This window comes from Anser brachyrhynchus (genome assembly GCF_964034855.1).
Source record: "Anser brachyrhynchus genome assembly, chromosome: 2".
NCBI lineage: Eukaryota > Metazoa > Chordata > Aves > Anseriformes > Anatidae > Anser > Anser brachyrhynchus.
The window spans coordinates 159,830,418-159,891,365 of record NC_137695.1 but is presented as its reverse complement, the minus strand read 5'-3'; the positions used below and the strand labels follow the sequence as shown (position 1 = coordinate 159,891,365).

Sequence of the window (60,948 nt, the reverse complement as noted above, 5' to 3'; positions counted from 1 at the left end):
CCCAGGGAAGGACGGCTGCGTGAGCAGCCCTGGCAAGCCTCCAGCGTCTGCCTGCTCCCACGCCGTCGGCAGCCTGGGACGTGCCTCGGTTCGGTGGCGCGGGATTCTTCATCTCCGTCTCGTTATCGGCTCTTGGGGTGGCTGTGTTGGAAGGGGGGCTCCTGCACCTGAAACCCAAAGCTGCTATGAGGCTCTGAAAGGTTTCACAGCCTGCGGCCGTGGGCTGCTTGGAAGTGGGGTGCAAATCTCCGTCCCTGCCTGCGACGTTTTGGGGAGTCCCCAGGATTGCTGGGCTGATGTTGGCCTGGGAAGCATGAAGAGAATTTTATTTACTTGGCACCTGCAAGGTCCCCTGCTCTGGGGAGGGGAGAGGGGATCAAACTGGATTGGTTTGCACCTTTCTGTCCTGTTATGGATGGCTGGTTTTCCTTTTGCAGTGACTCCTTTAACAAATTCCCTCCCTTCTAAAGCCAAACCCCCTCTAACTCCTTCCATTCCTCTTATAAATGGTCTCAGCCAAAAGACAAGACTGGCACTGGCAACCAAGCAAATAATGGAAATTCCCCTTTTTTCCCCCCCTCAGTCATGGGTTTTACCCCCTCTTTAACTCATTGCCCGTTGCCTTCATCAGCTGCATGGAACCAGAGAGGGGAAGAGATCCGTGAAGGTTTTAGGGGAGAGAATGGTCCAGGTGAGGCTTCAAGCCCGCATCTGACCTCAGGAAGCCATTTGGTATCTCTGATTCACGTGTTTCTGATGGAGATAACACAGGGCTTCTCCCCCTGAGCTGGGGGGCTCTTTGGCTCTCAGCACTCACTATTTTGGTGATGTTTCCCCCAACTGGTCCAGGGATGTCCTTACCCCATGGCCAGGGAGGGTCACCGTGCCCACCTGGTGCCACCGATGCTCCTGCCTCCCCCCATCCCCTGCAGTGCCGTGTTGCTGAAGCCGGTGTGAACACTCATCCTCCCTGCAATGCAATGCAGAAACCTGTTGTGGCAAAGCCGGGGCTGCTCCCACATCGCTCCCTCCTCCAGAAATGCTGTTCTTTGACTCATTGTGGTGCCGAGGAGCTTTTGTGAGCAGCTCTGTTAGGAGCTGGGCATGCACAGAGCGCAGAGGGACCTCGCTCCCCTGTTTTCCATCACACGTGAGGTTTTACAATGGATCCACATAGGCACGGAGGTGAAGGCGAGGGAGTGGACATTGCTCAGTGTGCTGGTTTCTGGCCAAAACCTGATCTGGTGTCAGCAGGGGCACAAGTCTCGTGGTCAGAGGCATCTGCTCGAGCTCATCTGAAAGCGTTTGGGACCCCTTGGCCTCATTGCACGAGGATCCTGGCAGTGCAAATGGGAACCCATGGGGCCAGGGCTGGGTCCCCAGGGATGAACTTGGTGCCAGAAGAAGATGCAGAGCCCCGTGTCCTCAGAAAGCCTCTAAAGGCAGCAGGAGGGCCGCATGCTGCTGCCGAGCTGCCTCTCTCCTTGGTGGGCACACTGCCCTCCTCCCTAGCACTGGCATGGGATGGAAGGATGCTGAGCAAATGCTACAGCAGGCAGAACAGCAAAGAAGAGACCTGGAGATGTCCTGAAAAAAGCTGGGAGACCAGATCATCTGCTCCTTGCTCAGCTCCCAGCTGGATGGCAGCAGTGGGGAGAAGGGAGGGCAGTGCCTTGTCCCCTCTCTGCAGCTTAAAAACCTCCCCAGGCTGCTCTGTGTCTCCTTTGCCCATGCTCAGCGTGGTGCAAAGTTTTCTGGGCTGGATGTCGGTGGTGATGGCTCTGCCCCACAGGCTGGAGAACTGCTGGGTCCGACCAAATTTCACTTCCCAAAATACCCACCGTCACCAAGGCAGGGATTTGAAGAATTGATGGGGTGAAAACAAGCTCCTGAGACTAAAAGCTACAGGGAGGGAGCCTGGCTCCATCCAGGCTGGTAAACAACAGAGGACAGGGCTGGTCTCCAGGCTTGAGGCCATGGGGTATAGCATGTCTGTGCCCAGATGGCGAACCCCTTTCCATCCCCAAACCTTCGGTGACTGTACCCAAATAGTCCATCGGGACTGGGCTGTCTCCTGCACCGGGTCTGGGAAGTGAAAATTTGGCCTCTGGCGTGCACTGGTGGGCAGTTTTGTGAGCCTGTGCCCTGTCCTTGATTTATTTTCTGGTGCAGAAGTAGGCTTGCAGCTATTTTTTCTTGTCAGAGCACTTCAGGGGGCCAGCCAGGACCCTCCATCTCCGCTGTGAAAGCCAAGCCTGGAGGATGAGGGGGTGAGGTTTTGTCTGCCAAACAGGTCTCCATTTCCGAGCCACTCCAGATCCACTTCTGCTGGCTTTTCCTTCATCCCAAACCCCTTTTTACAGGAAACTTTTTTTTTTTTTTTTTCCTCCACGCAGGGAGGCAGGAGAGAGCAGCTGTGAGCAGAAGCGGGGCCTGGCGCCAAGCACTGTGTTTACAGCTCAGAAATGGGAGGGCACTGCTCTGTCCCTGGCTTTCAGAGGAAGGAAAGCTTCGTGGGGCCTCTTTTCCCCAGATCAGATATCCCGATTCCTTCCCCTCACCCTGCTCCTGCAGCAGCTTCCCTTAGTGGCCGCGTTTGGGTTGCAGAGCGAAGCTGCCATGGGCAGAGGAGCAAAAAGCACCGACTCTCCCGTGCCAGAGATTTTGGGCATTTCTCAATCTGGGAATGGGTCAACCCCCAAAACTCAGTGCATGCAATCAAAATGGGGACGAGTTGTGCCAGCTATGCCCTTTCCTTGGCAAGCAGAAGGGTGTCTGCAAACCCAGGGCGGCTTTTCCACCCTGGTGTTGCTCCCTGCCTTGGTGTGGGTGGCTTTTGGTTCCCATGCCCTTCCCAGGCGGGTATCCGCGAGGTTTTCAAGCCTTCGTGCTGCGTGGCTGGTGAGCTGGGCTCGCAGGGGGTTGTTGCCAACAGATGGGATCGATCAGGGCAAGGAAGTTCACCATAGCCTGGAGCAGCAGGGATGGGGGGAGAGGAGCCAAAGCCTGGGGGTGGTTTCAAGCATCTGCAACGCCCAGGAGTGCTCTGGGGGCAGATCGGTGCTTTTCCCTCTGTATGACCACCAGTGCAAACGTCCACCAGCAAAACCACGCCTTTATTTCTCCCCAACAATAACAATATTGGAACACACACACACAGAGCTTTGAGTTTTTGGCTAGCCCTCCTGGGAAAATACCCTTTTTGCTCGCCCTGTGAGGAACACGATCATGTTCCCAGATATCCTGTGTTTGTTCCCCTGCCCTGCCGAACACACCCATCGGGCTGGAGTGGTTTCAGCCGGGATGTTTCCATCATCCGCAGCTCTTCTGCCTGCCGTGGGCTCTTCTCCTCCTCCGGGGTCAGCCCTGCTCTCTGTGCCCTCCTCGGCTGCCTTTGCTGATGCGGTCATGGAGGTTTCAGCCTGGTTGTTACCCAAGGTGTGACGAGTTTCTAGACGTAACCAAAGCGCCTGGTTCTCACCATGCAGCTGGGGTTTTGGTGTCCTTCCTGGCTGGGTCAGCAGGAGCGAGTCAGGGGAGAAACCGGAGCATCCTGATCTTCCCACACCTGTGCTGAGTTTTTCAACTCTCAGCCCACAAAAAATCAGACCCAGAGCCCCTAAAAGCAATGAACAGAAGTGGGGTTGTCTGTGGAGCTCATCACAGCTTTTCCTCCACCAGAGAGAAAGGAGGTTTTCTCATTTCACTCTCAGCTCTCACCTAACCTTGGAAATTTTAGCTATCGGGTTGCACAGCACAGGATATTTCCAGCCCTGAAATATCCATCACTCAAAAGCATTGGATGAGTCAAGAACCTAAAGCAAATTAAAAAAAAAAAAAGAGCAATTTTGAAAACCATGACTCTTTCTTTGCCTTCTGGGGAAGGAGGGGGTGTGTGGCATGCTGGGAGGCTTTATAATGGATAGATAAGGGAAATTATATTTCTTACAGAAGCAAAATGGATAAATATGCTAAGACTTTCTTGGTGTCCCTGTGGATGGCTGCGAAGGTTCTCTCAAGGCCAGCTGCTCCCCCAGCTGTGTCACAGATGAGTTTCTCTCATATCCCTGGCCTGGCAGCTCCAGACATCTGCTCTCTACACCACCACGTGTCTCCAGGATCTGGAATTTCAGTTGGAAAAAAAAAAAAAAAAAAAAGACAAAAAGACACAGGAATCAGAAAGAAAGCTGTGATATCATGCATTTTCTTCCTGCGGATGATAGCCAAAATGATCTGTGGCAAAGCTTTTGGTTAGCTTTTCCTTAGCATTTGTACTGGCATGGTTCAGACATTCATCACATCCTAGAACTTCCAAAGAAATACCAAAGCACTGCTTGTTGGGACCAGCACGAACACGCTGCGGGGAATGGCCCCGTTTTGGTGCCAGCGCCTTGACAGTTCACGTGAAAGAGAATCAGCAGGGCTGGCCCTGGGACGAGGGGAGATTTCCCACCTTCAGGGAAAAGGCAATGACAGATTTGGGAATTATCAACAGAGCCCTGGTACAATGGCAACTTCAGTAACCGGTTGGGCGTCATTTCTCCCCAAATGTGGGTGTCCTCCTTGGAGAGGACTGGCATTAACTCCTTAGGGGGTATCCTAAGAGGGTAATGGGATTTTCTCTTTCGCCTCTTCTTCCTTCCAGCCCTCCTTCTTCACCATCCTTCTTCCTTCAGGCCCTGCAGGTCTCTAATATCCCCCCTCCTGGCTGCAGAAACCCCACCACAGACTAATGAACCTTCACCCTGGATCCAGGAAGGATGATTCACATCTATAACCTCTTCCCTCTGCAAACAGGGCGGTGACCAGGAGCGATCCCATGTCAGGACATGCGACAAAGCTGGTTGGGGTGTGCCCAAGCCATGCTGATGGTCCGACCCGATGGCATGGGTGGCCTTGGGGCTGGGCTTGTGCCCTGTTTGGTGAGCTGGTCGGGATCTGACCCTTGAGCCAGGACATCGATGGGGATGTGAATCAGGGTGCTTCACCCCATGATAAGTTGTTTGGTGTCTCCCCAGGAGCCTCCAAGCTGATGGGGCTGAATTATCTCTTAGGACCTTGGAGGTTAAGGGGATGTGGAAGGATGGATTTGGTACCTTCTTGGTTGGAGCTGTGGCCCTGAAGGGCGCAGGTTCTCACCCCTTATGAGGCAAGGCCTCTGTGATGGTCACAGCTGTCACGCTGAGATGGAAATCTACCTGGATCTCCTTGTGTTTCAGCCAGATGTGGTGGATTTGGTCAGCCCTGTGCTTCCTACGGGAGGTTTGGAAGCCTCCATCATCTGCCACAAGGCTGCCTTGAGGAGCTCTGTCCTGTTTTGAGCCTACCATGTCAGATGGAGTCCTAGCTGTGCTTCAGGGAAGGGAAGAAGAGCACAGGAAGCCTGCAACAGAGAGAAAAGGCACAATCTCAGATGCAGGCCTTCCTTTTTCCTTGGGGTTTAGGGCTCTCATGATCTTCTCCCCTTCAGTAACCCCATTGCCCAGATGAAGCACTCCCTGGCCTCCCAAGGAGGAAGGAGAGGGCACGACCAGACCAGCCTGGTGCTATCTGGGGCTGATCTGTCCCTCTTGCCTCCTGTGCTCCATCTGCGTGACTCAGGCACACCAGGAGCACGACTCATGGCCGGTTCCTTCCCTTCTTGTCCCATGGTCTCTCTTTTCCCCCACCGAGGCCGCAGTTTTTACATCCCCGAGCTGAAAGGGAGAATTTCCTCCCCGCTGTCCATGATCGGGGCCACCCTCCAGAAGGAAGAAGGGGGAGCTGACATTAAAAAGTCCCCGGGCTTGGCAGCTTGTCCCACATAGCTGCTCCATCACGGGCTGAAAACCCTCTTTGTCTCACACTGGTTACACAAAAGGGGAAAAGCCTTGCACAATGTGCTCCCAAGGTCTGGCACAAACAGACATGCTGACCGCTGCCAAACGCAAAGGGAGTTAAAGTTTCTTCCTTCAGATTCCCATGCTCTGTTAACTCTTTAACACCCTCCTTGACCCCACCAGGTTTACACCCACCTTCCTACAGGAAGCTTCGCCCCGCTGTCCTCCTCTGTTTTTTGATGTCCCTGGGTAAGCAGTTTTCACACCTTCTCCATCTTCCCACCTTCCCCGAAGTCTCCTGCCACCATCTGCACCCCCCACTGCCCCAGTTGTCTTCTCCCTGCCTTTTTTTTTTCCAGCCTTCTTCTCCCTTAGTTGAAAAACTGGGCTGCTCTGTGTTACACGGGACACCCATCCCCGAGCCCTTGCAGTGGCCCTGGGCGTGACTGCAATACCAACAGCACGCAAGAAAACTGTCTTTTGGGACCTGGCCAGACCTTGGTAGACAGGACAGGACAATAGCTTTTGTAATTTCCTCCTTCAGGGACATGGGGATAGGGGCCGGTGATGCCCTAGATGCCTTCTCCATCCAGGCTCCACAGGAGACCCCGCAGTCCGACCCCAGCAGCTGGTTAAACTGGGATTTGTGGAGCTCTAGAAAATGCTCCTCAGACCTTGACGGGCTATGTTTAATACCTAAACAGCGTCCGCACGCAACAACATGTGCACTTTGCACCATGATAAGTAATGCCATCATAGGGGACGTGGTGAAGGACCGATCCTTCCCTCCCAACCCATTTTCTTACCTTCCCCGTGCCTGTCTTTAATTATTTCCCTGCTCAAACTTTATCTGTTTGGTTTGATTTATTTTGCTTTGTACCAATAATTCTCAGCTCTTTCCCTCTCTCTTTCCAGTTCTGGGTGAAATATTAATCTTGTTTATTATTATTAACCTTCCCTCTCCCTAATCTATTTAAATGCTTTCTCACATTTCCACTTCCTACAGCCCATTTCTCACTTGTAGATTTTCTATTCAGCTGCACTTTGCTTTAACAGCGTCATTTATTTACTGCTCATTTATTTGTTTTAATTTCAAAGCCTTTCTCCTTTCTTGTTGTGGCCTGTGTTCATGCATTGCTCTCTTCTTCCTGCTGAGGAGCAGCATTTTTCTGCTCGGTTGGCTCCAAGATGAGCTGAATTCAAAGCAATAATTCAGTTTCTTTTCTGGATTTTCAAAGTGGATGAAAGGGAAAGAAGTTTTGCTTTCTATTTCACCTGCTGACCAATAAAAGTTAAACAAACTTGTCAAATATTTATTCTTTCCCTTCACACTCTAGCAGATCATATTTCCTTCCTGATGTCATTTGTGGATGTATTAGTACAACGTCTTGTTCAGAGTATGGCTTTTTAGCAGATTATTTCCTAAGCATAATTGCTACATTAGCTGCCATGTGGGTCCATCACAACCTTGTTAAAAATGAGGATGATTAAAGATTCATGCTCAAGGTCAGGGCAAATCTAGAGATCAGAGTGGAGGACTCTGAAAACTGGATGCTCATCCCCTCCACCCTGGTACAGGCAAAAAGCAGAGACAGAAATCATTGGGGACTGAAGTTGCTGTAGAAAATGAAGAATTGGGCAAAAGAAGAATGAGTGGAGGAAAACGACCAGTCACGGGGTTTGGGCAAGGAGCCACCTGCCCAGGATCCTGCAGATAGAGGATTGGAGGAAGAGCCCATGGACCAACTTCTTGGGGAGCAATTTGGGGGAAAAGAAGGAGCAACTGGATGTCCTTTATTCTGTTTCCATGTGGTTCGGGCCTTGCAAACCTTCCTTCTGAACTTGGTCTTTTCCCTCTCCAAAGATGAAGGGTCCTGGTCTGCTGGGATCCCTTCTTGACCAGGAAATGTTTCATTTCTTTACCATTTTCACTTCCTTCCATTCCCAGTTTAACTCCCGTGGCCGTTCTCATGCACTTGCTGCCTCCGCCTCATGCTGAGCAGTTTGGCAAGAGACGGTGACGTGGTGGTGGTGGGAGCAGAAGGAGGGAGCCAAGACAGACTGGGAAGGTCACTGGGGACTGGAAAAACCTGTCAGAGTTCAGAGCTGACCCACAGGTAGCAACAAATATTGTCACCTGGAAACCTCGGTTGCTTATGGAGGACAGAGAAGCAAAGCAAACAAAAGTGTTGGACCCCATCCCTGACTGGGCCCTTGGGAGCCCCTGTGACAGTCTTCGGGCACAAAGAGAGGTGCTGCAGGAATGTTATAATGCAAATATTTCCTGCATAAAGCACTTAGTGCAAGTGAGTTAATTCTGAATGACTGTGGGCAATCCGCTGAAAATACATTTTTTTTTTTCCCTCATAGAATCATAGAATTCTTTTTGGATTATAATATACAAAATAATATTTTATTTATTTATTTATTTTTGCCTCCTCTCCCACTTTGCAGTATTACAGCTATGAAGCTTTATATCATGGTGGAGAGAAAGGATGGAGGGTGCCAGGCGATGCCTGCTGTTTTGGAAACGATGAGCCACACCGGGCTGGCACAGCTGCCTCTGCCTTGCTCCAAGTTTCGTGGTTCAGCCCTGCCGAGTTAGAAGGGACTCCCGTGCTTGAGTCATAAATTGTTCCCCCAATTAGCCAGGCAGACGTTGTCAGCAGAAGTAGGTCTTGGAATAACAGATTGGATCTGGAGGAGAGGGAGAAGAAATTGCTGCGCGTAATGGGCTAGATCCTACGCACAAACACACCCAGCGCTGATTCCATGTTATGGGCCGTCACTCCCCAAAACCTCAAATTGCTGTAATCAGAGGAAGGCAAAGGAAACACAGTCCCAGTATAAAACCTTCCGATGGTGCCCCGTCCTGCACCGTGCAGGCTCTGAGGGAGCACCGACCATGAAGGCTTTTCTCATTGCCCTGCTGGCGGCAGTCCTGTGTGCCGAGCGAGGTAAGATGCTACAGAGGCTGGGGAAGCCAGGATGAAAACACCAGAAGATAAGGTAGAGATAACGCAGGAACAAGAAGGTTTGACTGCTTTTGCTGCCGTTGCTGAAGCCTTGGTAGTGCAGTTTTTCTTTGGTATCGCTTGCTTCAAACAATATTTAGTGCGGTTGGGTTTTAGCCTCTGCTTGAGCTCTACCAAGCAGCTCATAACCCAAAGAAGATGAATGCACCACTCTGCTTTCTCCCACCCTGGAGTATCGTGCTCCGAGCATCTGAAGACAGACACATGAACTGAAAAAAAGCTAACAGTCGAGGAATAGAGCTGGGCTCACGGTTTTGCCTTCAGTTTTACTTTTGTTCCTGAATGAAATTGCTGGAGTTGTTGATAAAGATAACAGTGCTGGTGTCGAGACCGCATCTTCTGCCAGCATTTTACTTTAGTTCCCACAATGGCTTTGCAATTAAGAAACCAGGCTGCTGGCAGATACTTGAAAGGCTAAAGAGCTCTTTGTTCATAGGTTTGATGAGCTTTTTTAAATGTCTTGCAGTGAGTGTATTTGTAATGGGATCCACGGTGCGTTGTGCTTGGCCTCTTTTGAAAGGAGATGCAGATATGAGTAGAAAATTGTCCAGAAATATCCAGATGAGAAACAGTGGCTCTGTGTGTGTCTGTAATCCCACGGAGTCCTGCAAGGCTTTTTTTTTTTTTTTTTTTTTTTTTTTTTTCACCGTTAAAACTGCTTCTGGCTGCATTTGCAAAACTAGAGCTAATGGGGGGTGGAGGCCAGATATAGTAGGCAAGGCTTCACAACAGCGGTGAGGGTTTAAGTGGTTTCCTGACTGGGAGGGTTTTTTCTTGCATCAGTCAGTGCAAGAGAGCATGAATGCATTTCAGCTGATTTTGCACATGTGCTGGGGTCTTGGCTTTATCTGCAGCAGGAAGTGGTTTGAATGGCTATGTGAGATTTGTCAGGGGAACAAACTAGGGACAACCTGAGGGGCTGTAAAATGCAATCATGTATTAGCTAGGCAGCAAGGATTGCTCTGGCATGGTATGCAAAAGGGTAGCAGCACACAGATCAGGTCGGAGGACTCCAGAGGGAGCAGTGAGAGGTTTAACTCGTCCACGCATGGAGAAGCAGTGAGTGCTGATGAGTCTGTTGAAGGGAGGTTAAAAGCAGGCTGCTACATGGCTTGTTTTGTCTGTTGTTACGGAGAACACCCACGCTCACAATACCTGGCACTAGAAAAGAACATTTGGGTAGGTTTCTACCAGAAAAAACGGTCAGTTTTTTGTTGAGGTCCAGAGGTGGCTCTAGAGCCATACCCAGGGCACCTGAGCTCCCTGCAGCAGAGAGGTGGCCTTTCCTTCTCTGTCCTGGGGTAGTTGGGGCATAAAATGGGTTCTCATTTTCTTCTAAAGCTGCTTCTGGAATTGTCTGAGCTAATGTCAAGGACAGGTTCAAATATTTGAATCAGCCGAGCAGCTGGGCTTTGGAGAACATCCAGGAGGAGATTAAAAAAGCAGGTCCAAGTTCAATTGGAAGGAGCTGCTCTGTGTTGAAATAAGAACCTTCCTGGGCTGAGAAAACCGAAAGAGTATGAACCAGGGGAATTTTGGTCTAAATAAGAACCCTCCCCGGGCTGCTGTTTGGTCACTTTTGTCCAGGACTGGTGGTGGCAATGGAGCTGGCTGTCCCAAGAGCTGCTCAGCTCCTCAGCCCCCCCGGCCAAGAACATTTCAACAAACATAAGGAATGTAAGGAGCATTTCAACAAACTCCAAACAGGAGGGAAAACATTTCCACCAATTGTCAATCAACCTCCAGGGAACGCGATGGCATGTGCCCGTGCTCCTAGCTTGGCCAGCTGGCCAGCCTGCAAATTTGACTCAATTTACTGCAGTTTTTGTTCAGAAACAGGTATCCTACCTCCTTCTGGCATTGTAATAGCCCTGGCTGAGACCTGCTAATAATATCACCGAGGACACGTTGTTCCAGGCGATGGCGGAAATAATCTGTCCATTGTTCAGAGCAACCTCTCCCAGGGAACTCCCTTTAACGTGACTCTGTGCTCAATAATTTACTTCACAGGGGTGTCATAGGCTTTAATTAATTCATGTTTTACAGCGCTTTGCAGATGAACTCTGAAAACACTAAAAACTTGGCTCTCACCTGAGAACGGTGCCAGCTCATCCTCCCCTTGCCAAAACTGTACTACACTAAACTATACCAGGTTGCAAGTTCTGCTTCTGCAGGCTGGCTGTCAACCAGGCCAATGTGGACCCAGGGGAGATGGAGCTCGGTCTGGAAGAAAAGTCACGCGAGAGCGCTGCTGAGGCTGAAAAATGTGTTTTCAGATTTAATCACCAAAAATTTCAAGCAAAGAAAGAAAACTAGTTTTGTTCTGTTTGCCTTTTCAGCTTCATTAATCAAAGCAAACCAACTTCCTATTTCACTTTCAAACTCATTTGTAAAGTACTTTTTACCTTGCATTTTCCAAGAAGGGACAGGGCTTTTGACACTTCCTTCCCAGGAGGGCATAGCTGGAAACCACTAACGCTTGTCATGCGTGCTTTTTTCCAGCTTCCTCGCTGTTTTGCTACACATGTGATAATGAGCACTCTAACTGGAACTGCCTTAAAACCTACAAGTGTGAAGATCATGAGAAATACTGTATAACCACATACAGCTCTTCTGGGCTCGGTGAGTAGTAATAACACATCAGGGCTTTTATTATTTATTTTTATTATTATTATTGTGGTTTTTTTTTTGGTCTCCAAGGACAGTGATGGGCAATAATTTCTTCAGGCAGTAGTTGGTCTGGTTGGAAAGAGTTGGTCACTGAGGGTTAAGGCTCATGTCGTGTAACGTGTGCGTATCCCCCAGCAGCACCTTGTGAGCCACCATGTGGGCTACGTTCCTCACCACCTCGTGGCAGGGCTGGCTGGAGCAAACAGATTTTCACGAGCAGATCTTGTTCCTTGCTCTGGGAGCTCACATCCACACTTTGTAACAGAGGACAGAAAGGGCTTGGCCATAAGAAAAGTGATTTTAGGAATTGAATATGCATTGGGAGTGATTTTTGCTGTGCTACATGAAGCATGGTATGGGTTTCTAGCAAGGACTTTCTAGTGTCCTCCGTTTGAGCCAGGTTGAGTGGATATTCACCCAGCACTCAACAAATCCACCGATCTCTTTTATTGCTGCATTGCAAATTAAGCGTAGAGCAATATACCTCCTCCCATTGTCCTCTGGTCAGGACTTGCAGAGGAATCTTAAATCACGGCTGTCCTTTCTCGTCTGTTCTCCATCCAGGCAAGGACATGGGATACCGCATCACCAAGAAGTGTTCTGCTGACTGTCCTGAGACTAACATGAACTTTGGCGTGGCGGCCATTTCCACCAAATGCTGCGGTACCTCCCTGTGCAATTTCAGTGGGGCCAACAGCGTGAAAATCAGCTACGCTGTGATGCTCCTGGGAATTGTGGCCAGTTTGGTCTGTGTCATCAGGGCAGGTTTGTGATGAGGGTTGCAGGTAGGAGAAGACATGACGACCCAAGGACCTGCACGGTCTTGCCAAACCGAGGAACCAACACCTTCTGTCAAGTGTCTCCATCAGGGTCTGTGCTATTATGTTTTTTCTAAGATCTTGTTTCAGATCCGATCCACAAAATGGCATGGCAGTATAGCTCCTATTTTTCCCCTATGTGATTTGTTGTTTTGTACTAATTTTCCCCGAGAAAGCTCTTTTGATATCATGTGTGTGATAATTGTCAGCCAAAATAAAGATTTATGTTATTCTAGAGCGTGTTTGACATATCCACACTAAGCTCAGCTTGAGAAAACCGGTCTTCCAGAAAGGGCTGTGCTTTGAATCTCTACTTCACATCAAATTCCTTTTATTTTTTTAGCATCTGGGATCCTCCCTTGGCTGCCTTTCTCCATTGACTCGGTCTCATCCAGCAGCTCAAGAAAGCCAATCCATAACGCCCCACATTATGCCTGATGACTCAGAGCTGATGAATGAAGGTGTCAATCTGGAAAGGTCAAAGCCATTTGCGCTGTCCCCATTGCAAGGTGGCGCTTGCAGCACCAGAGAGGAGTTTTGTAACTACAGACACGCGGGAGCGGGGGGCGGCAGGTTGCGCTCGTGGCTGTGCCAGCAGCTCCTCATGGGATCTCTGCAAGGTGGGTGATTTCATCTTTTAAAATGAGTAAAAGGCCCTCCCCATGGTGCTGGGGATGTCCGAGATGAGGACGGTGCTGCTGGAGTTGTCCTCACTGAGAGGCAACCTTCCTGGAGAAGCTGCTGCCAAGAGATTGCTCCCGATTTTCCTATGGGGAATGGGGAACGGGCAAAGGCGATGGTGCCTGATGGGATGGGGAGCTCTCAGCTCTGTCCCTGCTGCATTTCCAGGCTTGGGGATGGGGGCGATGAGGTGGAGATCCCTGAGGAGCTCTTGGAGGAGCAGAGTTACACTTAAGATGATCAAACGACATGCAGTCTTGGATCCTCTTGTCATTCTTCTCTTGTCAATCCACTCTTGTAATTCCTGGCTGAGCATCCCACAGGCACTAAGCTTCGGGAGGGCTGGTGGAGAAGCAACACCTGGAAAACCCCCTCCTTGTTCTCAGCCCAGCTGGCTTTGAGGGGAGCCCTGCTCCAGGCAGGCTGCAAAGGGCTTGGGCGGCGGGGAGAAACTGCAGAGCTGGCTGCAGGCTGCGAGGATGGATGGGGTGGTGGTTAGTCATTCTGCAAAGATGTAGTTTCTGGGCAAGGAAGGTGTCCTGGCATTTGGTTAAATATACAGTATATATGGGCTAGCTGAAGAATGGCAGTGTTGTGGCATTTCTGTTCAGAGAGTCCAATGGAAACTTGGCTTCCGCACTCTTTTTTAATCACTTTTACCATCTTTTCTTTCCCCGTACGCTAACCACAGTAATTTCTGAAATTGTTCTTGAAGCTTTAGGTAAACTGGAAAAATCCACAAACAACATTTGAATTAAGCATCATAGTTAGTTTTAAATTTCAGCTTTTGTTTCATGAAAAATACATGTTTTCACCAAAATAAATTGTTCTTCCTTCCTTCTCACATGACAATTTCAACGAGGGTTTGAAAAAGACAAGCAAAACACTCACACCCCTCACTCTTAGTTATATCCTTTGTTCCTCTTTTCATAACTTCCAGATACTTGTAAACTGCAATATTTTCTTCTCTTTTGCCTGCGCCCTCCGGTGACCTAATGATCTGTGTCCTTTCTGTCCCCCTGGATTCTTTTCAATCTGTCTCACCTGGTACTGATGAGGGATGAAGATAGCATTAACATCAGAGGGACACGTGGGAGCAGTTGGAAGAGTGCAGGACCATCTAATGGCAAATCCCAGCTGACAGAAAATCCCTGCGATAATTCCTTTAAAAAATACACAGCCTCTCCATCTCAAAATCTCAGCAGCTTGCAGGAGACAAGAGATATTTTAGTTTTTGCTTGGATGAGACTACAAGGGAGGGGAAAAAAAAAAAAAGTGCCTGGCTGAGCTGCTATTTCTGTACCTGTTAATGGATGCTGTTGGCTGAAATAAATCTGAATGTGGGCTGCCTCTGCAGTGCAATGTACAGGCTGCAGAACGGCATCGCCTGGTGACTGGAGCCCCCTTTTCTGCTGTTACCTCGAATAGTCTGCAATAAAAAGTTGATTTACCAATAAAGACTCATGACGTCTCTTTTGGACTGGAGCAAATAAACTATTTCACAAGGAGATGAGGGCTGCAGTCCCCGGTATGGAGGGTGCAGGCTTCGGTTTTCCTCCTGCTGGTACGTTATAAAGGCTCTGGCGTTACAATGCCAAACAACACCCCTCCTTTGAGCTTTCCTGGTTAATTGCCACCTCTGTTTCAACTGAGTTTCATGCTCTACCTATTGAGAAAGCAGAAATTTCCTCACCTTAGTCACACAGGTTTCCATACTAGCAATATTTGTATTTCCAATTTACAGGGGTTGGAAAGACTTACATCACCTGAAGAGCTAAGGCATGCTTCTTCAATGAGATAATGACTACAGGCGGGTCATACCGAAAGCCCACATATTTAGTGGGAGACGGAAATCTGAGCGGCTTTGAGGCTAAGAAAAAGGGGAAGTACAACAGATGGAGAGCAGCAAGGGGCAGAGTCCCTGGCAGAAGCTTGGGGCACGCAGGTTGCTCCGGCTGCCGTGTGAAAGAGATCCAGACGGGTCCATTTTTTTTGGGACCGTGCCTCTGTCCCCACGATCAGATGGCAGAGAGGCAATGGTGGGAGGAAAAAGCAACGGAAATCAGAATAAAATGAGAAACATTCTGAGTTTGTACAGGGAGAACACGAAAAGAAGGAATAAAGAGCACTATATGGAAACCCAGTGGAGTATTCTTATTTGGCATTTCAAATAATTTTGGCTGGCTGTAATTTTTTCTTTCTTTTTTTTTTTCTTTTTTTCTAAAGACTTAATGAGTTGAGAAGCTTGATCAAGCAGCCCCTCATTCTCCATGCTTTCACTGTTTTGTGTTCTTCTCCTTGACATTTTTTTTTTGCAATTTGTGAGAAAATTCACAGCTTATTCAATGTGATGGGGGTGGGTGGGTGTTATTCTTATTTTTTTAATTTAGGTGGTCATTTTCATTGCCCAGTGGAATTTATTTTCCAATAAGGCAACATTTTCCCTCATATAAAATATCCAATTTCTGAACAGAAACATTTAGGATTTTGAACTGCAATATTAAAAAGGCCCACAGAAAATTATCTCTGGTCCCCTATGAAATGCGGTGGAGCGAGATTGCTCTTGTGATCTAGCTGCATTGACAACCCTGGGAGACATTTTGAAGATGTTTCGATCCCAATTTCCATTTCAAATCCAAGCCATTTCCATACGCACGAAAACAGTGCGCAAGGACAGGATCCTCAGCCGGCGCTGAGACCCAAGCGAGCCTGGAGAGGCGAACATTCCTCTTCTCACGTGGGCACCGTTTTGTTTTCGTGTTTGGCTTTTCCTCCACTTACCCAGAATTAGAAACTGTTGCGTACTTAGTAGCAGATGAGCAAGCCATATTGTGAAACAACTCAGAAACGAAAGGGGGGGGGGAGGTACACGTTCGTTTAGATTTCTAACGTATTTCCCCACACAAGAACTGACACGTCCTTCTCAATCATTCATCATCTGACACTGCAACCCCATAGTTATTATCCCGGCATCAAAGCAAACACTGCAGAGGTATAAAAAGTGCCCTGCGTGAGTCCTGCTCGCTCTGGAGGCTGCGAGACCTGCAGAGGATGAAGCCTTCTCTTCTCGTCGTGCTCGCCGTAGCCCTGTGCGCGGAGAGGGGTGAGTCGCCAGGGATTGCTTTGTGCTTGCAAGACCCCAGAGCTGGGGCGTGCCTTTGACTTCGCAAGGGAGACGAGGGGATTTTGCAGCACGGATGGCAATGCTGAGCCTCGTTTTGCTCTAGAGGATGTTGCATTTCTCAGAACAAGAAGCAGCTGACCCCTTTCGTTTAGCAGATGGTCTTCCAGCCAGAGGATGTATCCCTACCTGGAGATGTTGGAAGGGTGCTGAGGGGCTGAATTGGGGGGGATGACAGACCCACCTCACCTGGCCCAGCTCAGCCCTTGCAGCAGCTCCATGCAGGGAGCCCTGAGACTTGGTGCAGCTCTGTGAGAAGGGGAGTTAATTTTGCTTTATGCAGTTGTGGATAGGGAGGTGGTAATATCTGCAATAAGGCTGCAAATGTAACATAAAGTAAAGCATGACTTTTTTTTGTTGTTTTGTTTTGTTTTCTTTTGTTTTTCTTCCTTGCTTGTTTATTGGAGGCAATTACAAGCTTTAATTACCTAAAATGGTAGAGATGGTCATGCCATAAGGAAATGCAGCTCTGGCTCCCATCCCTTTCTTGCAGCTCATTGCTTTGAGCTGTAACATCGCCAACATTAATCCCAGACCTGAAATCGAGATGCAGAGTCCCCTTCTCACTCTGATAACTTTTTTCCTCTATCTGAACATCCCTCTGACTATTTCAAGGGAAATATTTTGTTCCCTCAGATCAGGCGGCTTTTGCCTTATTGCAAACTGAATCTTTCTCTGGCTCTGTTGTAGGGCTTTACCTGCAAATTAATGGCCATTCTGGTCCTCACCTAGCAGGGCACTGAGGCTCATAGTTAATTTGAGGCTGTAAATGTTCTTACCCTGGGACTTCAGAGGCTTTAAACCTGGCATGTGCTAAATCATTGTGCTCAATGGGGTTGAGAAACTCGAGGGTGATAAACGGACCCTTTCCTGCAGCTTATCAACTGTAATCACATTTTTTAAAAAGATCATGTAATGAGACAGCAAACTTACTAAAGGAGTCAGTAAAATTAACACATAGGCAGCACCACTTTGCTGTGCAACGTAGCCAGAAGGCTGGTAGCTGTTCCAATTAATCCTGAACCTTACCGATTTTAACGGTGCAAATCCTGCATCTGCTACTGCTTGCACTTGCTAATGCTTTACATATGTAAGCTGTTTATCTGGGTGGCTCGAATTATTCACGTGAAAATCTTCCTTGAGGAATGTTCCTTTTCATATAGAGCAGAGGTCTGCCTGGGCACAGGCAGGAGACCTTCAAAGGCAGCCACGTGTCTCCAAAGTTGTCTGTAATAAATGCTGAGCTCGAAAGAAACCTCCTGAGCACAGAGGGAGGTTGGCAAAATTATCTTGCATGTGCCTGCCCTCCTCCCATGGCACCTAGGCTCCTAAACTACCAGCTTTGGGAGGCTGGGATGAAACAGGGCTTGGGCATCCAGCAAGCACCACTATTTCCTGTGTAGATTCAGGAAGTTTCTCTTTGAATGGGCTTGATTAAAGAAGCTGCATTAATTAATGAATGAAATGAATTGCATGTCTGGAAAACCCAGTTTGGGGACTCTGTTGTAGTATAAAGTTAACCCAGGAGGAATGGGTGGTTCCTTGTGGGGTGGAGTACTTGTGTGGGGTTTGCACAAGAGAAGAGAATGAGGCATCAGCAGTTTGCATGCAGGTCGTCTAAAGGAGGTCCCGGACTCAAAAATGTTGCCTGCAGCATTAGGACAATACTGAATGATTTGCAAGGACTAGAGACCACAAGAGGACAGTGAAGGTCAGTGCTAGGTGGCCATGGAAAAAGCAAAGGGGCTGCTAGCTGTGGTCGGAGAGGAGGCTGTGTACACAGAGGATGACTATTTCCCTAAAAGGCTTTTTTGTTTGGTTGGTTGGTGTTTTTTTTTTTGTTTTGTGGTTTCCTGTGAAATGCAGCACATGCCCCAGTCACTTCGATTCATGACCTGAGATGGGGTCAGGTCATGGCTGGCAGCACCCTGTGCACTGGGGATCCTCTTTGGGTCAGATGGACTTGTCTAGGGTCAAACACGGGCAGAAATGAGGTTGGGACATTGCTGGCAAAGGCACCAGCAAGGACAAGGAAGCTTGGGCAAGGAAGAAGAAGGGCGAGGGAGATGGTACAAGAATAAGATGGATATTAACTGGCCACTGATAGGGATAGTCTGGGAATGTGAAGAATGAGACTAATCCCCATTGGGTGACATTACTGCAGGAGTGTTTGCTGCAGATAAACAGATGAGCAGGAAATTCCTCTTATCATGCAAAGAAACCTTCCCCAAGGATCTCTTTGCTATGAATGGCTGCTTGAGCCTAGTTGTGTGCAAACTGTTTTCATTCATGCAGATTAGCACAGCACTTTGCAGATGCAGTCTTACAGATGTACAAATTTCGTGGTGCTACAGTCTTCACCCATGGATGGCTGTGCTAGAAGCATGCTGCAGCTGGGGGGCTGGTTTGCTGAGTCCTGTCATCTACGGGTCCAGGATTGCCTCCTAGAACAGGAGAGCTCCAAATCTGAACCAGTCAAATGCAAGCATCTGTCTTCCCACCAAACAGTGAGGTGCAGAGCAGCATTGCTCGTTCCTCATTGAGATATGCTGAGGAGGCATGCAGCAAAAAAGTCACACTCTGTGTGGCCACAGGGGTCATTCTCAGATCTCTTTTCCTTTCTGTATTCAAAAGATTTCAAGAAGAACTCACTGTTGGTTTGCTTGTTCTGAGAAAATATGTGTAGGCCAGGGCTTTTCAGATAACTTGAAGAGGATGTGAAAAGGAGCAGACAGGACTCAGCGGGTCTCTTTCCATGCAAGATCCATTGGCCACCCAACGGGGCTGGAAGGAGCCAGGTTAGAAAAAGTTCAGAAGGGGTTTGGGCTGCAAGTAGTGTTCGACTGGGGAGCTATGTCGAAAAGCACCTCTGGGGATGCCAAAATTTTAAGAGAGACTCAAGTAAGTATCCAGAATGGAGATCCCTGGAGGGTTGCTAAAAAAGCAAACCACATCAGTGTCAGGAATCCGAGCTTAAAGTAATTTGGGTCCAGGAGAATTTCTGGGGGAAAGTTTCATACATCTTTGCCCTGTTTTTATGCTTCCCTGGGCTACCTGTTTTTGCTGGGTTTGCCAGACCCTCAGTCTGGGCCAGCACCATCTGTTTTGTGTTCCTGTTTTGTGCTCCTGGGAATGTTCCTAGAGGTGAGCCATGCGCTCTGTGTTCTTCTGTTGCAGCTTTCTCCCTGACGTGTTTCACATGCAAAGATGCATCGTCCAACTTACAGTGCCTGAGTACAACCACGTGCTCTGACCACGAGAAGTACTGCCTCACGACATATTCCACCACAGGACTTGGTAAGTGTGCAGCTTGTCCTAGGGTTCTGATGACCAAAGGGGTTCAGGTTAGGCTGACTGCAGGGTGTCCTCCCACCAGAAGGTGTGGCAGAAGAATTAAGGATCATGGCACGCGGAGAGGAAATCTTGTGGCAAGTGGGAACTCAGCGTAGCACGTCTCTGTCGCAATATATCACAACAATACCACACGTGCTATTAAGCACACCCAGGAGAGGGAAACAATGGAAAAGAAAAGATTTATCTGCACAAAACCCTTGTCTAATCTGCAGGCTCACATATATACTTAAGAGGTGGTGGAACTGGAAAGGACCAGGTGCTGTGGAAGGAGCAAAGCCAAGGCATGGTGACGATGAAGTCTCGCAATCTTGCTCTGTACAAATGCATTAGATCTCCAAATCCCTGCTTCAGGTTGCATTCAGCTGGCTCTGAGAATGACATAGGAGTCTTAAGGTCTAGGGATGGTCTCCATAGGTCATATATAAACAAATCATGATGCAGTGTGCAAAGCCCAATGGAAAACCGATGGCATTAAGTATAGAACAATATACTCCCCAGTGGATATTCTGCAGACAGTCTATCATTAAAAAAAAAAAAAAATACAACTTTTCTCCTTGTTGTCTCTCTCTCCCACTTCAGGCAATGACCGCAAACAGCACATCACCAAGAAATGCTCTGCATTTTGCCCATCCATTGACCTGAATATTGGCATTGCCGGTGTCGCCACCAGCTGCTGCGAGTCTTCCCTGTGCAACATCAGCGGGGCCAGCAGCGTGAAAACCAGTTACACCATGATAGCTGTGGGCGTCTTGGCCAGCCTCGCCTGCATCCTCCGGCTGGGGTTTTAAAGGGTCTGGGGGAAAAGGAGCTGCCTGTCCTTGCATTGCCAGGGCTCCAGATCTTGTCTGTACAGAAGTTTCTTTTGGGGTCAATGCGGCCCTGCCCTGTTTCTCCTACCTGGTGTGTCACATCCCATCGGCAAATATGTTTGCTCTTTCCGTGCTCTGATGAGCAAGCACAAGAGTATGGCCCTACCTCAAAATGGTGTTTGGAAGAGAAAGGGATGGGAGTACCATATAGGCACCATCTCTCCTACCACAAAACTTCATAACTCCATACATTGTTTCCCCTTCATTTTGGCCTTCCCATCCTCCTGCGCCATTTATCCCTTTATGCCATTTTCTGCCCTGCATCATTTTGCTGAGGAAGCCTTTGATATTATAGTTGTTAAGCAGAAGCTGGGCACAATAAAGTGTTATTTTAGACTATTGTGTGAGTGTGTGGTATGGTACATTGGACACAGCGGCTGGATGCGTCCTTTTTAGCAGCAACAAAAGTGGAGGCGTTAGTCTGCAAACTGAATTGAAATAATGCTGAAATATATTGCAATTGCTTTGCATTCACTTCAGGAAGCCTCTCCTAAGGCTTTCTTTTTTTTATTTTTTCTTCTGTATTGGCAGAAGTGTCATTTTGTGACTCCATTTCAGAGTAAACTGCATTCTATTTGACTTGCATTCAATTTCCCTTCTGGGTCAGCTGGCGGAGAGGAAATGGCTGCTGAGCTCTCCAGCAGGCAAACAGAGGAGACAAGGAGGGACCAACATAAAGGGATCTTGAGCACTAAATTTTCTTTAAAGTGATTTAAGATTTTCCAGTGAAAGTTGTTTTATAAGCATTACGGATTATCTTGAAAGGGAAGAAAAGTATCTTGCATGGTGTTTAAAGGAAACCCCTCAGAAAAGACACGCGGTTTCTACCGTGTGTCTGCTGGAGTGTTGAAATTTCAGCTTCATCTGTAACAAAATATTAACTCTGAAAACAAATCTCTTACGTTTGCTAGTCAAGTTTTCTACCAGGGTTAAAATTTGAAGGAACACATTCCTTTGTGCTGACCTTCCTTGTAAATAATCTTAGTTCTGACTGAGAAGTCTGCTCACTTAAACCCTCCCAAAGTGAGTCGTGTGAGGCTGAAATGCTTTCTCCTGAGCTGAAGAAGCTCTCCATTAGGGTTACTCTGACAAAGATTTCCCGGGGTAATTAGTTGGGTGCAGCTCACCCAGCTGGTTCTGGCTTCATAGGCTCACCGCACAGGGAGAACCGTGGGGATGTGCCAAGAGCAGAGGAGCAAGGCTCACAACTCCCAGGTCTTTGTAACAGGTTTGTAAAGGAAATGTTGTCTCACAGCCTCCTCTTACTCCAATTTACTCCAATGCCTTCTTTCCCACCCTTCCTCCCCTCCATGTCCAGTGCCTGGCTATGCAGACCCTGGCTGTTTTCTTTCATAGCCTTCCTCATCATCTTCTTTGTCCAGTCTTGGCCTGGGTTTTGCTTCCAACCTCTATTTTCTTGTTATAGCCTCATCTCTTTTTTTATTTATCCTCAGTGCAACTGAAAGGTTGGCCAAGGATATTCCACCTTTAGCCACGAGACTCTTCGTTGTCCCTATGGTTTATATTGTGCTGCCATCCTTCAGCTGAGCTGGCTCCAAACTTCTGTCCCATCTACCCCCTTCATCTTTCTTCCCATCCTGCCAAATTTAGAGATATTCATGTGGCACACACGTCTGAATATCTTGAACACAGGAGAGCTGTTCTGTGCCCTCAGATGACCATCCTCTGCCCCACTCCCAGACCAAACAGTGGTGAAGACCGAACTATTTGAAGTAGCCTCCAGTCTTTGCTGTCCACAGGCTTAGGATTTCTTAGTGACAGCGCTGGTTGGCACAGGCCAAGATCAAGCTGGGGCAGTACTGGTGACTGCAGGACAGGTCTTGTCCTCTTGAGATTGTGAATTCAAAGCTGCTCTTGGCATCCAGGTTTAAAACAAGGTCATGTCCTGGGCTACCTGGGCTTGGCAGGAGCCTCTGTTTTGGGATGGGAGGGAAGCTGGGACATGAAGGAAGAATGTGTGGGAAAAGGGGATGAACACATTTGTAAGAGCCTGCTTCTGCCATGCAGGGTTTCACGGTCTGCTTACGGCCATCACATGAAGGAGTTATGAACAGCACTGAGAAGCCAGGACGCTTGTCCTGAAGGGAGCAGCTCCATCTGTGGGCCGCAGCCTGCCTCCCTCGCACCTGGTTTCTCCCTGACCCCACAGGTTTTACATTCCCTCGTGCCCAGCAACACAACCCACCGAGATTGACCGACATCTCTGGTTACATAAAAGATTCCTTATCTGTCTTATCTGAATTGTCCTGAGGCACAGGAGGTCCTCAAACCATGAAAGCTTCCACAGGGAACCCTCCTCGGCAATAGGTGTTGTGTAAGAGGAGACTCCGCTCTGCCAGCCTCCCTGAGAAATCCTGATGTGACATCTGGCGTGCAGATACAGGTGCCTAATTCCAGGTCCCTCCACCCCAGTTTTCTTATTTGTTGGCTCCCATGGTTGCATACTCCTCCCATGAAAACATCAAGGTACCCTGCAGAGACATCTGGGGTGCCTGGAGGGCTCCTGGGAGGAAGAAGGGCATCTCACTCAGATAGTTGCGATTGCTCCTGGGAGGCAGCTGGCTCTCTCTACTGGGCTTATATAAGAGTTCGTTTTTTGGTGCTCTGAGTCACTGCGCCAGGACCTGAATCAGCCAAGGAGGCCTTGCCCTGCCTAAATTAGGCACCTGTGGGAGGTGATGTGACCTTGGTCCTTGTTTTCCCTAACTCAGGGCTTTATCACCACTGATAACGGAAGGTTCTATGCTGCCTTCTGCTCTCCTTGAATGCTTTGGCCCTGTTTTCCCTCACAATATCAACTTTCTTCCCTTTCTCTTTGCTTGTTTGTCCAGATCAGATCAACACCAGATCAACCCAGCGCACCAGTGACAAAGCAAGAGAGAAGATGGATTTGTAAGATCAGAACAAGGTCTTCAATGGGTCTAAAATGCTTCTGAAAGTCGTGGAAAGTGGCAAAACAACCCCTTTTCACAATTAGCTGTGGCTCTATTGTCATGTGGCCAACTCATGGCTCCATTTTGAGGTCCATTTTAGTTTTCCCAAATGGGTATCGATGAGATCACTCAACAGAGGTGACTCAGTCCCATAGTTATTTTGGTCCTCCTCAATCTTACTTCTTCCTTGGTGTCCCTGGTTGGCCTGCTCCAGACCTTCCTCCAGGCTGAGGTCTGTGATGATGGTCAGCAGGAGATGCCTCCCTAGTTTGGCTGCTTAATTATTGCCTCTGACTGCTTCGAGTTTCGTAATCTGTCCTCTTGAGAAAGAAAGAATCACTGCAACTTAGTCACTGGGCTGCAAATTAGCCCTCTCTAGATGCTATGAAGAGAGCATGCTCCAGCATTACAGTAGGCCTAGGTAATAACCAAGACTTTAATATCTTGAGGACAGCTCCCAGATAACTGTTTGACATAGAAGAGCTTGTTTCCTACTCAAATTTCTTAGATTCAGTACATGCTTGTTGGCAGTGCTTAGCCTCACTTGCTGACTAATAAGCTGGTGACTTGATGAACGGACTGAGCCAAAATCCTATTGCATGAAGGTTCATGTAGAAAGAAATGGGTGTTGGAAAGGTCAGCGTGACGGGGGATATGGCAATAACTGGATCAGTCTTTCAGTTACGGAGAAGGGGAGGCTGGAATACACAGTACAGAAGCCTATGGGGAAATTAATAGGACCAAAACAAAGGAAAAACAGTTGCTTTCTTTTACCCATATTGCAAAATATCAGCAGGAGGAGACACCCACTAATTAGGAAGAGCAACCTGTTTCTAACACATTTGGACAGTAAACCTAATTGACCTCAGCAAAGCAGAAGGTTCAATCTGATCATCACCAGCATGACCCCTGCTGACCTCACCAATCTCCCAAACCAAGAGCAGGGATGTCTGTTTTGACATCAGCCTTGAATAATTCTGGAATTCACAACCTGATGATGTCATTCCTGGAGCAGTTCTAGGAAGGCCTGAAAAGTGTCAGAAACTCATGAGGATAAGGAAATCATCCAGTGTTTAAGTGAATCATATTAGATAAAAAGGAAACAACCCCTTGTGCTGCAAAGACCAAGCAAATACCCTGATGGCTGCTCCTAGTGAACTGCCTGCTACATTATTATGTAATTGTCAGAAAAAGGTGGTTTTGGCAACATTTTCATTTGTGTGTTCTGCTACCTTCTGTGCAGGACTAATCTCACCTTCGAGGAACATTGAGATGGCAGCACGAGCTCTTACAAGACGCAGCTCCTATTAGGGTTTATTTCCCACAATGTCAGAAACAGATCTTAAGAAATTCAGAGGAGGGCAACACAGAGGAATAGAGGGAGACGGACTGATTTAAGAGGAGAGATTGAAAAAGATATTGTGAGAGATGGCTTTTTCAAAGTAGACTGGCAATTCCAGGATGCCAATTTGTGGTATTATAAGCAGAGGTCTGATTTCCAGAAACTGCTGGGTGCGGAGAAAAGCAGACCCTCTAAAAGATCCCCAAAATAGAAGCAAAACATCATTAAATAAAACATTTATGGGATTTTGAAAGGTATTCGAGAAGTACAACCAAGAGAGGAATGAGCACAGGGATTAACTGCAGGTAGCAGAAAAATGATAAAGATATGAAGACCAACATGAAAATTTGAGGAAAAATTTCTGTGTAAATAACCATTAGCTAATTTCATTTAGTGTAAAATTGACGTTATTGGAGCTAAATCAGTGTAGGCCAGTTGAGAATCTGGCCTTCTGGTTCTGCGAAATAATTAAGGAAAGCGGTATGAGCCCTGGTGCATCACGCACAGACTATCTAAGTGGATTACAAAAACGCACTGCGAGGACTATTTCCCCGTGCCTGCAGGCTCCGCTATTTCATCAGAGCAACTCCTGCTTCCGTTGAGAAGAAAGATAGGAGGAAGTGAAGGAAGACAGAAGAGAGGAGAGCTCCTCATTTCCCTCATTTCCCATTACTCATAAGACTGGAAGAGCAATAAACGAGGTGCTAAAGGGACTTTTCCCCAAGGTGCTATCCTGTTCCATGGGCTCCAGCATGGAGAACTCCCACATGCACATTACACACCCTTGGGTTGATTTCATGTCCACCCGCGGGACATCTGGAACCTGTAAAACTGCTGCTGTTCCAAAGGTATATAACCTGCCCTCCAAACACCTTCCTAGTCTGGCTGAGAGTGTCTGGTGGAGATGAAGACTGCTCTTGTCACCTTGCTGGCTGCTGTCCTGTGCGTGGAGCAAGGTGAGCCTCTAATACTGTTGTTAATTAAAATAAGGCTTATAGAGAGGATGGCGTAAACTTTCCATGTGGCAGGAATTGTGGGGGCCATCACCAGCTTTGCAATATTGCAATGCTGCAGCCACGCGGCTGCCAGCTTCCATCTATACCTTGATTAACAATGAGCTCTCTATTTGCTGCAAGAATAAGATCCTGATAAAGTTAGTTCTTCCACCCAGCAGGTGGTACAAAGTGATAAAGCTCTAACTGTGTTGTACCTGGTGCTGTTATATACATGCAGTGGTCTGTGGGATCTTTCCCGATGATGTAAGTTGAAAGCACCAGAAGTCATAATAAGACATACTTTTTACCCATATCGGTTTTACATATTTTACAGACTTCTCCTCACAGCTGCTTCTTTCATTGTTCTGAGCCATGTGGCATGTTGTGTGTCTTGCTCCCTAGGAAACACAACACTGAGAATTTTTATAGGTGAAATGGGAGTCAGAGGTGAAAGAACTTTTGTATGCATATGTCATGTTAATGGCATCCTCCTTCCGAAGCAAAGTCTGAGTTATTCTAGATGTTTGTCCTCCTTCTGGGACTGATACACGTGTATTGCTACATGCCACTTGCACGATCAGTTTGGCAGTATCTCCCCCACACCTGATGGTTTCCCAGAAACCATGATACATATCTAGCAGGGGTTGAGAAAGACATTTAATTAACTCTTGCTCTCTGATGTATCAACCTCTTACTCCCAAGTTTTTTTGGACAGATGGCACTGCAGCATGCTTGGAAGATCACAAGTTTTGGTCAGTTTTGGGGTGGGGAAAGGGGTATGTAACTGTAAAAACAAGAGTGCTATCCTGATTGGTATCACACAAAATGGAGACAGGAGAGTAATTATGAGGGGCAACATCCTCAGTATTACCTAGGATGATGTGGAAGGCTAACAGAGACCCAGGACACATTTCATGGTGGTGTACCTTATTGCTCTAGTGAGCTGATGACATTTTATATTGGCATTACCTTGCAAATGGACATTAGGACAGCCTTTTGTACAGCAGCTTTCTGTAGCCCAGTCTTGATCAGAGACAGCTAGTTGTTCTAATTCAAGTCTTTCACATTCGAGATAAAAAGATCACAACTTTCTGGACTGGTGCAGAGACAAAGGCAGTGTTGGACAGAACTATTTGATTATCCTCTTGTATCTGGGGCTCCATTCCATTTCTGTGCCAACTTTTGATCAAAACTCTTGATGTCACAGCCCACCAAGAGGGTCTGTTGTCATTTGCTTCTATGAACTCACTGGTATAGAAATATGTCCAAAAGAAATATTAAAATGTCACAATCCTTTTCCCTGGTCCAATGCTGGACCAGATCAGGTAGACTTTTGTGTGATGTGGCCTTGAAAATTTCCAACAAAGAAGATTGAACAGCCTGGAAAGGCTCAGACACTTTTCCCTTTAGAGAGTTAATCTAAATAGCTAACACCCCTTTCTTTTTGTACAGTTCTCCTGTGTTTTCAACATAGGCTGTGAAGAACAGTTTACGACCTTCTTTGCAGTTTCTTTTTGCGTGCTTGACGAAGGTCACTGTGTCTTTCCTCAGCATTATCTCACTTTGACTAAACAAATGAAATGCTTCCAACCTTTTCTACAAGGTTGTCTTTTCAAGATCTCTGACCACTTCTCCCTCTCCTCTGGTCCCTCTCCAAGTGCTTCGCATATTTTTGAAGTGTCGCGTACAGATTAGGACATCGGTGTTTCAGACGAGGTCTTGCCAGAGTGGAAAGGGCACTTTGCATATCTTGCACATGACGTTGCTGCCTGTGTTCCCTTGAGTGACATTTGTTTTCATTGCTGTAGTGTGACACTGTTGGCTCCCGCTGTTTACATTGCAGTTCTTAATTGTACCCTAACCTGTTGTTCCTCATCCTGTGTTATGTGGCCAGTTTTATTTTAGTGCAATGTATTTCTCTTTTTTGAACCGCACCCTTTCTTTATTTATTTACCGTTTTGTCACATCCATGTGCCAAAATCACCTAGAACTCTCCTTACAGTACTTTTTCAGCTAATTTCTCCTTGGCATCATCATTCTAGTCGGTCGGGGGAGGTGATTGTCCCGCTGTACTCTGCGCTGCTCCGGCCTCACCTCAAGTACTGTGTGCAGTTCTGGGCACCACAGTACAAGGACATTAAACTGTTGGATAGTGTCCAGAGGAGGGCGACGAAGATCATTAAGGGCCTAGAGGGGAAGACCTATGAGGAGTGGCTGAGGTCACTTGGCCTGTTCATCCTGGAGAAGAGGAGGCTGAGGGGGGACCTCATCACAGTCTACAACTTCCTCGCGAAGGGGAGTGGAGAGGCAGGAGACCTATTCACTGTAAACACCAGTGATAGGACCCGCGGGAATGGTGTTAAGCTGAGGCGGGGGAAGTTTAGGCTGGACATCAGGAAGAAGTTCTTCACCGAGAGGGTGGTCGCACACTGGAACAGGCTCCCCAGGGACGTAGTCACTGCACCGAGCCTGTCTGAATTTAAAAAGCGATTGGACTGTGCACTTAGTCACATGGTCTAAACTTTGGGCAGATCTGTGCAGTGCCAAGAGTTGGACTAGATGATCCTTATGGGTCCCTTCCAACTCGGCATATTCTATGATTCTATAATTCTGTGATTCTATGATCTAAAAATATGAGGCAATCCCTCTATTGCTTCCCTAGTGCTACTAGTGATGATAATGTGTGGTACTGAGCCCACAGCAGAGCTCATGGAGAGCCTTATGAGCTGCTCTGTTCAGATTGCTTTGACCAGTAACCATTGTGAACTGGGCTGTGAGTGTGTTTTAATGTCTGCATTTGCCCCCTTTCTGTTGCGTTTTCACTGGATTGTGTCTCCTGAGCTTGGTCATAAACACACCATAAAAGAATGTGCCAACAATTTTGGTAAAACATTATTACATTTCTACCCAATATTTATGCTATTCTAGCATGTTTTACCCTGGATATGAAGATTCAGCTTGTTTAATGATGAAGAAAAAAAAAAAAAAAGCTACACAATTTTGTAGCTCTCTCAGCATAAACCCTTCCCTTCCCTTCCCTTCCCTTCCCTTCCCTTCCCTTCCCTTCCCTTCCCTTCCCTTCCCTTCCCTTCCCTTCCCTTCCCTTCCCTTCCCTTCCCTTCCCTTCCCTTCCCTTCCCTTCCCTTCCCTTCCCTTCCCTTCCCTTCCCTTCCCTTCCCTTCCCTTCCCTTCCCTTCCCTTCCCTTCCCTTCCCTTCCCTTCCCTTCCCTTCCCTTCCCTTCCCTTCCCTTCCCTTCCCTTCCCTTCCCTTCCCTTCCCTTCCCTTCCCTTCCCTTCCCTTCCCTTCCCTTCCCTTCCCTTCCCTTCCCTTCCCTTCCCTTCCCTTCCCTTCCCTTCCCTTCCCTTCCCTTCCCTTCCCTTCCCTTCCCTTCCTTCAGACTTCTCATTTAATGTCCTCTCTGACCTACGTTGCCCTTCCACTTTCTTGCAGCCAACTTCTTTTCAGGCAAAACTGCACTCACAGGAGTGTTGCTTTCTGCCCTTTCTGTACTGACAGTCTCCCCAGACTTACCAGGAACTTGGCAAGCATTCTGCGTTGATTCCCTTTCCAGAAATAACTGTGGTTTTAAAGAAACTAATCCTCTCTCCTACACATTCCTGTTTCTGCTCTTCTTCCTTTGTATCATCACTTTCCAGAGGCTCTCCAGAGATCCATCCCACCACCTTCTGCATCTCAGGGCAAGGATGAACACCCTTGAAAGACAGGACAGCTCATCATTGCCTGCCCTTTCAGGCATCTTCTGTATCTGTATTCCAGACGTGTGAAGTATACCACCAAATCTGCATTTACCACTTAAACGCCACTTTTGGTTAAGACTTCCCATTTATTCTTCACCTTACAGCAGCATGCAGAAGTTCAGCAGAGCATCTGACTAGTCTGCCCAGACTTCCTAGGACTGAGGTTAGGCCAGCTCAGCTAATGGTGTTGGACCTCACGAAAAGATCTGTGACTGTACTCACTCTCCCAGCCAGATAAAAGAGAAGCAAGATGCTTTTCCCACTTCCTGCATTGCCCACCTCCTCAAAATGCTCTGGGCCTCAGTCATCCTCATGTTCTCCTTGGTGAGCCTTGTGTACACCTTGCGCAGGAGAAGCGACTGAGTAATTCACGTGGCAGAGCTTACAGGACAGAGAAGCTATTGCTCAGCAATAATCTCCATCATAAAAGATGCCAAATCCTTGAATTCCACTCACATCTACTGCTGCCAGAGATTGCAAACAGATCGATAACACATTGCAGTCTGAGGCGTATGAGACAGAGAGGGATTTAACATTGCTGCCACTGGTCAGGGGATAAAGTAAGTCACTGGTCATTCACACACAAGCATTCATCAGGCTATAACGAAGAAAATGTAGATATTTGGTTTGCAGGTATTGTAGTTCCTAAACCATGAAATTTTCTTTCTTTTTTTTTTTTTTGTCCCTCCAGCTTATCCGTTTATGTGCTATGTGTGCCAAGAGCAGGAGTCCAACAAGAACTGTTTGACCATTTCCATGTGTGCAAAGGAAGACAAATATTGTGTGACTATCCGTGACAACGTCGGAACAAGTAAGTTTCTGAACAATGCTTTTGTTTGGGCTGTAGAACAGGAGTCCCAGGAATTCACGTACGCAAAAAATTACCCCAGTCACCAACTGTTAGGAGACAATGACCCTGTTGCTCCTTATTGCAATCACTGCAGCATCACTAAATACTTGATAATATTACCAGGAGTTGGGGCAATGCTGATGCTATGTATAGCAACACCAGGGAGTGAACTCCAGCCCAGGGCTGCATACTGCTTCACGGTTTTCTCCCCCAGTTTTGCTGTGACCTCTCCAGCTAGCTCTTGCCATGGCAATATTCACTCCCAGGGTTGGTTTTCAAAAGTGTTTGGACAAAACTGCTCCATGGCTGACTCCCTCTGCCATGCACAATCCTTCAGGTTGGCCCTTGAGGTTCATGGTGAAGGTTGAGGTGAAGGTCAAGGTGAGGTTGAAGGTGCACCTTCAAGCACCTCCATGTGTTCTCATAAAATACATCCACAAGGTTCTCCGCTGCAGGAAAACCATCCTGGTGGGCAGCGATCCAGCCTGAACATTGCTTTGGGCAGCCTGAACTGAAAGCCACCCACGCAAGCTAATTTCACCTGGGAGAGATGTACCATGGAGCCCCGAGAGGACCAGCATCATGTTGCAGCAGTGTGGACATAGCCAGACTGCTGCCAGTCCAGAACAGAGGACATATTTGCCTTGGGCACTGGTCCATGGCTCTTTTTTATTCACCACTGCAGATTTAGAACATCTTACAGTTAGAAATGTGAGAACAACGATTCTTACATTTGACTTTCTTTCCTTTTCCCCCATCTTTTCTTTCTTAGAGCCCAACAAGCCTAAGTATGTCATCTCTAAGATGTGCTCCCCAACGTGTCCAGCAGCAAGTCAGCAACAAAACCAAGCCTCTCAAAGGGTTTCTTGCTGTGAGAAGCCATTATGCAATGTGAATGGAGTCAGCAGCAAGCGAAGCAGCTACGGAGTGATGTCCCTGGGTGTCCTGGCCGGTATCACTTACATCTTTGTATGTGGACTGTGATGGGTTAGGAAAAGCTCCCCAGGATGGCCTTGTTGTCTGAAATAAAAGTGTGTAGCTCTGGGATAATTACTTCTCTCAAGAGTCGTGCTTTGCAGACAAGCTTCCCTTGGGATTTTTGAGAGTCTAAATAAGGTAGGTACTGAACTCTCATTGATTTCCTAAGCTTACTTGAATCTTAAGTGTCCCCAGACATTCAAGTCACCCAAGGAAACACATAAAAGACAGCCCTTTTGACATGTTCAGGCTTCACATCGTTACTGCTCTGAAGAGGTCCTTGAAGACATATTTTTGTCACTTCGAGTTTCTGAGCACCGCATGGAATAACAATCCACCCTGCCTGAAACACGGGTAATTGCTTGATAGTTAGGCCAGCACTGAGGGGGTGTTCAGCGTCTTCTTCTGGTCACAGTAGGTTGGTTATCTCATGTTGGTCAAGCAGCTCATAAACAAATACAGAGGGGTAAAATGTATTTCCGGCAGTGTTTTGGACATTCCTCCAGCCTCAGTGGGCAACGATTTCTGGCTCCCCTGGCTCTTTGCTCTTGTAAGCATATCACTTTTTGAAATGAGCATTCTTCGTCTCCCAACTCTGACTCATCAGCAGAGTTTGGGGAAAAGGCAGAAAGGAACAAATGTGACTGAGAGAGGAAACAACGTCTGGTAGCGGGGAGACGGAGGGAGGAGGGAAGGAGGGTGGCATGGACGGGGTCCATCTGGAAAAGGAGATGTCCCCATATCTATTTCCCTCTTTTTTTGCAGGGCCAAACCAACTTGAGAGCTGTTGCCAAACCCCAGTCATGTAGAGATCATGCGATGGTTTCTACAAAACCATGGTCCTGGCACAGAAACGATTGATTGTGCTGGGCTTTGTTCGGTTTTGCACTCCAGGCTCTCTGCTCCCTCCTCTCCCAGCAAGAGCTGCAGCTGAGGGGAGACAGAAAAGCTCTGTAGAGGAGGCCTGGGGGTGTCTACAGAGAAGAAGAAGGGCAGGCAGCCAAAGACTATCATAAACAGCCCAGAGCTTCCTGGTCATAGCCCCTGCTGCTTCTCTGGAAAAAAAAAATAAAATAAAAAGGAGAAGAGTTGGCAGTGTCACTAGCTCAGCTGTGTTCTAGGGGAAACTAGAACTCATCCAAACAATTCAAGGCCTTTGTTTTGTGGTTAGTGGGTTTTGTTGTTGTTTTTTGTTTCTTTTCTTTTTTCTTTTTCTTTTTTTCTTTTTTTTTTTTTCTTTTTGGATGAGATGTATCTGGTAGCTAAAGGAGACCTTTGGTTTGTCTAAAGCATTGTCTTGAAAGTCTGCTCTGTTTTGGTTGCACATTTTTGGAAGGATGCACGTTTCTGAGATGTTTTATGCTGTCAGGTTTATGAAGCAACTGGTTTCCCATGATGATCAGCCAAAGGTGCCCCATCAACCTCTGGTGTTTGTACTGTGAACTCTGGAGCCTGGTGCCTGGCTCATGCTGTAGATATTTAGAAAAATGAAGCAAATGAAGGAGTTGACACCAAGTCCTGGGCAGGGACAAGAAACCACCAGCACCCATTGATCTGAGCATACTGGTGAGCCCAGCCCAGGGATGAAAAACAGATGTCGAGCGGGCCAAACAAAATTTGCTGTTAAGTTTCTTTTGGAGAAGTCAACCACAAAACGGAAGGAAAGCTAAGAGGGAGTGTTGTGGTTTAACCCGGCTGGCAGCTAAACACCACACAGCCGTTCGCTCACCCTCCCCCCTCTCTCTCTGGGATGGGGGAGAGAAACGGGAAAGTGAAGCCTGTGAGTTGAGATAAAGACGGTTTATTAAGACAGGAATATAATAATAACAACAATAATAATAGTGATAATGATAATAGTATTAATAATAATAATAATGTGTAAGAAACAAGTGATGCACAATGCAATTGCTCACCACCCGCTGACCGATGCCCAGCCTATCCCCGAGCAGCCGGCCCCCCACCCCGGCCAGCCACCCCTATATATTGTTTAGCATGACGCCAGATGGTATGGAATACCCCTTTGGCCCGTTTGGGTCAGCTGTCCTGGGTCTGTCCCCTCCCAGCTCCTGCTGCACCCCCAGCCTGCTCGCTGGCAGGACAGAGCGAGAAGCCGAAAAGTCCTTGGCCTGGTGTAAACACTGCTCTGCAACAACTAAAACATCAGCATGTTATCAGCGCTCTTCTCATCCTAATCCAAAACATAGCACCCTACCAGCTACTATGAGGAAAAATTAACTCTGTCCTAACTGGAACCAGGACAGGGAGAAATGGGAACGGAAAGACTTTTAAATGGAGAGGAAGGAGGAGATGCCCAGCTGCTAAGGGAAGGGGCTGGCAACAGTGGTATGGGCTGTGGTAGCCACAATGCATCCCAATGCCACAAACACACGCATCGATAAAACCCCAAGCAGAGGGAAGTCACTTCTTCCCATAGGCCCTGCAGTACATTGGGTGCTTGCAAAAAACTCCAGGAAAGTTGGGCTTGGGGCCAGAGCCATTACTGCCTTTACCGCCAGGCGAGTTGGCACAGGAAAAGGGAAGCAGACGGAGCAATTTATACCTCAACCAGTTTCACTGCACGTGAAAAATCAAAGAGCTCGTGGGTGAGGTCAGCTGGCAGAGAGGGAAGAGTCAAGGGCTGAGCAGTCCCCTGGGGCTGGTGGCGTGCAGGGCACCAGGATGGGCAGGAGGGAGAGCAAACCTCAGCCAGGTATCTGCCACAGCAGCAGTGCTGCAGGGTCTGGAGGGCAAGGTGGTCTTCTCAAAGCCCAGCAGCTGCTAGTGAGGACTCTCCTTTGTGGTCTTCCACTTCTGTGCTGGGATCCCTGACAATCGGACACTCTTTAGAGGAACTGCTTGGTTTTGCTTACAGGGACTTTCTCCTGCCAGCAGATTTCTGCATTTATCACTACGTGTCCCCTTTCAGGCGCCGGTTGCCTTCCCCTCCTCTTCGCCACACCTGCTTCAGTGCTTCCTGCTGACAGCACCCAAATGGATGTTACCTCCAACAGAATAAAAGGGTCAGAGGAGTTACAAGGTCTCTGTGTCTATAAATTTAGAGGGAACCCTTTTCTTTCCTGAAATTTCCGGATGCCAGAGCACCTGATCATACCAGGATTATGCTGATTGAACCTCCGCAGGTGCAATGCCTTCAGGTTTTCCCTGTGTTTAAAGGATTTACCAATTGCTCTACCAGACACACCAGCACCCATCCAGCTCCCAGACTGAAAGCCCACGGCTGTGAATGAGGAGCCAAAGTCAAAACCAGTGAGCACATGGGTAGGATTTATGAAGGGACTTTGTTAAAGCTGATGCTCTGAGTGGGAAATCACTGAAACTCTTTCAGAGAAACAAAGAGGGAAGGGGGGCACTTAGAAGCTGTCCTTCTTGGTTCTTGGTTGGGGGTGAGCAACGGGGGATGTTGTCTGGCTAAGGACACAGCTCCTCTACACGCTGCTACCTGTTTCTCCTGGGCTGGAGGAAGGTGCAGGTAGAAGACAAGGGCTCCCACGAGCCAGGAGTTCACGCACAAACTGACAAATCCCCTCTTCTTCCAAGGTCACATTTACCTTTTCAGATGGAGCTGCAGCTCGAGGTAATCGCCAGGATCGCACTGGTGGCAATCTCCAGGACTAGCTGCGCTTGCTGGGAGCAGACATCTAGACAATGCTTCGAGGTGCTCCTTTAGCACAGGATCTGCTCTGCAACCCCAGCAACTTTGAGTTCCACACCCAGAGTCGGGAGATGTTTTCTCTTGCAGCCTGCAGTACGTGCGCGGCGCAGGGAAGGCAGGTGGAGACACCAACCACATCTAACACGGAGACGTTTTGCTGCTGCTCGTGTTCCTAAGATCAACACAGCTGAGCTAGCGAACACATCAAAACCTAGAACATTAAAAGGAAGCAGGCCACAGGTCTAAGCAAAGGAAAGGTGGCTTTTCCAGTATGAATATGCACAGCAGTAAGGGATATTAGCCAGGCTAAGTGGCGACCAGGCGCAGAGGCAGTGGGAAAATTAATCTTTGGCATCACAGCAACCGAACCCAGCCTGTTTCACCTGTTCCTGTGTCTTCACAATGGGGAACTCCAGGGATTTCAGAAGATTGGATACTGCCAAACGCAGCACCCATTGTCATAAAGGGGATGGGGGAGACTCTGGGCAAATACAGAGCAGTCAGCCCAGGCCCCAGTCTTGGGAAAAAAAAAATCTGAAATAAATCATCAAACCATTTGTAATGCTGCAGGGGCTATCAGGGAGATGGGAATGAACAGCAAGAGCCTTGTGACAGATGGGTGTTATTCCCACCTGTGGCAAGGTGGCAAAATCTGTAGTTAGGGCAAAAAAAAAAAAAAAGTCTGTAGTTAGGGCAAAAGTGGTACCTGTCACATACCTCAGCATTAATAAAGCTTTTGGCACTATATCACATGGCAGCAAACTAAGAAAATGCAGTCTAGCTAAAATCACAAGCAAATAACTGTCAATGGCTTTGCTGTCAAAGCAGAAGGAGCTATTAAACAGGGTTCTCTGCAGCTTGCCATGGCTCTAGTATGATGGTTTTAATTACCTGATTGAATGATGGATTAGAGAATAAGTTGACCGAGCTTGCAGGCGACAAACTGGTAAAATCTGCAAGTTGGAGAATTCTGGGTCACTCTGGTAAATGTAAGCGACTGTCTGAGAAAGAGGATGCAGTTTGCTTAGGACAAGCACAAAGCTCTGCAGTTAGTGCAGACCCGTTATCTGCGCAAATATAGGACAAGGAAGTATCCCTTGCAGCAATTTGGCAAAAAAAAAAGAAGTAACAATGGGTGCTATAAGAGATCAAAGGTTTAACAAATGTCAAACTGGGGGGGAGGAACTGGGACAGAAAAAGAAAAAGGCCCTGTTGGAACTCTGCAGTCTATTGAAAAGTTGTATACTTCAAACTGGGAAGCATAAACTGGAGTGTGATGAGACTAGATCCTTCCACTTGGACTGCTGCCTTCTCCCCACTTTCGCTTTAGGATTGGTTCACATGGCCACAAAAGGACCTTTTAGATAGGATCACAAAAGTTCTTCCCATCCAAGGGGTGGTGAAGAACTGGAGTTAATTGTTGGGAGAACTGCCTCCAGCATCAGCAGCTTGAGTATCATTACCCAGGTGCCTCAAAGCATGATGGAAAATATTGTCCTCAGCATCTCATTAGTGGGGAGATGGGGATAGAGAATGAACTGGGGATAGAGAATGAACTCATTTGCCTTTCCTGGCCCCCTCCATCTCCCTTCTATCATTCCCATGGAGACGTTGAGTGTGCTGGCCACCTTTTCTTCATTAGAGCATAATTGTGCTGTTCAGGCTTGACTTTCATACACCAACGCCTAACACCAAACATGACACAAAGATGCTCTTCCACTGATATCATGTAGGAACCTCACTCCAAAAGGTGTTCAACCCCCAGAACACCTCCAGGCTTCCCAGGATCTCAGGCAGCAGTACAAGCTCTAGACGTGCTGAGCCAACGAGTGGAGAGAGCTCTGCACAATGTGAATGACGTAGGGTTTTCTCCTTATTTCATCCAAGCAAACCCCTAAACGCCATGCAAAGCACCCTCATCATGCATGATGGGGTTCATCATGTGTGGCTGGGGGATCAGTCCTGGAGCAGCAGGGCCAGGAAGCAGGCACTGGCTCTGTGCCTGATGCTCACAACAGCTCATCTGGGACCTGCCCCTGGCTCCAGGGCCTACTCCAGCACCAGATGTAATCAGCAGTTAGATAAACCTGCAGACTCTGCTCCCGGGAACAAGAAACTCCTTGCTGTCGTCTACAGGAAATTAGTGTAATAAAACTCAGTGCAACATCTTCCGTGAGAGAAAAAGAAATAATTATCATACAAAATCTCTAAGAAAGTTGATTTTTCCCTCTCGCACTTATTCTTAGAGATTTAAGTTGATCACTTTCTCACAAGCACCAGCACGTGTGCGCCTGGGTGATCTGGCCAGTGTTACCTCTATGTCACACTTAGACAAGAGATGACAGCTATGAAGTGCTCATCATGCCTCTGAGGTTCTTGGCAGAGCACAACAAACTGATTTTGGATTTGACTTTGTTGGCCTTTAGAGGGGAGGATGCTATTTGGGCTCACTTTCCCTTTTATTTTGCCTCTTTTAGGCAAAAATCTTGAATTTCCCAGTTCATTTATTTTCTTTATCTGAATGTTTTATTGCTCACACCCTGTTCTCCATTCTTTTATGTAAGGTCAGTTCCTTGGTCTTCTTCATTTGAATGAAATCAGACTCTGAACGCCTACAGCAGAAAACACATGCCTTTCCGCTTAACCCTTGCACTGCCATTTCTTCTAGGCGCTTTCACACACATGGACACATCATATCCATTTGTATTTCATCCGTACCAAACTTAGGATTTCTACTGCAAAACTCCACGAGTCCAGCACCTTGTCTACAGCTTCAGTGTGGTTCACGTGGCCTCCCTGGAGCCTGGCAGATTACTTGCTTAAAAAGGCATATTTTTGGTGGATGGGATGGGAAGGGTCTGGAATGCCCCTTCCCTCCCCAAAACAACCAGGCATTTTAGGTCTTGGCTTGGAGAGAGGAGGCCCCCCTGCACAGAAACCTTTGCAGGGGGCTGCAGAACCACATTGATGGGTCAAAAGAAGCCAGGAATGGAAACAAGGCTACACAACATGGGTCCAAATTTCATCTAGGAGATGGAGATAGGACTGGAGATGGGTATATCTGCTACATAGGTCCAAGGGCCACCCAGCAGATAGGACTGGAGACAAGGCCATAACTCAAGCCCAGTGGTCATCTAGAAGATGAGGAGTTAAAATACTGATGGCAAAACTCCAAGGTCCGTTCAGGACATGGCTGGAGAAATACACCCCTACCACATAGTCCAGGCAAGGACAAAAGGCTCAGGCTTGGGCAAGGGAGTCAGTTTATAATGCTGGAGGGCATAATTCTCGAGCAACCTTTCTTTGGAAGCAGTCCGGTCACTCCAGACAGGGACGTATCCTCCAGCAGACTCCCAGCAAACTGGAGAAATCACAGCAGCAACCAGAGCTTAACTTTTTGCCTGAGTCCTGACCCTTTTGTTAAGCTTCACGGTTCTTTTCCTGTCAAAAGCCTAAAATAAACAAGCAAGACAGGGGGTGAGTCATGAAGATTCAAATTAGTAAGAGTGACTTCTCGGATACCGATTCAGCATGCAGCAGCCAGTGGATCACCTTCACCTTAACAGCTCTGGGAAAGAAGGAAAATACAAAATATTGATATCAACCAGAAACAAAAGTTCATAAATCTGACAGCCTGACTGTGACTGCAGGTTGTGCTTGGAGTGAGCAGATGAAGGTCCTATTCTAGCAGATACTGCAGCCCAAAGATCTACCTGATTATACACACACTTTTTCAGCAACCTCAGAAGCTGACAGCTGTCTCAGGTGTGTCCCCATGGGCTGCAGGAAAGAGTGGCAAGGTGACAAGGACAACAAAGGTGTTGAGGTGTCAAGGTGATAGAGGACAGTGAGCTCTTTTGGCACTACAGACAGCAAGAAGACCCAGAGAAACTCCAATGGAAAAAACAAAAAAAAAAAAAACAAAACAAAACAAAAAACTTGTGTGTCTGGAGTTCCCTTGGATAAATGTGCCTGAAGATCTGCTGGGCAGCTCTGTTCTGGAGCAGCCAACAGGGGTTTCAGGAGAAGAAACATCGAGGGGTGGGATGACGGGGTTGGGATATGAAATCAGCCCAATCAGGCAGAGCTGGATGGTGTGAGCGGGAGCCCTGGGGACAGTGCCTCACGGCTCCAGCACAATCTGCTGTGGCAGCACCTAGAGCAGAGAGGGCCTTTATGCCGTGACTGCCTCGCAGCAGACTGCTCCGGGCAAAGAGGCTTGTCTGTCTGGGGGAAACACACCTTGCAGCAGGGATGAAGATCCTGGTCTCCTGCTCTCCCAGGCAAGGGGCCTAAACACAAGGCTAGAGAACAGATTGTGTCCTCCCAGCCCTCTGCTCTACTAAATCGATATCAATGTTTAACACCTTTGGCAGGTGGGATAGGACTCTTCCACAGAGCAGCCCCTATCCTCTTTGGCAGCCCAGAAGTCTGAGCACTTCTCCTAATCTGCAGAGAATGACATAACTAGTGAAAGGACAGGACGTTGTGTCCTTCCTGTGGCATCTATGCAAAGTGGCTTTAGCAGATTTGCTCTGTGAAGCCCCTTCCGCTCCACTAAGCAGGGGAAATACCTCATTTGCAAACTCCATTGGGGTGTAGGTGCCTCACAGAGCCCCTCGTGCACGACCCTGACCAGGCTCAGGTAGTTCCCCCAAGCCCTGAAACAGAAAAGTGGTGGTGAAGGAAGCTCTCTGCATGCCACCTGTCTCTGCGGATGCTTAGCAAGCTCTTAGCAGACCCACATTTCAAACTCAAACTCCCGAAACATCAGTTCAGCAGTGAAGCCTTGCAGATCTAGTAATTCCTGTTTTAATTGTTGCAGTGATCCCTGCTAACTTGCTCTCTTGACCCTTGAAGTGAGCTGCCATTATCTTAATTTCCTTATTTTAGAACTAGCCATTTGTCCCCAGCACACAAGCAAGCCATACAATATTTACTATAGCACCACTTTGTTTTCAGTTCCAGCCGCCTCCCTGTTTCCTTTTACCTTGAGCATATCTTTTTACCTGCACCCTCCTTTCCCTCACACAGGCCACATTCCTGCTGCCTTTCTTATTGCCTCCCTCTTCTTCTGAAGGATTATTTTTCTACCTTGCTTTCACAGTCTGAACACAGCCGTTCAGCAAAGCCATCCAACAAGCCCCAGGCCTGCAATGCTGGATCTTTCATTGCTGTATTTTGCTCTAGGACAGAAAGGCCTGCCATCAGACAGGTGCTGTGTTGAGTTTGCAGACTGCTCTCCCAGAGGGTAGCCCTGGTAAGGAGGTGGGAGTTGTGAGCTTAGACCAGTGAGCTTTCAAAAGGGCTTCCTTACCTGGTTACATCTCCCATACCACCTACCACGGCAAACTGGTCCCTAGGCACTCTGCCCACCTGCTCCACTTGTAAGTATCCTGTAATTATTGCTGCTCCTGCCCAGCCATTTCAGTATTGCTGGGATGACTACATATCCCGTGATGAGTTGTGTCCTGTCACTCTGAGGTCCTCTCTCTTCCTTCCCAGAAGTAGACAGGGTCCGATCCATGAAGCAGTGGAACTGCTAATGTTAGATTTGGGGTGTGGAAGGGAAGAAAACTAGAAAGCTGTAGACCTTTGTCCATGTCTGCTGGGGATGGGGGGAGCCTACAAGACATCAAAAGGAACAGGAGAGCTTAAAAAAGCATGCTATGCCTTCCCGATACCCAGAAATTAAACCTTTGATGCTGCACCCCAAAGCTGACATGCCATGAAGTTACTCACATGTTGGCTACAAAAAGCCAGATCGACTTACAGACAAAAGTTGAACTCGGTTGTTGGGCACTCTGTGACACAGATATCTTGTGAGATTATCTGAATGATGGTGCACAGACAGGCTGAATTACGGTTGCTCAGGCTACCGCAAAGCTGAAACTTCCCAGATTTTTAGCATTTGAGTTGCAAACCAGAGAATGAAACAGTCCCAGCTGCCTATTTCAGTGGAAGGTATTAGACCACAGAAACGCACCACTCTCAGTCAGTTCCTGCTAGAATAACTGGCAATGAGAATTAAAAATGAGTCTTAGGAGAAATGGGGGAAGTGGGAGCTTGCAGGCATGGATTTGGTTTCCAAGTAGAGGTTTCTGAATGCACTCTGAAAACATGGGAGGTGGAATTTCTTCCGACAGATGCATTTGCCAGGGAATGCTGATTCTGCAGAATTAAACCCATCCGTGGTATACAGAGTTTGTCAAACTTGCATTCCCAGGCTCCCTCAGCAGCCAATTTCACAAGCTCCCTCCCCCAGTGCTCTCTGTCCAGCTCATTTTCTGAAGGGCTTTGCTATTTCTGAATAATTTCTGAAAAATTCTGAATTTGCCCAGCTGAACTTGGGTTGCTTCTGCCAACCTTTCTGGTAGACCACCCTATGCTTTGAAGACCCATCCTGCCAAGCATCCCAGGTCGTCCCACGCCACTCCTGCTACTGGGCTCTGCACCTTCAGACTTTCCAACCCTCTATGTCCAATCACTTTTGGGCTCCAGTAAACAGGTCAGGAAGTTGGTTACCTACTTGCCTGGGTCTTGCAAGCAGAGGGCTGTGCATGCAGCAGGTCTATAAATGAAGAGGAGGCATCATGCATGCAGGGGTCTTGCATATGTACAGGTTTGTGTATGCAGGGTTGCATGTATGAAGGGAGTCCTGCACACAGGGATTTCCATGCACATGTTAAGTATGCACACGAGGCAGTTGTGGATGTGTCAGGTGTGTGTGCACACAGGAGATCTGTGCCTGTACGGGGGCATAGATCACGGAATCATTAAGGTTGGAAAAGCTCTCCAAGATCATCTGGTCCAACCATCACCTACTACCAATGTCACCCACTAAACCACATCCCGAAACACCACGTCCCTTTCCTTAAACACCCCCAGGGACAGCGACTCCACCACCTCCCTGGGCAGCCCGTTCCAATGCCTGACTACTCTTTCTGAGAAGAAATGTCTCTTAATTTCCAACGTAAACCTTCCCTGGCGCAACTGGAGGCACATGCAGTGGGTCCTCCTGCCTGCAGTGAGTTGTGGATGCAGAGGGTTGCTCAAGAAGCAGGTTGTGCACGAGTGAGGCCCTGCATGCAGGGGGGTCCTCCTGCTGACGGCTCTTCCCCCACGGAAACAGAGGGGACCGGAAAGTGCTGAGGAAAAAGCCTTGAAGGGAAAGCAGGGAACTGCAGGACCAAGGCAGAACTGCCTCTCCTCCCGCACTGCTTTCGGTCACCCAGCGGGCCGTACGTAGGCATAAAAAGCCGCACCCGCGCGGAGGGGGGGGGCTACATTTCCCCGGCTCCGGTACTCCGGAGCGGGGAAACGAAACCTGGCGCGCCCGGGCATGAGGCGGGGTCAGGCGGCGCGGGGCGCAGGGGCGGCCCGCTGGGCGGAGCGGGTGTCCTTTCCCCGCCCCCGGCGCCCAGACCTGCCGCCAGCCTTGCGCGCAGCCCGTCGCCCTGCGCAGCTCGCCGGCCCCACCGCCGCACCATGAAGGCGCTTCTGCTCGCCGTGTTGGCTGCGGTGCTGTGCGTGGAGAGAGGTAAGAGGTGGGGGCTGCTTCCTTCCTCCCACTCCGGACGCTACCACCTCTTCCCAAGGTCCTCCAGTGTTTTGGTTTTTTTTTTTTTTTTTTTGTTTGCCCAGCCCCCGGTTTGGGGGGAAATTATTGAAGGGGGGGCTTGGGAGGAGATGCTGCGTCTTGCAGGGGGTGCTTTGGAAGTTGGAAGAATGCGGGAGGGGGGGGGGGGTGAGGGTTGCGGAAGGGCTGGGGGGACGGGACTGAGCCGTGCTGGGGGTTGGCGGAGGTTTGAGGTGGTGGGGGTCTTCCCAAGACCTGCCTCTCGGCAATGTCCCCCTTGCAGCAGGAACTTCGGGGCTTCCGTGCATGTATATATGGGTGTGTGTCTCCAGCTGTGTACGTCTATATTTTGGAGCTTTTCCCAGTTGCAGCTCGAACAAAGACCAGGGATGGCTCCGCTCCCCCTTTCGGTGCAGCGAGCCGGGATAACGGCGCTGAAATGGGCTGAGATGCTGCCGAGGGGAAGGAGGGTGGAGGGGAGACGGAGCCCAGCCCCGACAATGGCAGATGAAGCAAAGTCTGGGTAGAACCACTTGTGATCCTGGCTCCTGCCGTTCCCTAGCATCCTTAGGGACAGGCTGGGGTTACCAGCATGTGGGGAGGTGACCCCCAAGAGAGAGGGCCCAGTGGAGCACTCCTGGGGCTGCCACTGAAGCTGGGGAGAATGTGCTTCCTGTTGCTGGGTGTTAAACTGCAAGTTGGCCAAGTCACAGGTCCGTAATCCCCATGACTCCATTTCTGCCTTTCCAAACTCCATGGGGCTATGCAAAACCCTGTATTGTTTCCATATGTCACTGCTTGGAGAAGCCAAACAAAGAGCAAACAGGAGAGTTCTTGGTCGTCTGAGACTCTGGCTCAGGAAACACAGACCCTTCCTGCCTCCCCAGGACACCAATAAGAAGAAACTAGTTAGTTTTCTGCCTTTCTTGTGCCCCCCTCTCCATGGGGTCCATGAAGGAACTGGCAATTCAAGATCTGGGTCTCCATCAGAGCCCAAGCCCAGCTGGTGTGTGCTCAGTTCCAGCCGGGCAGATGGACAGTCCAGGCCCAGGCAGGAAGGGGGTTAATGCTCTCCCCCTCCCCCAAAAAAACACCTTTCAGCATAAGAGTAAGTTCCCAGCCAGGCAAAAGGGTTTCTTAACCAGGCTGCTTTTTCCCCGAACACTTCCAGCATATCAAGGGAGTTTTTTTGCAGAAAAGCTTTGCCCACTGTTCAAAGTGCCCTGAAGATCTGGCATATGGTATATAAGGATCTTGTCTAAGAGCAATGTAAAGGAAAGAACATTTGACATAGAGACCGAACGGAATTGCTGCTGAAGCAACAGCATTTTTCACTGGGGCTGCTGAGCTTTGGAGTGAGCTCTTAAAGGCTTTTTTTTTTTTTTTTTCCCTTTTTCCTGCATTGCTCTTTGCAAGAATGGAGTCAACCTCTTATCTGAGGAATTACCCCAAATGATCTGCTTTTGGAAGCCCTTTGTTCCTCCAAAGAGCTGAACAGCAAACAAATAAACACATAAATTCTTCACATTGAAGAAAACTGCCTTTTCTAGATGGTGAAAACGAGGCTTTTCTTATGCATTGTTCAGACTTAGGCTTTTTTTTTTTTTTTTTTTTACAGCCTTGAGCTCCAACTCTTAGCTCTGTCTCCAGCCGTGTAAAATAATTCTGTTCCCCTCTTGTGCCTTTTGTCTAAAGCACGCAGCCTGCTTGCTCTCTTCACTCTGCAGTGGGTCCTTTAGTTATCTGTTTTGCTTAAGCAAAAAGCAGCAGGACTTAAAACTGAATGTTTCCGCTCCTAAACTATACTGAAAGACTCGCCCATCCTGGAAAGATTTAGTCTACATTAAGACAAGGAGTAATAGGTGTGAAAAAGGACAAGGTGTGGACAGGACAGAGTATTAAAAATATAGATTTAGCGGTAGAAAGTTTCATGCCTGGAGGCGTTTTTGTTTACATATACAAATACTTCAGATGTGTTCGCATCTGAAATCTTTAAGGCTTAATGTATAGCACTGCACCGCTCAACTTGTGCATTCAGCATGGTGAGCAAATACATACGGGGACACATGTGCTGCCATAATGTCCATGGGAAGCCTATAATCCACTTCATTCCTGCTTGCAGATGATTCCCCGGAGATGGGATGAGTCACTTTGCCTCCTCGGGCCTCAGTTTGCCATCAGGGTGGTTGCAAGGGGAAGGGTTTGGGACAGGTCGCCTGAGACTTGAGAGCAAAGACATGGGGAAGAGGGGAAAGGGAGAGAGCCAGGCTTCTCTTCAAGTCCCAGCCTGAGTTTGCAGCTGAGTTTTGGCCAACGAGATCAAAAAATACCACGCATGGAAATGCTTTGAGGTTTCAGCAAGGGACGACAACAGCTTGGTTGGCCCTGTCCTCCTCCCCTGTCCTCGGGGCAACGTCCAGTGACGAATCTCACCTGAGGCCTTTGACTCAACTGGTGGCCCTGTAATCCTGGCTGCGCTGTGTAGGTTGTGGCTGCCGTGCTGGCATGCTCAGGTAACTCTGCTTTGTTGCAAGGATCGTTGGCAGACTGATGATCATGGAAAGCTGTATGAGACAGCCCAGGAAATTCTTGCTAGGGGGTTGTGGTGTTGATTTCGTCTCCAGAGTCATCCAGCTGCTCTGGTGTGACACTCAGGACCTCCCACTAACCAGCTTTAATCTGTTTTCGTGAGATATGCTATTATGTTTTTGTTTTCATCCCCTGCCTTGGCCGTGGCTGCTCAAAAGTCATTCTTCTGAGCACAATTGTTATTTTTTTCCAATTTTCCTGTGAAGGGCTTTTTTATATTTTTCTGAGAGAAACAGGATTGAGAAGGACCTCAAGAGGTCAGGCAGGCCAGTGGCGGAGCAGGACAGCTGTTATTAATATTTATCCAACTTGCTCTTCAAAATACACCACAGCAGGGACTGCCAAGCCTTAGCAAGCTCTATCAGGGCTTCTCCAGCATCGCCTCCTTAGGGAAATCTGTTTGTCCTGGGGTTGGAAGGGGTAGGAGCAGGAATGAGGCAGCCTTGCACTTCCTATCCTGAATTTGCCTCCCCTCCATTTTGGATCCTATAAACACGGAAGAGAAAGGCAGGGCCTCATGGAAGGGTTTGCAGTCTGAGGGCTCCAAAAGCAGAGCCCGTCAAGCGTTGGGAATGGCCCCGATCTGTCTGCGTATGTAGGTCAACAGTTGCAGTGTGAATGTGAAGTTCTTATATGTAAAATACAGAGAAGATCATCCATCTACTGCCAAATACACAAGTCCATGCTGAGTCACTAGTCCAGGCAGTTCCTGTGACCATTTCCCTCCACTGAATGCTATTTCCCAATCTTTCCCTTTTCTTGGATGTGGGATGGGAACTAGTTGGTGCAATCCATCCTGCTGGTGCAGGGTTGACCACGTTTGGGAACCTGCCCTGTAGGAAGTCATGCTTCTCTGCTCTTCCTCTGCCCCAGATTAGAAAGGTTGGTTGCATATGCTGCCTTCATAGTGCTGTGACTCTCAGGGTAATGGGGCATTGCAAGTCCTTGCAGGTCTTGCTGCAACGCTGGGCTTGCTCTGGCTGGGAAATCGTTTCCACCATGTACTCAAGCATAGCCTAAGCATTGTGCCCTGCTGCCAGAGGCAGGCCACGAAAAGCTCAAACCTGTTGTCACACCTGGAGTAGTTCCCATTGGTGTCCAGGGTAGCAGAAGTGAATAAGCCCAAATCTCAGGTTCCAGCCTGCAAGCCTGAACCTGCCTTCGGGTTGGCAGCCGCTGCTTGGGCCAGCTCTTGGTGCAAACAAGACAAGAGCATGCCATAAAGCACCAGGCTGACCTCCAGTTGCATTGAGGCTTTAGCTGGCAGTTAACCCAACTGAAACCTTAAAATGTATCCCTTATGCTTGAACCCTCGGACAAATTTGGGTGGCAAAAAGGCTATCACAGATCGACGCAGCCTGAACAGCAAGCGCGGGCTGTGGCTGGATGCGGTGAGTGCTGCGTGCTGGAGGTGGAGACCTCCGAGCAGTGACGTCTCCCCACCAGCCCCTAACTGAGCTGTGCCTTTCCCTTGCAGCCCACACGCTCATCTGCTTTTCCTGCTCGGATGCATCCTCCAACTGGGCCTGCCTGGCGCCTGTCAAGTGCGGGGAGAATGAAAAGTACTGCGTGACGACGTATGTCGGAGTGGGACTCGGTGAGTGGGGACGGTTCTTCTGCTCTTCCTAGCAGCTCTCTGGGATCACGTGGGGAAGTGTGCGAAGGTTTTCCTTCCTCTGGCTGGAGAAAGGAGAAAGTTCTGTGTGGCAGCTGTGTCGGACCATCCTAAAGGCATTTTGCGAGAGACGTGCTGCCAAACCAAGTCACATTAAAGCCCACGTGTCTGCAGTGCTGCCAGGAGTCCGAGGGGAATATAGGGGTGGAGAGAGGAGGTTGCTGGTGAAAGGGTCAAGGGTGTTGCAGGCTTCCTCTGCAGGAAAGCTCCAGGGTTACTCTTCCTGCTTTTGCTCTGTGCTAGCTCGTGTTGTTTGTCCCTGGGTCCTGCCTGTGATTTTTTGCCCTCTGTAGGCATGGTGGGATTGCCAGGAACTTGCAGATTCCCTCCCTAAATGCCTGCTTTTCACAGAAGGAAAAAAGCACCAAGAAAGCTCCAGGGGATCTCCCAGAGAGGCAGCCTGCTCTGGCAGGTCTCCTGGTGGCATTGCAGAACCCGCATCCCATCCTGGCTTGCCCTGCTCTCCTTCAGCCTCTCCTTCCAACATGCAGGAGAGAAGAGTGTTGCATGCCCGAATTGCAGAGCCCATAATGTGGGCGGCTTGTGCATGCACAAATGGAGGCCAGGAGCTTTTATAAACCTGTCATCTTAGCACACAGTGCTAATGGCTTCCTATTTCTTGAGCTTGCTGCTAAATGCGAGCTGTGCCTCTCTCTCAGCTGAGCTTGTAACGTGGTGTTTGCTCACGAGTCCCTCTCTGGCTTTCCCCATTTCGCTTGAGGAGCCTCAGGGTCAAGCTTGAGTGGGATTTTTGACATTCTCCACCGGAGCTGTGGCAGTCAAATTTTGGCCAGCAGCCTGGAAGGGCTGTCCCTGGGGTGTTGTACGGTCTCTAGGGGCGGTGTGGAAAGTAGGCGGGGGTGTTTCTCGAAGTGTGTGGGCTAGTTGAGGTTGTCGAGAAGTGCTACATCCTCACTGTGCTGCCTGTGACACTCCAGCTTTTTCGGTGCTGTTGTTTCCTTTGCAGCACAGATCAAAAAGCTGAAAGGTTTTAAACCTGTCTGCTTTCTGTTTTTCTTCCTCTCCCCTTCACAACTGAAATTCAGGCAGCAGTTCTGGCCAGTCCATCTCCAAAGGATGCTCTCCCATTTGCCCCAGCGCTGGGATTAACGTTGGCATAGCGGCTGCCTCCGTTTACTGCTGCGACTCCTTCCTCTGCAACATCAGCGGCTCCAGCAGCGTGAAAGCCAGCTACACTGTCCTGGCCTTGGGCATCCTGGTCAGCTTCTTCTACATCCTCAGGGCTCGCGAGTGATGGGGCTGGCTGAGGAAGAGCCGGTGCCCTGGGGACGATGCGGGCTCCCCCGGCGAGCCCACCTCTGCAACGTGGCGCCCCGTCTTCCATGGGCTGCCGCGGGTCTCATTAGCCAATATCTTCTCTATCGCTGCCCACAAGGAGATCCTCTACTTCTCAGCAGGCCTCCGCGGTGGTCGTTTCCCAGACTTTATGCTCTTCCAGCACCAGAGACCTGGGCGGTTGGGCCCAACCGTTCTTCTCTTCCTTCAGACATACCCCGCTGCACTCTTGCACCTCCCGGTGGATTGTTTCAGAAGGGTTTCTGCTTTTTTACCTGTTTCCCCCAGTTTCTAAGGTTGCTTAGATCAAGGTTGGGACTCACCAAGAAACGATTGCCCCCAGACACCGCTCTGCCAAGCGTTCAGATGGTCCTGCCTCCATGGAGATGCCTGGCACCAGCGTGCCCCAACATGAGGTTGGCCCGGGCACGGGGAATGCATGACCCCAAGGGAGACACATTCCTGGGCCCTGCAGCTGGAGTCTCTTTTTATAAATTTCTTCCAACCCTGGGCTGCCTTTTTCTGGAAAACAAATGACGTGTACCTTGTCCCTCTGAGCTCTGTAAGTGCCAGACCTGAATAAACATGCTCCTGTTGTTACCTGAGCTGGGACGTGTGCTGTGTGTTTTTCCTTGGTGCCACCAGAGAGATTAGGAACACTGTTACAGAAAAAACAAATGTTTTGCATGGCATGAGGGCCTCTTACCCTCTCGAGTGGCTTCTGGGTGCTCCATCTCAGCAGTTCATCTCTGAGCAGCAAGCTCACCTCCTCCCTGTCCCTCACCTTTCCGTGGGCCCTGATAAAATACCCCATGGGCAGCTCTTTCCACATCTCTTGAGCATCGCCTTTTCCAGGTGCATTTTAGTGACAAGTGCCAGCTGTGGGTCTGAGTCAACCCCGTCGCTCCTAACACTGGGAACAGGACCTGTACGAATTAGTCTGCCTGTTACAGAGACTTGGTGCCTCGATTTCCCGGCTTACAGACTTGGGATGGTGATAATGGATAAAACTGCAACACCTAAATGATCCAGGGCAACAGGTCTGTTTGCAAAATCTGGTGAAGTCTGAGGCAAAGAGGTCAGATACCTAATTTCAACCTGCAATCCGTGGACGGGCTGATGGTGTGTGTAAGGACTACGGAAGGTGACTTCACTGCCAAACCTGCCATTCCTGCTGTCCTCCAGATCCGAGGATCTTCCCAGGTCTCTCAACAGTGTTGCTTCTGGAAGCTCTCAGCTCTCCTGTGGGAGATGTGTCCTGCTGCCTCTGCATTGTGCTAGTTTATTATCTTCTTTTCCTACCTGCTAGACTCCAAAAAAGCCAAAATTGAGCATAAACTTCGGCAAAAGCTAGTTTTCACTTCCACAGGTCAATCAGAGGTGCACTGAGCTTTTTTTTCTTCTCTAGCAGCAAAAGTTGGGTGTAGCATTGGCACTTTTCAACCTTGCCCTCGTCTCCTCCTTTGTATGTTTCTCCTGTTTTGTGTCAAAAAACAAACTCCCAAGCAGCATGTGCTGTTCAATTATCATGGAATCATAGAATCATGGAGTCACTCGGGTTGGAGGGGACCTTGAAGGTCACCTAACTCCAACCCCTTGCCATAGGCCGGGATGCCACCCACTAGATCAGGTTGGCCAAGGCTCCATCCAGCCTGACCTTAAGAATCATACCTCTGTCCCCATTTAAATCACTAATGAGCAGCTTCTTTTCAATGAAATATGTGTGCAGTTGTACAGACATCTTGCAACGAATGCATTATCATTTTCTTTCCTCTTCCTTCTTCTCCCCATCTTTTAATTAAAGTGACGTAGATGCTAATGACGGCGTTTAGAACGGGAGTTACTGGTCATCGTGACATGACCCGCAATTACGTGATGAGTCTGGTAAGAATGCACCATGCTCCATTATCTCATTGGGCTTGAGATGTGCCTTCCTCTGGTTATCTCATCCTTTGTCATCTGTCAGGGTCAGCAGGGCTTAATCCTGCTGGGACCACAGGGCTCAATGTTCACTGTGACCTGGAGTCCGGCCCTCTGCTATGCACATTAGGTAGCACAGGGCAAGCCGGGGAAGAAGCCAGCAAAAGTCATGTAGTTACTATTCCCTAGCTTCTCTGTGCCTAAGCCTTCTTCCTGAGAGGGTTAGAAACCTTATGTTCAGGGTAAATTTGTTCCTTGCTGCTTGGTGTGAGTAGATGTTGTAGTTCCTGTGGGATTACTGTGGATCAGAGGGATGGGGATGCCATCAGGTGAGACCAAGATAGCACCCACAATGTTCTACCTTTCCAGCAACAGGGTTTTAGCTCTTTTTTCTAGCTACCTGATAAACTTGGTTCTGGACTTAATTATCCTTGCAACAGCTCTACTGCAAGTAAAGAGCTTGTTTTAAAAGCCATCAGCATAGCTGTTTCCTGGTGCGTGTTCACGCTAGAAGGCTATTCTGAGGAAGCCACACTGGACAATCCCTTGGGATAAAGCTACAAAAAAGTTTGGGAGACCTCGTTATTCCTTCCAATGGCCCATTCCTTCCTATCTTGGTATTTCAGAGTTTCCTTGTGCCAGGGACTTGGTTATGCAAGTGAGCAAGGGCTAGCGAAAGTGTGGTCAGCAGGTTCCTTGCCCTATACAAAGTTGTATTTGTGGCATTGCCAGGTTCACAATGAAGTTTGTTTCACACGTGTTCTTGAGTCTATAGGTGATGAGCAGATTGCATATGGAGAAGTTAGTTTTCTTCCATTTTTTTCCCCCCTTTTCACTCTTGTTTTCTCTTTCCCTCCTTGTGCAGTATATTCTTGTACACTTCATATATGGAAGAAGATATATTTGCAGTTTTTCCTTTCAAACACAGCTGGCAAAGATCTCTCTGAAAGATATATGTGTATTTGAGAGACAGAGAGGGTATGGCAGCCTGTCAAATGCAGGAGATGTAATTCAATATTTTAATCCCAGGCATTTTATGAACAGTTCTCACATTTCCTGGTCCCACTGTAGATATTTTTTGCCCCCAAATCCCCAGCACCTGAAATCATGTGAGAACCTCAGCTGTCGTAAAGCCCAGGAGTGAAAGGCCTGAAAATGTGCAGCCGTAGTAATTAAAAACATTAATAATACAAATGAAATAAATAGTAAGAGCCCAGCATTTACAGAGCATTAAAACTGGAGGCTGTTAAACCAAATGCCTGATTTGGAGCTGGAGGGCCATGATGGGACTGCCCTTAAGTGCTCTGAATGTGTTTACTTGGGCTGGGGAATTAGAGATCGAAATCTCAGCAGAGAACTCAGATCTTCACTTTTCCTGACAAGAGGGGAGGTTTTGAGGGGAGGCAGCTTCACTCTGTACAAGCATAAAATATCCTGGAACAGTTTTTGCTGAAAAATGAGAACAGCTTAGGTCAAAACCTGCCCACTTTGGAGCACGCTAATGAGAAAATGGTTTCTGTGCTTCCATCCTGGAAATGGCTGTATTTCAACGGCAGCTGCTGCCATCTACCACTATGTTAACGTCACAAGGGCTCCCATTTTTTATGTACTGTCTGCAAGTGCTCAAAGCTCACTGCAGCACCGGTCCTCTCTGCTCAGGTTCAACTGGGCTTGCTATTTGCCAAAAGGACTTAAAAAACAAAAAACGTTACTCCAATGGTTTTTGAGATTATTTTATTTTATTTTATTAGCAAAACAGCAGACCTTCTCTGTTTGGAAAACACAGACTTGAGGGGACTTCCTTGAAAAAACAGCCAGAACAAATAGGGCCAGTTACTTGTTCGCGGTACTCAAAGAATGTCCTTGCTTGGTGTTGATTTACTCAAGTTATGTGCTACTACAGGTGACTGTAGTCCTGGAGACTTTTGTAATGAAGGTGGCTGTTGGCCCACAACTCCTGAAGGAAGCCTGGTAGTTCTGGTCCTTGGACGCTGTGAGATAGAGGTGCTCAATGCTCTCCCTTCTCTGGGAAAGGCAGATGTGGTGCACATCAGGATGCTTGGAGCTTTAGGTCCCCATCAGAAGGTTCCTGTGAGCCCAATGATTTGCACACAGAAACTGCACACAGAAACTGGGCTCTTTTCCTGAGGTGCTGTGGGTCTTAGCTATTTGGATGGATATGTCTCTGAATCTTCCTTTGTAACTCCTGGAGGAGTTACTTCCCCCCTGGAAAGCTGCTGTCTGAGGGTGTTGAACTGAAACGGAGATAGACACACCCAACTCTGCGGTTTGCTAGGAGTCTTTGTGGTGTACAGGGAAGCGAAGCCCTGAGTCAGTCCTGCCATCTACTGGCTTGTGGTAGACCTGGGAGAGATGCTTTGAAGCCAAGATCTCACAGGTCAAGGAGAAACCCTTAACACAAATAAAACAGAGAGTCAGGACCCAAGGGTGAGCTACCTTTAACCAGATAATTGCATGCAAAGCAGAGTATCGGAGGCATCAGAAGTTGATTGAATGTATTAATTTGTCCAGCTCTGTGCTCTTAGTGTAAATTGAGAAATGAAAGGCATAAAAGGCTTCCCAGGTCCAACATTTTCCAAGGGAACACTTTTCCAGCCCCAAACCTACCACTTCATCAAAACCGAAACACTTCATGAAATTATAAGGCCAATAAAGTGTTATAGAAAAAAAAATATTGTCACATTTTATTTCAGCTTTGTTGAATGATCTCATTTCACTGGAATGGTTACATTGAAATGTTGATTTTACTAATACATATGTGTGAGCTTTGTAATTGTGTATTACCTTTATTGCAACAGAATAAGCAGAATAAAGAAATATTGATTTCTTTCAGTATATTAACATAAGTACATGTGCAGTGTATGTTACTTAATGTTTGTTATACTCTAATAAAACTATATGGAATTAATAAAAAAGGTACACTTGGAACAATATTTTTTTCTGGATGGTTCTGTGTTACATATATTTTTTACAGATATTACCTCTTGCTTCACTTTTTCTTTTGCTTTCTTGAAAGAAACAGCTCGGGTTGGATTCAAAGCCTAGCACTGGGCATTACAGGCTGATCAGGAAGACCACAGACATGAAGCTGAGCCTATAGGCTATAGGGAGGGATAAATCGGTACTTGTCATCTCAAGGCCATTGGAGTCTTTTCCTGTTGATGGATAAAGAACAGGGATTGTCTATGCCTTCAATAGCTGTGCTCATAAATATCATTGAATGGCCATGACCCTCATAGGAATGGAGTTAGGATTGTCCTTTGAGCCTGCACTCTTGTGGGAGAGGATGGCTATTTTGGGCACATAATGGCCCCTGTGTGGGTGTCTCTGGGCAGCTGCTCCTCTTCCTGAGCTCCTCGGGGCTGCAGTGCTGCGGGAGCTGCTCTGGAGACTCCCCCCTGTTCTCCTGAACCGGGGAGCATTCCTGCTGCTTTGCCAAGATGTGTAGTTACAATTTTTGTTTAAAGCTTTGTTATTTTGGGGGCCCCGAATAGCTCAGTCTCATGGGAGAAGGAGATTATGTTCCCTGGGGAACGTATGGTAAATGCAGAATAACAGCAATGGGCTGTCAGGAGTTTCTTAGGAACAGCCATAATCTGGTTGAAACAAATAAAAATATCTTTCTTTTTCTCTGGATAACCCCAACCTGGGCTTTGTCCTTCCTGGGAAAGGGTCTTCTCCACTGCTCCCTCTCTTTTCAATTTATATTTTGCAGCCTATGAGTGCTTTTGGGAGGGGACAGCACTGCACACACAGCAAGTGGGGACAGAAGGAACCTGTTCCCAGGAGGCTACACCTGCTTCGTGCCGGGTATTCCTGTCCTTTCTGCTCACGTTGCCTCCCATGTCCCTGCTCCTGCTCCTCACATATGGACCTATCTGTCTCCAGGCAGGCCCAGGATGTGCTGTTCCACGTTTTGGTGTTCAGAAAATTCATGTAAAATGGTGCTGTTTCATCAGATCTGAGAGCGGACGCCATCAGTGTTTTGACCCAGAGGTACCAGAGGTGTTTCCTTCATTAAGGTCCGTATTTTCCAGTGAGCTTCGTTAAGAGATGCAGTGATACCAATGCCCGAAAGTATTTCTGGAAACAAAACAACACGGGTCGCTGTTTCGGTTGGCTCTGCAGATGTTTCTCACTGGCATTCCAAGGACGTGTTGATCATCTCAGGGTATGAAACACCCTGCGCTAGGTGACAGGCTTGCAGCAGCAGCATTCCTGCCCTCCCATCCGTGCCCTTTTCTGTCCCTCTGGATCAGTAACTCATGCCTCTGCTATAGCCATGGCACACGCAGGTTTTGGAGGAAGGAAGAGTTCTGGAGCTGGAGGGGAGTCTCCAAAAATCAGGTTCTTTTGCTAGTTTAATGTAATGAAGTTGATATAAACATGTAGGTAGATAGCTTGTAAGCCAAAATTTGAGGTTTGAATGCTAAAGGAAGAAAGAACCCAACTGAATCAAGAGCCCTATATCCCTTCCAGTGCTGAGCGTCTCCATTTCCTTTCCCTTGTTTCTTTTTTTTTTCCCCAGTTTGTGGTTATTGAGGTCCACATGCAAGACTACGGGGAGCAATGGGGAAGCCAGCATCCCAAGGATGCAATGCTGAGCCCATAGCCTGAAGAGCAGCTGTGATGGAAAGAGGCTGGAAAGATAGGAGGTGCATTGCTGTGGGAACATGCTCTGATCTTCCTGTTTATCATATCCCAAGTGAAAAAGCGATTTAAAGCAATGCACAATGGCCATATGGCTTGGTGGCCTGGCTCCGCCTGTGACACAGGAACACTTGGCCATCCAAGCTGCCATTATGTTAATAACACTTGTCCTTTATATAGCAAGAATCAGTCTAGCACATCTAAAGTATAACACATACATCATCAAACCCAAGGGGGGAGAGGTGTGAGCAGCGTGCCGTGCTCTCCATGCCAATTAACACAAATAACAACTGTGTGTGTTGTGTGTGATTCACACAGGTTCTTGTCATGCCCACATCACCAAGAGCAACGTCACATTGTTGTCCCTGAGCACCAAGTGCTTCTGGCTCCTTGGTTTTCTTCTCATTGCCAAAATTGTGGGGATGCAGTCACCCATTGCTGCAGGAGAGTCTGAGCTTTGCATGAGGGCCCCTTCCTGAGCGCAGACCAGCCAAACCTCCTGGTCCTAGGAGAGGCACCCACTTAGTATCATGGCTAAAACTATTAGAAGAAAGATGACAAGAAAACAAATACAACCAGTCAATAAGTGTGGGGTGGTGGTACTTTGTAAGTGACCACTTTGCAATGCTCAGGACATTTATCAGGGCAAGGCATTGCTGTTCCTCAATTGAGATTGGAGTTCAACACATGGTTTGTTCAGGGCAGCTTAGGTAGATTAATTTTTTTCTCCTTTTTAAATTTTCATGTGTATGTAACTCATCCTAAATCTGGTTGGAACCAATTGAATAGGAAACACTGTTTTGGAAACTGTGAAAATAAAAAAAAACTACAAAAATTTTCCTAATAATACCTTCGTTTTGAGGGGGAAATGAGCAAGAATCAGGCATTGGCATTTCATTCTCTTGTCAGAAGGTGGCAGTAGCAGGCCCTAGATCTGTCCTTAAGAGCTTGGTAGGTTGTCCTGGGGTGGGTTTGTTGATGTATCAGGACCACAAACCCCTTCTGCTAAGGGAGATCACGCAGCAGGAAGCTTATCTGGAGCCTGGAGAGGAGGAAGAACTGCGTTAGCCCAGCATGCTCTTGGCTGCATCCCAAGTGTGGAGACACCACAGCCTTTTTCTGGGCACTTGTTCCAAGTTTTGAACACTCAACATAGAGAAATATTTCCCTTCCTGCCATTTGAGGCTAGTGCTGCTTGTCTTGTCCCTGGGCATCCTCAACGACAGCCCAGCAGAGCCTTCTCTTTGGCCCTCTTTTTTGAATGTTGTTAGATTCCATGAGCTCTCTCTTCTCTAGGCTGAACAATTCCAGTTTTCATAAATTCTTATATCACCTGTGGTCAAGCCCTTGGCCAAAACACATGAAAACATGGGATCACAGCAATGTGGCAGGATAGCTCACATAACAGCTTGCTACCAAGGATGGACACAGGCTCTTTAGGAAGGACAAGCTCTGAAGGTGAGGAAGAGGAGCAGCCCTGCATGTGAGGAAAGCTGAAGTGCGTGGAGCTCTGCCTAGGGATGGGTGATGAGTCAGCTGGGAGCTTATGGGATTAGCAGGCAGATCAACAGCAGTGATATTGTAGTGGATGTCTGATACAGACCAGGAAGAAGAAGTAGATTTGGCCTTCTTCAGACAACTGGAACAAGGCCCACATTTGCAAGCTCTTGTCCTTGTGTGGGGTCTTTACCACACCAACGTCTGCTGGAGGAAAAACACAGCAATGATTGGGGGTGACCGAGGAACCAACAAGTAGAGGTACTCTTGTGGACATCATACTTGCAAACAAGGAATTGAAGAATTACAAACTCTCAGAATGGTTGAGGTTGGAAGGCACCTGTGGGTTCATCTCATCCAACCCCTGCTCAAGCAGGGCCACCCAGAGCAGCGTGACCAGGACCATGTCCAGGTGGCTTTTGAAGATCTCCAAGGAGGAGACTCCACAACTTATCTGGGCAAAAAAAGAACACATGGGGATGTAAGGACTTGGGGCAGTGACAATGAGCTGGTGGAATTTAATATCCTGAGAAAATGGAACAAAACAGAAAGCAGCCTCACAACTCTGGATTTCAGAACAAAAGACTGGCCTGTTCGGGGATCAGCTTGGAAAAATCCTGTGGAGACCATCCTGGAGAGAAGAGGGATCCAAAAAACTTGTTTGATTTTCAAGGATCACCTCCTCCAAGCTCAGGAAAGGTCCATCCCTGTGGGCAGGAAGTCAATCAAAGCTGGCACGAAGTCTTCATGGATGAACAAGGCTGAGAAACAGCCTTTAGAGCTCCTGACAAAATTCAGAGATGAAAAGGAAGCATACAGGAGGTGCAAGCAGGGATAATGTCCTGGGAGGAATACAGAGACATCTGAGCCTGCAGATGGGTACGTCCACCTGCAATTGAGTCTGGTGAGGGTTATGAAGGGCAACAAGAGAGGCTTCTACAGGTGCATCAGCATCAAAAAGAAAGCTGGGGTAAACACTGCTAAATGGGGTGGGAACCCTTGTGACAAGGGCACAGAAAAGGCTGAGGTACCCAATGCCTTCTTTGCTTCAGTCCTTAATGAAGTCCTTACTGAAGGTTGGCCTTCAAGAAATAGCAGTCCATGAACCAGACCGAGAGAGAATTACCTTCAGTGGAGGAGGATCAGGTTAGGGAACATTTAAACAAGCGGGACATAGACAAGTCCATGGGACCTGATGTGTTGCACCCACGGGTGCTGAGGGAGCTGGCTGGTGACATTGCAAGGCCACTCGTGATTATCTTTAAAAAATCATGGCAAATGGGAGAGTTTCTAGATGGCTGGAAGGAAACAAATGTCAGTCCTCTCATCAAGAAGATCAAGGAGCATCTGGGGAACTGCAGGCTAGTCATCCTCACCTCTGTCTCTGGGAAGGTGATGGAGGAACCAGTCCTGGAAATTGTTTTTGGGCACAAGAAGAGCAAGAATGTGGTCAGGAGTAATCCACATGAATTCACAAATGATAAACCATGCCTCACCTACTCGATATCTTTCTATGATGAGATGACTGGCTTGGTGGAAGATAGGAGAGCAGCGGATGACCGGTGCCCATGAACTGCTCTCAGACCTTTCTTTGCTCATTTGCAAGGAGCATCAGAGAGGCTGAACTGCTCACCTGGCTGGGAAACATTACATCTCCATAGCTACAGAGCTCCTTCCCTCACATTACAGAGAGATAAGCTCCAGGAGCCAGCAGCTTCTGATTCAGAAGCATTTTCCTGAAACCTTTAGGCATCTAGAGATGGCATCTAGTGGGAGAAGGTCCAAGTCTATCACCTGGGCAGTGTAGGTATCTCCAAGATGCTTGGGCTTTCTGCTGGTTTGAGCAGACTGAACTCGGGGAGACATTCCTACCAGGCTTCAGCCAAAGATAAGCAGAAGTTCCAGCTTCAAAGCCAAGCACTGTAGCATTATAGGAAGCCAAAAAAAAAGCCTGGAGACAAAACTGCTTCCTTTCAGTCAGGCTGTTTTCTGTTTTACATGTATTGTCCTTTTTATTCCCTTCTGGGTCAATGAGAAGTGACTCAGATAGGAAAGTATCTCTTGTTCATTGAATTAAGACTTGAAGAAACATAGGGGATAATTAAACTGGGTGACAGAAAAGCTGAGCAAGTGATTTACATTGCTGCATCATTAACAGTGCCTTGGAAAGCTTGTTGGAGAAAATAATCTTGATTACTCCCTAAGTCAGGGAGTAAGGTTGTTGAGAAGGGGAAAAAAAAAAGCAAAACAAACAAAACAAAACAAAAATGAAAAGTGAAAAATGAAACAAACAAAAAAACTAAAAAACAAATCACAAACAAAGGCAGGAACTAGAAAAATTTGTTACAGAAGGAATACAAATTCACACTAGCTATAAAGATATGACTAATCTTTTCAATGCACATTATGAATAGAGATGGAGAACACACCTTGGTAGTTACTAACTCCTGGAAAATCCTCTACAGGACCCCTATCTCCATCTGAAGGTCACTGGCCAGGCAAATGACAAACATGAAGGTCCCACCCAGAAAGAATTAAATGCTACACATAGATTAATATAGATAATTACCTAAGGGAAAGAAGCCCCTGCATCGAGTTCGAAGGAAAAAAAAAAAAAAAGGATAAAAAAAAAAAGCAGGTGAATCATTACAAGGAACGTGACTCCTTATAAAAATAAATCATCTTGTTCCCTACCTCTCCATATCCTGGTGATTACATAAAGCATCACTGATGCTGAGGCAGAGGAGATTGATTTAGTGAGGTCTGGTAGGAATTTGGGAAGAGCAGCAGAATTAAGGAAACCCCTCGAACCCAGGGTCTCGTCTGATCTGCCAGTCCCACATCATGCACTAGCCAACAGCCCCTGTGCCCTAATCCAATATCAAGGTGAAAAGCAATGTGGAGAGAGCTGCAAAGATTTCTGGACTCAACTGCGACTCCAGACTATGGAGGAATGACCTGCTACCAGGAATGAAAACCACAGCTCTCAGCCCAGCACAGTGCTTTGAGCCTCCAGCTGGTCAGATCAAGGAGACAAGTGCCCTTTCCCCAAGGGCACCTTCCAACGACTCAGTTCCAGGAATTGCGTGACCTTTATGGGCTTGAGGGAGGGCTGAAATGTCTCACAAAGCTGTGCCAATATAATGGTTTTAAAGCCAGCCCAAGACGTGTTGGATTTTTGCCATACATTGTAGGGATTTGTAGTAAAATCAATTAGTAGGAATAAGGCTGCTGTGACTAATGAGCTAATGAGTGATGCCTGAGTGGAAATGGCTCCAAGAGAACTGCAGAGCCTGATACATTATTCATAGGGATAGGCCAAATTCTGTCTTGGCACTGTTTATTTATTTTTTTATTTGCTTTTCCAGGTTTCCCTTTAAATTTTAAAGATATTCCTCATCACAGAAGGAAATGGAGGAGGGCAAAGATGGATGTTTAATTCCTCTCTTTCTAGGTGTGATGTGGCTCTCGCGACACATAACTTAATCATATAACTCATATAACTTAATCTCTCTGCACACCAGCAGGTTTACTGATTAGTCAAATACTCTCTGCTGGCTTCTTTAAATGGCTTTCATAGAATCATAGAATGGCTTGGGTTGGAAGAGATCCTGAAGATGATCTAGATCCAACCCCCCGCCATAGGTAGGGATGCTACCCACTAGATCAGGTTGGCCAAGGCCCCATCTAACCTTCATCACTGAGGTTATTCTGAAGTTACTAGGAGAAAATCATGAACTGTTTTTAGATTTCTAATACATAGCTTACATAATGGTTATGATTCACCCTACAACATGCCCCAACTTAATGTAAAAGATGAATAAACTGATTAATTTTCCAAGGTCATCTGGTAAATCATTGTTAGATCTAAGAATAAACTTCTAAGCACCTGGTTTTAAGGACAACACTCGCTCCTGTTGCTTCCAGTAACTCATGCACCTCTTATCAGGGCTGCACAAAAATAGCAGAAGAGTACTCATAGAAAAGAAGCATTAACTAGTGGTTAAAGCATGTGGAATACAATGACGTCTCTATTTCTGGAGTTGCTACTACCTTGATCCATAAGCCTAATTAACCTCTCTGCATCTCAGCTTCCTTATATCTGATCTTGATATAATGTTTACTCATCTTGCAGGAGTATTATCAGGTTTAACATACCTGTAGGTGTGTGGCACAAGCTTAGTGCTAGCATGCAACACTGTTATATCAGCACCCCTCCATGTCTACCTTTGAATCCGATCATAGCTTTTGCTCATATGTATTTCCTCTACGGAAAGCTGTGGGATTCCTAGCAGATATGGATAGAGATGAACAGAGTCAAGAAAATGGAGGGTTTAAAACGATCAAGTCAAGAAGGCTCTAAATTAAAACCAGTACCTGCATTCTCTAAGCACACATTCAGCCTGGGCTCCCTGAAGCTCTACCACAGAGGTGGATGGGCATCTCTTAGGACTTGTTGGCAAGTTCTCCTCAGCCTGGTAATTGGGGAATGTGAGAAAGTCTTCTGGGAGTTTAGGGGATTTGGAGGATATTGCATTTGGAGACAGTGGTGAGGTTATGGGATATTACCTGTAAGGATGCAACCACTGCAAGACTGCTTCCACCAGATGAAGATGCCTTCTTTAGGAGACTGTTTCAGCTGACCAGGTAGGACAGGAAAGTGGCTTGGCACAGGTTTATCAGGTTGGAAGTAAAAATTCCATTGACCTTTTCCTTTCATTTATGACAACAAATGCCTCCAAA

General features: G+C 47.7%; 3 protein-coding genes and 1 long non-coding RNA gene across 4 annotated transcripts; 3 read left to right on the top strand and 1 right to left on the bottom strand.

The window, feature by feature from the left end:
* Window positions 1-3,098: 3,098 nt before the first annotated feature.
* On the bottom strand, window positions 3,099-6,272 carry LOC308189249. Its single transcript, XR_013946203.1, has 3 exons — window positions 6,015-6,272; window positions 5,097-5,383; window positions 3,099-4,121 (listed from the first exon to the last, which is right to left on the bottom strand). It is a non-coding gene; the product is annotated as an uncharacterized lncRNA (long non-coding RNA).
* A 2,345-nt stretch (window positions 6,273-8,617) lies between these two features.
* On the top strand, window positions 8,618-20,766 carry LOC308190726 (uncharacterized protein). Its single transcript, XM_080582381.1, has 6 exons — window positions 8,618-8,776; window positions 11,357-11,476; window positions 12,089-12,294; window positions 15,982-16,126; window positions 19,382-19,501; window positions 20,138-20,766. Exons 1-6 carry the CDS (start codon window positions 8,725-8,727, stop codon window positions 20,344-20,346), a joined length of 852 nt encoding a protein of 283 aa, XP_080438507.1. The 5' UTR covers window positions 8,618-8,724; the 3' UTR covers window positions 20,347-20,766.
* Window positions 20,767-23,082: 2,316 nt separating this feature from the next.
* Window positions 23,083-31,377, top strand: LOC308190570 (lymphocyte antigen 6E-like). Its single transcript, XM_080582136.1, has 3 exons — window positions 23,083-25,679; window positions 30,169-30,288; window positions 31,100-31,377. Exons 1-3 carry the CDS (start codon window positions 25,628-25,630, stop codon window positions 31,309-31,311), a joined length of 384 nt encoding a protein of 127 aa, XP_080438262.1. The 5' UTR covers window positions 23,083-25,627; the 3' UTR covers window positions 31,312-31,377.
* A 10,947-nt stretch (window positions 31,378-42,324) lies between these two features.
* Window positions 42,325-48,722, top strand: LOC308190571 (lymphocyte antigen 6E). The gene is made up of 3 exons (XM_080582137.1): window positions 42,325-42,518; window positions 46,624-46,743; window positions 47,868-48,722. Exons 1-3 carry the CDS (start codon window positions 42,467-42,469, stop codon window positions 48,074-48,076), a joined length of 381 nt encoding a protein of 126 aa, XP_080438263.1. The 5' UTR covers window positions 42,325-42,466; the 3' UTR covers window positions 48,077-48,722.
* The last annotated feature ends 12,226 nt before the right edge of the window (window positions 48,723-60,948 follow it).

What these genes read in the sequence shown, in the direction of transcription:
- LOC308190570 (XM_080582136.1), top strand. Translation starts at nt 25,628, where the DNA reads ATGAAGACTGCTCTTGTCACCTTGCTGGCTGCTGTCCTGTGCGTGGAG. An exon ending in TGTCCTGTGCGTGGAGCAAG is followed by an intron (nt 25,680 to 30,168) that starts GTGAGCCTCTAA and finishes TTGTCCCTCCAG; the next exon opens with CTTATCCGTTTATGTGCTAT. An exon ending in CCGTGACAACGTCGGAACAA is followed by an intron (nt 30,289 to 31,099) that starts GTAAGTTTCTGA and finishes TTTCTTTCTTAG; the next exon opens with AGCCCAACAAGCCTAAGTAT.
- LOC308190726 (XM_080582381.1), top strand. Translation starts at nt 8,725, where the DNA reads ATGAAGGCTTTTCTCATTGCCCTGCTGGCGGCAGTCCTGTGTGCCGAG. An exon ending in GTGTCATCAGGGCAGGTTTG is followed by an intron (nt 12,295 to 15,981) that starts TGATGAGGGTTG and finishes GCAACCCCATAG; the next exon opens with TTATTATCCCGGCATCAAAG. An exon ending in AGCCCTGTGCGCGGAGAGGG is followed by an intron (nt 16,127 to 19,381) that starts GTGAGTCGCCAG and finishes CTTCTGTTGCAG; the next exon opens with CTTTCTCCCTGACGTGTTTC.
- LOC308190571 (XM_080582137.1), top strand. Translation starts at nt 42,467, where the DNA reads ATGAAGGCGCTTCTGCTCGCCGTGTTGGCTGCGGTGCTGTGCGTGGAG. An exon ending in GGTGCTGTGCGTGGAGAGAG is followed by an intron (nt 42,519 to 46,623) that starts GTAAGAGGTGGG and finishes TTTCCCTTGCAG; the next exon opens with CCCACACGCTCATCTGCTTT. An exon ending in GTATGTCGGAGTGGGACTCG is followed by an intron (nt 46,744 to 47,867) that starts GTGAGTGGGGAC and finishes ACTGAAATTCAG; the next exon opens with GCAGCAGTTCTGGCCAGTCC.